At 41.9% G+C, this 72,089-nt stretch overlaps 1 protein-coding gene and 1 long non-coding RNA gene across 2 annotated transcripts; both read left to right on the plus strand.

Moving 5' to 3' along the window:
* Nucleotides 1-23,385: 23,385 nt before the first annotated feature.
* Nucleotides 23,386-24,648, plus strand: LOC128594531 (uncharacterized). The gene is made up of 3 exons (XR_008382588.1): nucleotides 23,386-23,576; nucleotides 23,706-23,830; nucleotides 24,570-24,648. It is a non-coding gene; the product is annotated as an uncharacterized LOC128594531 (long non-coding RNA).
* Nucleotides 24,649-29,678: 5,030 nt separating this feature from the next.
* LOC128594813 (pentatricopeptide repeat domain-containing protein 3, mitochondrial-like) lies at nucleotides 29,679-45,850 on the plus strand. The gene is made up of 2 exons (XM_053603664.1): nucleotides 29,679-29,717; nucleotides 43,431-45,850. Exons 1-2 carry the CDS (start codon nucleotides 29,679-29,681, stop codon nucleotides 45,507-45,509), a joined length of 2,118 nt encoding a protein of 705 aa, XP_053459639.1. The 3' UTR covers nucleotides 45,510-45,850.
* The last annotated feature ends 26,239 nt before the right edge of the window (nucleotides 45,851-72,089 follow it).

The raw sequence follows: 72,089 nt of genomic DNA on the forward strand, positions 1-72,089 counted from the left end.
GGGGCATCCACTGCCTGGAGCTGTTGTGTCTGTGTGTTCTCTTGTGATGCTGACCCCAGTTCATTTGTCTGTCCTCCTGATATTTTATTACAAAAATTTCCAGATGGAACAGCAAGGTTGAAAGACTTTAAGAGCTGAATACTCACCTCCATATTCTATCATTTGAACATTTCTTCCATTCTCTCTTGACTTTTTTTTAATGTGCTACAGAGAAAATTAGCTTAAGTTCAAACTTGTCTAATTTTTTTGTTATGAAATTTATATAGTATATATTTACTGGATTTTGAATTGACTTACACTATTGTAGACTCCTACCATCACCTCAGGATGCCCCTGCCCAGTTGGTCCCCATCCCCAAACCCATAGAGGTAAATCACTCTTTAAACTTTTTCCTCACCATATATTAGTTTTTACCTATTTTGTTGTTGTTGTTTGTTTCCTCTTTTTGAGACAGAGTCTCACTTTTTCCCCCTTGGTAGAGCACCATGGCATCACAGCTTGTAGCAACCTAAAACTCCTGGGCTTAAGCAATTCTCTTGCCTCGGCCTTCTGAGTAGCTAGGACGACAAGCACTCGCTACAACGCCTGCCTATTATTAGAGACAGGGGTCTCTCTCTGGCTCAGACTGGTCTCGAACCAGTGAGGTCGGACAATCCACCCAACTTGACCTCCTCAGTGCTGAGATTACAGGCATGAACCACCATGCCTGGCCTGCTTTTACCTACTTTTGAATTTATATAAATGGAATCATGAAGTGTGTTGTCTTTTGTCTCTGGCTTTTTTTGTTAGACATACTGCTTTTGAGATTCGTCTGTGTTGCTGCATATGTCTATGGCATCTTTATGCCACAGAGTAGTATTTCCTTGTATGAATGTGCCACAGTGTGCTTATCCATTTTCCTGTTACTGGCTGCATGGGCTGTTTCAGGTGTGGGGCTATTATGAATAAGATGCTATTATGAAAAGAACTATATAAGTCCTTTGTCAACATATGTTTTAATTTACTTGGGGTCAGTATATAGACATGGAATTATTGGGTCATAGGGTAGTTAAACATTTAGTTTTATAAGAAATTATCAGACTGCATTCCACCAACAATGTATAAGAGTTTTAGTTGCTATCATTTATTATTTTCTGTCAACATGATTTTAGCCTTTTTGATGGAGACATATGTAGTTTCTCATTGTGGGTTAAATGAGGATTTCTTTGACTAATGATATTGAGCAAAATTTTTTCATGGGTTGTTGGCCATCTATCCATCTTTTGAGAAATTTCTCTTCAAATATTTTGCCTATGTTTTCTTTCTTTCTTTTCTTTTCTTTTTTTTTGAGACAGGACCTTACTATGTTGCCCTTGGTAGAGTGCTGTGGTGTCACAGCTCACAATGACCTCAAACTCTTGGGCTCAAGCAATTCTCTTGCCTCAGCCTCCCAAGGAGCTGTGACTACGGTCGCCCGCCACAAATGCTGGGCTATCTTTTACGTTGTTGCATTTGTCATTGTTGTTTTAACCGGCCTGGGCTGGGTTGCCAGCCTCGGTGTATGTAGCCAGCACCCTGCCCACTGAACTAGGGACACTGCCTTGTCTAGCTTTTAATTGGGTTAATTGCTGCTGAGTTGTAACGAGTTCTGTATGTATTCTAGATGACAATCCTTTGTCAGATATGGTGTTTCTAAGATATTCCTAATCTGAAAATATATCCACTGAGAGGTATCTAGTTTTTCAAAAATTTTTTAATAGTTCGCTTTATTATATAACTAATTTGTAATTTCAGATCAATGTATTGGCTTGTTAGGGGACATCATTCCTTCCTAATGTGTCATAGCCTAACATAGACCATTCCAGGTGTCAGAACATTGCCTTTCATTCAGTTTATTGATGACAGAGTATGGAATGAAAATGGACGGATAGATAGTTGCTTGTCAGAAGAGTTGTGTTAATGTTTCAACATACCCTGGTTTAAGTGGAGCCCTAGGGAAAGTTGTTCCATACACTATCTGCTTCCTCATCCAATATCATCACCAGTTCCTGTGTATCTTTTCCACTATTGACTCTGAGATGTCCTAAACCTAAAAGGTTCCCATTTAGATATATGTACATAGGAGTAAGTAAAAAGATACCTCACTCCAATTCTTACCTGTGGGATTAAATGGCCTGGAATGTGGATAATGAGCTATGGCCAAAGCCAAGATTTTTTTAAGGAGCCTTTGACAGAAACATTAAGATTAGCATCTTAGCTGGGCATGGTAGCTCACCCCTATAAGCCTCGCACTCTGGTGGCCAAGGGGGTTGGATTGCCTGAGCTCATAGGTTATGGACCAGCCTGAGCCAGAGTGAGACCCTGCCTATAAAAATAGTTGGACATTGCAGTAGGCAACTGTAATCCCAGCTACTTGGGAGGCTGAGGCAAGACAATCACTTGAGCCCAAGAGTTTGAGGTTGCTGTGAGCTGTGATGCTACAGCACTTAACGGAGGGCCACAAAGTAACACTCTGTCTCAAAAAAAAAAAAAAATATATATATATATATTAGCATCTTAATTCAAATACAGAAAAAATGATACTGGGAAAAATAAGGTCTTAACTGTGTTTAAAAATGCCCGTAAGAAGCACCTTGACTCACATCTGTAATCCTAGCGTTACCAGAATTTCTTTCTTCAGTAGGTCCTTGGTCTCAGGGGTTCAAAGAATGAACCTGCAGACAACAGATCAGTGGTTAAATAGGATTTTACTAGACAGAAAAGGGTAAAAGACCACCAGAGATTTTGGACACATCTTTTGGCAGAGGGAAAGACCCAAATGGGGAGTCTCCACATGGGTCCTTTGTCTAGAAGTATAAGGTCCTAAGGATAGCATTTATCCAGGACTTTGTAGAGGGAAACACTTTTTCAGTGTTCATGAGTGTTATTGACGAGTGAATGCAGTCCCTCCATAGGGGCAAAAGGTCAGGGGGTTCCCTTCATGAAGTTGCCTAGGGCTGGTGAAAACTTAACTAGAGTTTCCCAAGGCAGGGGCAGGAGGAAAGCCAGGAAGACTAGGTCAGCTGTTGTGCTTCGGCTTAGCTTCTCAGACTCCATCTTGCAGGCCACACTTTTCTGGCTTCAGCTCTCACCAGGGTTTCCCAAAGTGCCAGTATGGACTTTTCATCAGTCACACCATGGGAGTAAATGCTTTTTGGGGTCAGAAATGTAGATCTATTTATTTCTTGAACTTGTTGTTCCCAGTGTTTAAGTAGAATGCTACTTGGAATGTAAGCATCTCTGTATAGGTGGTATACTTACTGACTTTACCCTAACGACTGACAGGCAAGCACTTTGGCCACAAGGTTAATGGGAATACCAGCTTCAGGGCACAAATAGCAAAGCTCTTGTCTGGTTAATAAATAAAAGGGGCTGCATACAAACCTTTTGAAAGTGTGTGCCCATTCTTTAATTTTGTATGTTGCTCAGTTATGAAGAGGCAAGGAAACGCAAAATCTAAGTTTTAGGGGCAGCCTATGGGCTCATTTTGTTTGTTGGTTAGCTAACTTGTGTGTTTTTGTCTTATCTAAGCCTGTGAGAATATCTAGGAGGATAAAAAAACAAATCCCACAAGTAGGCGTGCAGTAGTTCACACCTGTGGTCCTAGCACTCTGGGAGGCCGAGGTGGGTGGATTGCCCTGAGCTCACAAGTTGGAGACCAGCCTGACCAAGAGCGAGACCACTGTTTCTAAAAATAGCTGGGCATTGTGCCAGGTGCCTGTAATCCCAACGGCTTCTAGAGGCTGAGACAGCTGGATGCCCACAGCCCAAGTCTGAGGTTGCAGTGAACTATGATGTTATTCCCTTACCCAGAATCAAAGCAGCTTTAAAGCCAGCTATAACCTGTCAACACCCTCCCTTCGCTTAAAAAGGTCCTGCCTTTCCAGGCCAAACTCATGTACACTTTCCACCTATGGACTGATGATTTTACATGTCATTCTCGTCTCCCTAAAATGTGTGAAGCCGAGCTGTAACCCAACTGTGGCAGGACCACTTGCGGGACTCAGAACCAACCTCTCTAAACTATTTTACAGAGTTTTGGGGTTGTTTTGCATTGACAAGTCACTTATTGTCACATCCATCAGTCCAAGGGCTTTTTCTTTTACATTTTGTCTTTTTCATTCACATTTTTGGACGCGATGGTGGTGGTGCTCATGGTTATCTCTGTACTGGCATAAGCCAGAGTTAATATATTTTATACCTGTGATGGGATAGCACTTACTGCTATGATCATAACCAGGCCTCACAGTATTATTTTTTAAAGCTGCTTTGACTTTCCACCTAAAGGGCATATAACCCTTTAAAGAAATGCTTGTATTGAGGTACCAGGAGTTTTTTTTTTTTTTTTTTTTGTAGAGACAGAGTCTCACTGTACCGCCCTTGGTAGAGTGCCGTGGCGTCACACGGCTCACAGCAACCTCTAACTCTTGGGCTTACGCGATTCTCTTGCCTCAGCCTCCCGAGCAGCTGGGACTACAGGCGCCCGCCACAACGCCCGGCTATTTTTTTTTTTGTTGCAGTTTGGCCGGGGCTGGGTTTGAACCCGCCACCCTCGGCATATGGGGCCGGCACCCTACTCACTGAGCCACAGGCGCTGCCCGGTACCAGGAGTTTTTGTTTTGTTTTAAATCATTTAACTGATCTTCAACCCTCACTATTTATCATCTCCCCCTGTCCCCAAAATAGTTGATCTCTGTGGAAGATCTCACATAGTTTGTTTATCTGTGAAGGTTTTCTGCTGACTGTATCTAAGATGATGAGCACCATGCATTGTTTTCCAAGATTAAAATTGTTTATGTCAGTATTAGTACATGTCCCTTCTTGTGTGAATATAGTGGGCCTCACAAAAGCTGATCTTAAGTTTCCACCGTATAGACCAGCATCCATTGCCCACCCCAGGGGTAGTGTCTTCATCTAAGCCATCATTGCCACCATCATCATCATAAATATGATATGTCCTAGAAAGTTTGGAAAGTTGCAAGGAGTAACTCATGGATAATGTTGACATTGAATGATAGATCTCAGTCTGTGAATGAGCATCTGACCAGAAAGTACTGCAAGAGAAAGAGCGGTTTCATTTCCCTTGACATGTTATTTTCCTCATAAGCAGTGTTTAATGGCTCCATATGCCCATAGACTGTCTACAGAGAGGAGACTTGGTGACCTGCCACACCACAGTTGACTCTATTCTCTGTCTTTCCCAGAAGGGTCTCAGCTGCTCTCTTGAGATGTGAGATTTATAATCTCAGAGGTGGAAAAGTATGGTGTATAGGGGGGATATGCTAGCTTTATGAGACTCAGAGTTCAAACCCCAGTGACGTGTACATTAGTAACGTGAACTCTCTTGAGTCACATCACCCTCACTGAACCCATCATTGACTTGTGTTCTCGTTCTCTTTCTTTTCTTTTCTTTTTGCTTTCTGGACAAGGCCTCACTCTGTTCCCCAGGCTACAGTGCTATAGCATCCTCATAGCTCACTGCAACCTCAAACTCGTGGCCTCAAGCGATCCTCTCATTACCAAAGGAAGAGAGTTTGGCCACCTTTCATTGTCAGCCAGATGCAGAGATTGGGATTAGGCTCACCAAACAAGACTTAGCTAGATGGCTGATACCGCCATACCTGCTGTGATGCTAACACCAAGGCCCCAGCTTACCTAAGGGCTGGGACTCTAGGATAATATTTAGAAATAAACATATCCTACATCAAGCACACAAAATGAACTCAGTGTGAGTTTAAAATGACTTGCTTTTCTTCCAGAGGCTTAAGGGACCTGGGCCCTCCTGGGATACATGCAGAATTGGCTTCCCTGGAGTTATAAATTCCATAAGCCATTTCTCTGAAGCTGTACACCCCGTGAAGCCTGAGATCAAAAAGCATGCCACCCTTCCTCAGAGATACGGGCCAGAGGGTTGACATATGTTAACAACATATTGTCAGAGGTCTATAGGTGCTCTGCCCTGAGGGAAAGACACAGTCGTTACTTCATACTGAGTAAACTGAGTGAATGCTTGAAGATATTATTCTATTAACTCTGTTCCCCTGTGGCTACTTTCTTCTTTATGATTTTGTTTACACACCTGCCCAGAGGTTAGTCAGTGTCTAGAAGAAGATTTTTACTACAAAAGTGATTGTGTTGATGTGGTAACAGGATATTTGCCTTTTAGTTGATTTCAGATAGGTAAATTGAGGTAATGGTGAAACTAATAGATAATAGATCAAGTGTGTACATGACTAGAAAGGTATAAAATCAAACCCCTAAATAAAGATCTTCGCTACATGCCATCTCATCTCGTGTAGTCCATTTCTTGACTTAATAATTACAGGAGCGAGTTTACGGTGACTGTGGCCGGCGACTGCTCCTGGGCGTTGTGGCTGTGACAGAACGCACAGCTCCTCAGTGCCACCCTTTGCGAGGGGACCAGGCCGGGTGACCACTTCAGCGCGACGCCCTCAGGACACTGGGGTTCTGCGATTCCAACCGTGAGTGTGACCTTCCTGTCCCAGCCCTGCCTGCCCAGGGGCAGCTGGTGTTCAGAGAACCGGGAGGGGGAGGTTCTGTGTTGAAAATGGAGAGTGCACTGTGTCCGAGGTCCTCACACACCGGGCGCAGAGGCCATTGGGGTTCGCGCTGGCTCGGGCTCGGCTTGGTGTGATGGGTGATGAGGATGGTGGCTGCAGGATGAAGAGCGTTCTGTCCCCTGGAGTGAGGGCTGGGTTCGTTCCTGACTTTGCCTCATGGTTGATGTCTGGGGGGCCTGTGGCATGAAGAGAGTTCAGGCCCCTCAGGTCAGGGCTCCGTTTTGGATGATAATTTGGTTCAGATGAACCTGTGGGATAGAGGGTTTGGGTCCCTAGGTGTGGCTAAAGTTAGGGTCCTGTTTAGGTGGTAATTATGGTCAGAGAGGTCTGCAAGATAAAGTTTAGGGGCGTAGGGTGAGGGTTAGGGTTAGAGATCCAGGAGGGGGTGTCCGTATGGAAAATGGAAATGGAGACCACACTGTCCACCACACTGAGGTCCTCCACACATGGGTTGCAGTGGCCGCTGGTGTGACATCCACTTAGTGGCTTTTCCACACTGAAGTGACATCAGACTGTTGGTTCCCCAGCTGTGTTGACCTGGATTTGGGTCGGGCTTGGCCTTTGCAACCAAGTTTGATGTCATCTCTGCTTTACTGACAGGGTGTTGACAAGATTGTTTGTAAAAGTTGTTACTGGTGCTGGTGACAGATGCCGGTAGTCCCAGCTACTGGGGTGGAGGCTATGGCAGGAGGATCGCTTGAGCCCGAGTTTGAGGTTGCTGTGAGCCATGACATCAGAGCACTCTACCCAGGGTGACAAAATAAGACTCTGTCTCAAAAAAAAGTCTTTTACTTCCAATTATTTCATACTTATAGGGAATGAACTCAAAATAGCAGCACAATGTGTTCTTTATCCTGCCTTTCATTTGCTATGTCAGATTTGCCACTGCATAAAGTACTATCAGGTGTTTGACCCAAAGCAGAGACATTGTCCTAGGTGGCGGCCATTGACTCCCAAATCGGGAAATATCCAGTTCCTATCTGACAGTTCAATCCTGGGGCTCACTTGGCTTCATCTCCTGCGTCTGCTCAGGGAGGTGCAAGTCCCAGCAGTCTGCCTACACCTGCTTCTCAGGCTTGTCAGTGCCACTTGCTTTACAACTGTTGCTTTGTCATTTGCTCCTGTGCGTGAGTGTGGCTGTTGTTGGACTAATGAGTCTGTCATTTAAATTAAATAATGGAAGAGTGGATAAGAGATAAAATATTTTATTTTTATTTATAGAAAAGTCAGTAATTTCAAACAGCAAGGATGTCTTTTTAAAGAGCTGTTCTTCTGGGGAGGGTGTTTGGAAGTTACTTTTTTTTATATATAGTAAAAGTAGAAGTAATGTTATTAACTAGCATAGTATATATTAAGTAGATCTCTTTGTCTATAGATTCTAAGGTTAAAAAAATTGTTTTTGTTGTTTTGGGTGGTGCCTGTGGCTCAAAGGAGCAGGGTACCGGCCCCATATACCAGAGGTGGTGGGTTCAAACCGGGCCCTGGCCAAAAAAAAAAAAAAAAAAAAAAAGAAAAAGAAAAAGAAAAGAAAAAATGCAAAAAAAATTTTTTTTGTTGTGTTTTTAAAGTGGTTATATTTTTAAAGTATTTTTATTTAGACTAAATTTATAGTTAATATTTTATTGCATGTATAGAGTGTCCTTTGTCTTTGGTATTATGGAGTCTACCAACTCTATGATAGTAGAGTTTGGAAGTGAACACAGCATTTTTAGATAATGGCATGTAGGCTTATCTGATTTCATCAGGGCTTGTCTAGTAGTGTCTAGTAGGTAGTGGTTGTTTAGGATAACAGCATCCATTATCGCTTTTTAGTTTTGTTTCTGGGTTTGTATGTATGGATTTTGGGGATTTTTTGATATGGGAACAATGGCTATGATTTCAAGTATTAATTTTGGTATCATAAGGTATTTTAGTTGGAAATTAATACAATGAGCAAAGAGACAGGAGGGCAGGCATGTTTTGTATATAGTAATATAGATAGTAATAGGAGTAACAGGAGGAGCCCCCTTCCCAATGTGGTTATTGTGTTAGGACCATCGTGTTTGTATTTTAGTGTTAAAGAATTTTTTCTTTTGAGTGATGTTTTGGATTATATTATTAATAGTTTGTATTTTTTAATTGACTGGGCATCATTAGAGAAAATAATATGTATCTTTGAAATTTTGTCATTTATGGTTATAACTTAGTAAGGTGTTGTTTAGTGTACTTTGATCTTTTAAGTTTTTTAAACTGGTCTTCATTTTGTGTTAATAGTGTTTCTAGCTTGAGAAGTAGTATTTGAGTCTTTTGTACAGGCCAAGTGGCTAATCTGAATATTAAGACTAATAGTCATAGCAGGCATTATAAAATGGTTAAGAAGACATATTTGGTAGAAATGAAGGGGTGTCTATGACTATGGCAGGTGTTGGGGAGATGTAGTTTTTGAGTATATTTATTAGGTGTGTCTGGTGAGTGTTGTACGTTTTTGTATTTGATTTATGAAAGGTGCAAGATGTGTAATAGTGTAGGGACCTCAAGTGTTAAATAAAATTTGATATATTTATTATTAGGTGAATTAAATAACTTTATACATTTTTATCTTGATGGGAGGGTAGAATGTCTGTCTTTTGAGTAATTTTTACAGTCTCAGTTAATTAAGAAGATAGAGGGATGTATTGTTCTAACTGGAGTTTGCTGTCCTTTTCTCTCTGTTGTGGTCCACGAATCCCAGTCATTGACTGTTTTAAACATTTCTTGATGAAAAGGGGGCAGCGTGAATAGTGGGCTCTGTAATCAGTTCTGTGAGGGCAGAAGTGGATATTTGTTTAGAGCAGTGGTTTTCAACCTTCTTTATCTCGTGGTGCACATGAATCTATATTTAAACTTTTGTGGCACACGTAAATTATGTTGATCAAAAAAAGAGTAAAAAAATATTGTGCTTTGAACTTCTTTTGAAAATAATGAAATTTAAAAACTATCATGGCACACCTAAGATCCTCTCACGGCACACCTGTGTGCCATGGTCAACAGGTTGACAATCACTGGTCTAGTGGTTGTTTTTATATAGGCATGTGTTTTGTTTTTGTAAATGCAGATATCTTGTGGTGACTAGTATTTGTAAGTGGATAGTCTCTAAAGTGTAGATTGTGGTTGAAAGGGACAGTGAACCGGTCCCCTCTTTAAAAAGTTTGACGATCCCTGAAACAGAAATCATTTTACCACAAAGATATTTGCACCAGAATGTTTATTCCAGCCCAATTCTTAATTGCCAAGTGATGAAAGCAACCCAAATGCTCATCAACCCACATGTGGATGAACAAATTGTGGTATATGTATACTATGGAATACTATTCATCCATAAAAAGATGGAGAGTTTACATTTTTTGTTTACCTGGATGGAAGTATAACACATTCGTCTTAGGAAAGTATCTCCAGAATGGAAAAAAATGTGTCCAGTGTACTCAGTACTATTATGAAACCAATATATAAACACTTACACACTCATATGTGTGATAAAAGACAAATATAGTCTAGTGAAGGGGAGGAGAGAGGAGGGAGAAGGGAGGGGAAGGAGGGAGGGCAATTGGCCAGAGGAGGGAGGGCATTTGGTGGGATCTCACCTAATGTGCACAATGCAAGGGTATATTTCAAATTAACTAAGAGTGTATTTTAAATGTCTTAACTCCCCCCGCAACAAATAAATAAACAAACAAACAAAAAACCAAGTAAATGAGGTAATGGTGATGTTAATCAGTTTAATTTAAGCATTCCACATCGTATATCAAATCATGACATAAATGTTTAGTTATGATTTTAATTAAAATTAATAAAAAGAGGGTGGTGCCTGTACCTCAAAGGGGTAGGGCACCGGCCCCATATGCCCAAGGTGGTGGGTTCAAACCCAGCCCCGGCCAAAATCTGCAAAAAAAAAAAAAAAATTTATTCAGCGAACTGTGAATGAACACAAGTTAACCATACATAGATCAATATTCTCTCTACGTCCCACCATTTCATTTGGATGCTTGAAATGCAATTCTGATGTCTTTGGACATGACTTACTTGCAAACTGCCTAAATGAAGCAGAAATCATTGGTTTTGTTTTTGTCTCAGTGTGTCTATTTATTGTTTGTAAAAATTACATTAATTTTTTCACTTTTTGCAAGTGTTAATAAGTAATATCTTATCAGTGTCCAGGTCTTACACAACTTTTTTCAAACTTCATCCTACGTATTTAGTATTTTTGATGGTATTGTACATGGAATTACAGTATTAACAGACTTTTCCTTTTAGAACAGTTTGATATTTACAGAGCAGTTCAGCAGATAATGTAGAGTTTTCAAATACCCCCTGCACAGATGTCATGTAATCCTTACATTAACAACTTTTATGGTAAATTTGTTTTAATTAACAAACCAATATTGATAACATCATTAAGTATCCATTTGTGGGAGGAAGATCACGGATAGAAAGTGCCACTTTCATCACATTGTATCAGGATACATACTGTCAACATGATCTATGACTCTTGACATGGACCTTGCTCATCTGGCTGCCATAGTGTTTGTGTGATTTCTCCAATGTCAAGCTATTCTTTGTTCCCTCTTCCATCACATGCTCATTGGAAGGAAGTCAGTATGTCAAGCCCACACTTATGAAATGGGGCGTTGTGGTCCCGAGTATTAGGGTACAATATCTACACCATTTATTGAAAATGAAAGATTTCTCTCTTCTCCCCCACTTATTAATTTATCTGTGTAGTAAATATCTATGGACTCAAAGATGTTTAGCTTATGTTATGAGTTATAATTCTATACTCCATTTTTGTTGCTTAAGTCGTTAAAGCTTTTGCCCTTGAGAGCTTGTTCTGCTGGTTTTGTTTGTACTGTCGTGTTGAAATACGATACTGATAGATGGTATTGTGGTTTGGGGTTTTGCTTTGTTTTGTTTTTAAGCACTTTTGAGTAATGTTAATCAAGGCTGAATAAAATAGTTTGCGATTTAGAACTTTTTCATTTTTTATTTATTTGCATTCTTCAAGTTTAGAACAGCAGAAAACCCATTTGGAATAGGTAAAACAAAGTACTTCAGTGGCTCAGGGGAAACAAAGTCCACCGGTCAATCAGGCATAGCTAGATCAAGGTAAACCATGTAAGAACCCAATCTCTATTCTCTCCTCCACCCCAATCTCTTTGATTTATGTTCTGTTGTATTGGCTTCTGTTTGGCCAGTTTCCCTCCAGGGATGGCTCCACTGCATATTTTAAGCCTTAGAGTTGTAACGTCATCATGGAAAGAAAGAGGATTTTACTTTCAACACGTGCATAGAAGTCTCCGAATTGAAACTTTGCCCTGTCTTGGGCACATATACGCTCTTGAACCAGATGCTGTCGTGGAGGGAATTGAATTCTCAGATCAGCCAGGTCCAGTCACCAGCCCAGATGAATCTCATTGAGGTCAGCCCCTGTGAAGCGTTGGGACTGAGCATAGTGGACGTTCCCTGATGAAATAAGGCTTCCAATACCAGCTGATAGGAGTAGATGCTGGGCAGGTGACAAACAGAAGCCCTCACGGGTGATGATCAGCATGCACATGTTTTGGTTTGCCTCTTCTGCACTGCAATAGAATTCTTCGTCCTTATTTCTCCTCCTTCAGGCTAGAAGTCATACCAAATTCATTTGTGGATACCTTCTTTCTCTTCTTTCCAGATTCATCTTCAGTGTTTGGAAAGTGACCAATCCTGGAACAATGAATCCTTGTTCTGATGAATGAATTTTTTACATGCATGACGCATCGATTGGTGTGTGTAAATAATGAAAATACAATAAATCCATAAACACAAGATAATCTGAGAAACGAATATTATATAATCTGATGAATGTGATCCTCTTCTTGTTTCTGAAAGACTAATTATTTTACATATCTGCTGATAATCATGTCTGAGTCTTATACAGCACATCTTAGTTGCCAGCATTTTCTATCTGGTCATTTAATCTTTATAACAATCCACTGAAGTATAGATGCCTTTACAGTCCCATGTTTCAGTAAGATGAATGCCTCAGTAAGAGTGAGAGCTGGGCCTATGAAGGTGGGGAGTCTGGATGGAGTCCACATTCTTTTTTTTTTGCAGTTTGTGGCCGGGGCTGTGTTTAAACCCACCACATCTGGTATACGGGACCGGTGCCCTACTCCTTTGAGCCACAGGTGCTGCTGGATTCCACAGTCTTTACCACTATGCATTCCTGTCAGGCACTGAGCTGAAGCCTGCCATGTGAGTAGGACAGAGTCTCCCATTTTAAAGACTTGTGCAAGCAGGAGGCAGACAGGGTGTGCATACACATGAAAAGTGCTTGTAGTCAGAACAGCCCTGAAGGGGAGCTGTGTCTTGGTCCATATCACTAAAAGATATTGCATGAGGGCCTGCTCACGTACTGAGGCTGTAGTGGGGCAAGGTGATGTACTTAGAACCTCCCAATGTCATATTGTGTGGTGAATGCTTTACTATGTTTATGCTAAGGTTGGATTAATGTTGACATAGGACTGACTAGTCTTATGATTAGATTACATATCAGAAATGGTTCTTATGAGCATGTAATTGTTTATATATTGATTTCTTATGACCTTAATAACTGGCACACTAGGATGCAATGTATGGTGTACATTGGATATTTATTTTTCCATTCTTGCAACACTTTACTAAGAAGAATGTATTTCAACTTCATCCAGGTAAATGTGAATGATGTAGAGTTTAATAAAAGACTAATATAGTCCAGTTCAGAAGTAGAGGGAAGCAAGGTGTGGGCATTTGGCAGAAGGAGGGAGAGAGTGAGGCAGGATCTCACTTAATGTGCACATTGTCGGGGTGTAGAACACATCCTTTGAGGGGCTCTTCAACAAAGTTCTTCAGGAAATTTACCCTGAAATGGGAACAATGTAACCTCATATTGTAACCTAATAGTATTTTAAAAAAATATAAAAAACATACTAAAAATAAAAGAACTGAGGAAGATAATTTGCTACTTACTGGTTGTTTCCTAAGGATCAAATACAAAATTGAAAGATAAAGGCGTTGCATCTGAATGTGAACATTTTAATTATTTGTATTATCAATTGTGAGTCTAGGCTTTGGGAGATAATAAGGCAAATTCCATGTCAGAGGAACAGTGATTCCGTTCATTTGCACCTCATGTCAATATGACACCAATGGGACAATATTTCTGACCCCTCTGCCTTTTACAGAGAAACAAACTGGATCATACTTTGATAAAACCCAAACTGATGGGAGCATATTCACAGATACACTTCAATGACTGCTGATCTGTGGTTCAGAAGAACATGTGTGGGTTGAGGGGAGAGAGAGCTTAGGTATATGATGTTGAAAATAATTTTCTCTTGTTTTAGTGTACTTAGTGGCAAAGGTCATCATCAGCTGGGGATGGTTGTTAATCCCGAGCGTTCTGATTTCTTTCCTCATATACTAACAAAGGGAACTTGGCATTCATCTGTTCCTGATGGAATTCTGCACTCAGGTGGTGGCTTTCAGCAGCAGGTTCTGTTAGAAAAAAAAAGGAAAGAAAAGATTATATTACAGAAATGAGCTCAAAGCTAAGCTAACTCCTCACTTCTCTAAGGATGGTATGTGGACCAGCAGCCTCCACATCACCTCAGAACTTTATAGAAATGCAGAATTTCAGCCCCACCTCAGAGCTACTGAACCAGAATGTACCTTTTATGAGATTCCTAGGAGATGTCTGAACACAGTAAAATTGGAGCTAAAGTAAAAATAGAAAGTCAGCAGTTGGATTTGTCAGTATCATCTGATGAATCCTGATTGTCCTTAGCGGCTGAAGCAGTTTATCTTTATCTGGCAGCCTGGACATTCAGATTCCGTTCAGCCTGAGATCCTGGCACATGATTAGAAAAGGCTAGCCTGACCACCAAAGAAGGGCAGAGATTCCTTGCAACACAGGCCCACGCAATCTGGGGCTCCTGGCTATCCTAATGTGGTCAGGGTTGAGAGGTGGAAACAGCAGAAGCCCCTCAGGCAGCAGAAAGAAAAACCGCTTGGGGCCAGGCACTGGAGTAAGCAGTGAGCTCTCCAGGAGCTTGGTGAGCAAGCCACCCCTGGAATGGGAGGAGAATAGTACCCTCTGCTGACAGTGCTGGACATCCCTGCTTCTGGCAAAGGAAAACTGTTTCATAGGTCCAGGTCCATTGTCATAGAGCAGGCAATGAAGCATGAATTTGGAGCTGATAGGCAATACCTTAATAACAGCACAATAGGATGCATTTAACCAGTTTCCCATTAGCGGACGTGTTGGTGTTTCCCGTTTTTCACCATTCTCAACAATGTTGCTATGAGTGACCATAGGCATACAGATTCTCACACTTGAATGATTATTTCATGAGAATTTGAAATTGCAGAGAGGGACATGAGGGGTTTTGCATCCCATTCTAGTGTTAATCAAGTAAGTCCTGGGCTGAAGTTTGCTGGTGAAAACATAGAAATCAGCAGCTGCCCAGATTACTTAGGGATGCTCAAAGGCCTTAGTGGGAGTTAGGCAATGTTGCTTTTTTTTTTTTTAAGATTCACTGTAGATAAAAGAAGAAGAGTTATTTACTAAATCCTCATAGGCCCCAGGTTTCCTCTTTCATCTCTGAATGATCTTAGCCATTGGGGGCTCTCCCAGGATAACACACCCCTAGCCTGCCACACCAGAGGACCATCATAGCTCCTTCAATTCCTTCTTTGTTTGGTACCTGAAGAGCCTATTTTTCACCCTTGGGAATATTTCTATATTTGTCTTGTGCTATTTGAAACACGTACAGGTGTTTGTACAGAGAACCAGGAGGTCCAAAAGGCCCTGTTTCCTGCATGGAAGGCATGTCCATCCTTCCTTTCTTTGCCCCCCTTTATCCTCAACATGTCCTCACCCAGAAATCCCTTCAGTTCAGCCTATGGGTGGTCACTGCTTGAAGACATACTTTAATCCATTCATCAGCTAAGCACCCTCATTATGCCAGGCAATCCGTACACGGATCCTGAAGGACAGATGCTGTTGCCTCCATTTTGTACACATGGAAACTATGGGTAAAAGCCTAAACGACATCTGAGGTGCAGTGTTTGACTGTGACACCAGATTCCCCAGTGGAAGCCCAACGCATGGCCACGTTTTAGAAAATATTGCAATTACTGGAAGGGGGAAAGGGCCAGTGGGATTCTGTCCTGACTCAAAAGGCCTCACTGTGCCGTGCCTATGGTCTCTGGTGGCTTCTAAGGAAGTCCTTCCCTGTTAGTTCTGGCCCAGGTGGGGGCTTCCTCCAGTGACCCTTCCCATGGTCGCCCGAACACCTGTTCACACATACAGAGGGTCTTTCCTAAGTCTTTGTTTCTCAGAGGCACCGTTGTGTTTGGAGTTCTTGATACAGCCAGGTGTTCCTAGTCAAGGTGCGGTGCTTCCTTCCAAGAGTCAGGCCCTTCTGGCATGGTTCACCTCTTAGAGATGTTACCGGGCAGAGATTAACAACAAGCAGTGAAGGTTTCACCAACCTTTCCTGAGCATCAGGCGGAAGTACAGGATGGGGACCACCCACCTATGTCTTTGATTATTGCTTCCCTGAAGAGCCAGTCATCCGTTACTTTTGTTAACTTACATATTTTTCCCAATTTCAGATTCACACAGAACACACACAAAAATACATCCACAAAGACCCCGAAACGTCATCGCAATATGTAACCAAGACGATCTTCAAACTATTCTTCTCTCCTTACAATTATTAGTAACTGTTTGGTATGTTGTTTTGGATTTTTAAAATTTTAATGGACTATTTCCTGGGCAAAGTCAGGTGCTCAGCAAAATTGAACAGAAAGTATAGGGAGTTCCATACGGCGCCTGTCCCCACTCACTCAGAGCCTTCAGACTACCAACATCCCCCACTGGAAAGGCACATCTGGAACAATTGAATAATGTACATTGATATGCCCTTATTATCCAAAGTCATAGCTTACATCAAGGCAACAACTTGATATTGTACATTCTCTGAGTTTGGACACATGTCGTGTATCCACCACTATAGTATCATACCGAGTAGTTTCACTGCTCTAAATATTCTTTGTGCTCTGTCTGTTCTTCCCAACCTTCCCCACAACCCCTGGCAACTACTAATCTTTTCACTGTCTCTAGTTTTATTTTTTCCAGAATATCATATTTCAGCTAGTATGGCACATAGCAATTTCAGAGTGGCTTGTTTGTATTTTTAAAATGTTTTGTGCCTAAGCTTACATGACTGTTCGTGTATTATATATTCATTAACTAGTGATAATATCAAACACAGTTTAGCAACTTTCTTCCATAAAAAGTAAGTCTTCTCCATATTTTCTCAACAGTATGAACAAAGATTAGGGTATCAACCACAATCGTCACTAACCGACTTGAACATTTACTGTGCCATGTACTGTTCTACTGTAACTGTTTTCCACCTGTAATGTGGACTGTATTGTGCCCCCCTGAAGAGCATATGTTGACGTGCTAACCCTCAGTATGTCAAACTGTGACTGTACTTAGACAAAGGACCTTTAAGGAGGTATTGAAGTTACAATGAGGTCATTAGGGTGAACTCTAATCCAACGTGACGGTTGTCCTTAAATACGGTGGAGATTAGGACATGAACACACAGACACACACAAAGGAATGATTATGTGAAGAGGGATGAAGAAGACAGCCATGTATAAGGCAGGGAGAGGGCTTCGGAGGAAGCCAATCCTGCGGTCACGATCTTGAACTTCCAGCCTCCAGAACTCTAGGAAAATAATTGTTCATGCCACCAGGTCCGTAGTACTTTCTTATGACTTCTCTAGCACACTACTACAATGTGTAACATTTATTCTTGCCGTAGCCTCAAAAGGCAAGTACTACTGTCTGCGTTTTATAAGAAGAAACCTGAGGCCCAAGGAATTTTATAAGAAGATAAATAACTTGCCCACGATCCACCACAGTGTAATACCCAGCTACCAGGATATGCTGTGCTACCATAAAAATCCCCAAATCTTAGGTGGTTAACACAACAAACGGTTACCACTGACTGATGTGGACAGTGTATCAAGGGTTGGTGAGGGGTACTTCTTCCTAGTTTCTCAGGGTCCCAGGCTCATGGGCCCTTCATCCCAACCTGTTTCCACAGGCTCCTGAGATGAGGGAAGGGAACATGGTGAACCTATGTTGATTCTGAAGTTTCTGCCTTCTCATTATTTCTTCTTACATTTCCCCTACTAAGGCAAGTCATTAGGGCACATCTGTCTTCAAAGGGCTAAAGGAAGGAAGCATAACCCCACCACGTGCCCAGAAGGAGAGGAAAACCAGGATGTTTATGGATAGTGTCATGGTAGGTACACAGGGCAAGCAAGCTCAGGGTGAACATGTCTTCCCCGATACAGGCGGGGCAGTGTGGGGCAAAACATTCTCTTCACCTGGAGAGAGGTCTGGTCTCTGGCTTCAGCTACTGGGAGGAAATCTCAAGGTCCCTGGAGTGTCCTGCCTCATCACAACATCGTTATCTGCCTGGGGGCTTTAGCCATGAGACAGTCTAAGAAGGTGATGTATGTTGGGGGCTTTGGGACATGCCATATGACTTCTGACCTCCTGAGGGGCTGAAGGCTAATGGTCAGCTACACACACACAATGTGATCAAGTTCACAAAAAAGCCTGAACACTTGGGGATCGACTGAGCTTCCTGGGTTGGCGGGACTCTGTGTGTACTGCCTCACCTTGTTGATACTAGGAGGGGAACGTGTTCCCAGGACACGAGACTGCACATCTGGACCTGCTCCAGATTCTGCTCTAGGTGTCTCTTACTTCCGCAGTTCCAATATGCATCCTTTCACTCTAAGAAACTATACTCACTAATGTAACACTTTCCAGAGTTCTGTGAGTCATTTGGTCTTTTCGACCAAAAAGGTGGTTGTGGGAGCCCCTAAATTAATAGCCAGCTGGTCTGAAGTGAGGGTAGCCCTGGGATCCCCTGAACATCTAAGTATTCATCTTTTCCTTTTTTTATTTTTATTTTCATTTTTTAAATATTTATACTTAACATAACACTTTATCCTATTGCTCTGCTGAGACTTTTCCTCCATTTAGAGAAGAGAACCCATCTTTTAGTGGTTGCCACTTCCCTCTTTCCAAATTAGGTATAATTTGACATAGGAGAATTACAAAATTTACTTTTCAGTGATACAATCCAATTTAATTTTTTATACAGCTTGAAACTGAGGGTTACAATACATATATTTGAAAATAAAATGACATCTTTTCCCATAACTTATTCTGAACAGTAAAAATTAACTTTATGTACCTGACCGTCAACTTCCATGCAAATGAAGAAGCAACATTGTCAAACAATATATCAGTATTCCCAATGATGGTTATTACTGAGGGTTCAATTTCTGACTATTTATCTTACAAAGTTAAAATTTGTTCTCAGAATTTTGTTTTTAAAAACCTGCCTTTTGGAAGTGCTTTATTTCTTCAGGGTGATGGCAACGTAAATTGTGAAAACAATGTGTAAGGTGTCAAAGATAGTATAAAAATACATACAGATACACAAATATGATCAATATTCCTGTTTTTTTCTGATTCCAAAAGCAGATATCTAGCCATCTTCCTTAAATGGTATCGAAAATCTCCAAAGAGCATCTAGGTAACTGGAATATGCAAAACCACTCTATAAGAAACAGATAAATTGGAAGTAGGGCTTCTGTCACAAACAGGATGGCTATAAAGCAAACAATCTATGGAAACATTCATATGTTGGAAGTGGCGACAGAAACACAGGTATTTTTCTTGTTGTTTTAAGAACAGCTATTCTGATTTTTATAACCCTAAATTCTAATACATCAAACAAAAGGTATTAACATTTCACTTAAGATCACTCAGCACCCTCAGCTTTCAAAGAAATATAGTAAACACCTTAAAACCATGAAAATAGTGTTAAAAAACTATATTCTAAATTAGTATGTGACCCCAAATGTTGGTCTTCTTAACAGGTGATGGGCAAAATCCCAATCGTAGGACAATCTTCAGAAAAGTTGGCACGACACTCATATTCACTCTTCTCCCAAAGAGGATGGGCATGACAGTGGGGCTCCTGGGCCTAAGCATTTGATTGTAGTATAAAGCAGGAAAGGGGAAATGACCGGACAGGGCTCTCGGATGGGAAATCACTAAGATACAGCCTGAAAGTACGGCTCAGGAAGGTCGATTTTGTAACTTAGAGTGTGGGTGAGGTAGCCCCCAGTGAGGTCTCATAAGTGGAGGGTAACACTCCCTCATCCCTTGTAGGATTTCATTGTTTGAAAATGATCTTGAAGTTCAGCTTTATCTTGGAGACCACAGTATGTGCTGCCTTTGCCATTTTCCTCCTGCCATTTCTCAGTCAGTGTCTCATCTCCGGTTCTCTCTGGCAGTTTGGCCCCTAAGAGCTTGGTGGCAAAAGACTGTTAGCATGGCAGAGCCAGACGTGAGCTACTTCCCTCCAGGAAGGCAAAGCTCTTAGAGCCAGCAGGACACCTAGGCCCGCTGTCTGCTGCCTCCTACCCCACCTCCCTGGTGGCCTCATGGGGCCATTGTCTGCCTCTCCGAGATTATATGTGGGTGGCCTTGTCCTGTGATATTTGTGTGACGCTCATGCCTATGAATGTGGACAGGGAAGAATTGAATTGTATGAGTGTTGGCATGTTGGGAGTGCCAGGCTCAACTGCTTCAAGTTTACGGGCACCCAGCTGTCACTGGAAAGTATGTACTCCCCACCTCCCCACCCCCACCATCCAGGTCTGCCAGCCCTTAAAGGCAAAAACCTTTTGAAATTCAGGGTCAGCACTTGCAGCCAGACAGTGGTTGTACTGTCCACCTTCAGATAGCTGGGCCCCAGAAAACTTGAAGCAGTTAAGTCCCAACATGCCGCCACTCATACAATTCAATTTCTCCTCAAACATAGGCAGGAGCATCAGACAAGTAACAGGACAAGGCCTCCTGCATATCATCTTGGAGAGGCAGACAACGGCCCCATGAGGCCACCAGGGAGGTGGGGTAGGAGGCAGCTGACAGCAGGCGTGGGTGTCCCGTCTGCTCTAAGATGAGAGCTTTGCCCTCATGGAGGGAAGTGGCTCACCCCTGGCTCTGCCATGCTAACAGTCTTTTGCCAGCAAGCCTTTAGGGGCCAGGTGGCAGAGAGGTTGGGAGATGAGGTCTTGACTCGGAATAGACAGGAGGAAAATGGCAAAGGCAGCACACACTGTGATTATATCCTACAAGGGACAAAGCAGCAGGAAATGGAGAAAGAGTCCTCTAAGGCAGTGGTTCTCAACCTGTGCGTCGTGACCCACAAGAACTGTATTAGAGGGCCACGGCTTTAGGAAGGTTGAGAACCACTGCCCTAAGGGAACTCAGGGAAGAGAGCCACTTCTGATAGCCAAGCCAAGTAAGGAAATGTTTTAGGGATAAGAAGTCTTTCCCAATCCTATCAAATGCACAGACATCCAAGTAGGCTGCACTTTGTAGCTGCCAGCAAAGATGGCTCTCAGGGATTAGTTTTGGCAGCAGGGCCTGGGGTTAGTTTTGGCTTTTTAGCTGGGGGCGCGGCTGCAGAGTTTCCACAGCTTGGGGGAAGGCGTCGCTTGGGAGCTCGGCGTCGTGGCCCATCAGTGGCCCTATATGCACTCTGGGGACTGGCTCCTGGATTTGATGGGAGAGGACGTTTCTCACTTGAGGCAAAACTGATGGTCAGCGCTGGCTGGCTGGTGGGGGCTGGGCGTGAGGTGGTCAGGGTGCCGCCCAATGTACGGAAGCCACCGGAGCTGCTGCTGCTGGCTGTCTGAACAGCACTGGGAGGGGACTGGCTGAATCCAGAGGTGGTGACTGTGCTTGATATACGGTTGGGAGTAAACTTGGCAACCTGGACGATGGAAATCTGGGCTGGGATAAACCTGTCAGCAGAGGCAGGGAGTGCCCCAGAGAGAAAGGGCTGTGCAGCGTAAGTGGTGGCACTCCTCACGCTGCTCCTGGTGCGGCTCACACTGCTCAGGGGAGATGAGGAAGACACAGCAGGTGCCGCAGAAGATGGAGGTGCCGCAGAAGATGGACGTGCCGCAGAAGGTGGAGGTGCCGCAGAAGATGGAGGTGCCGCAGAAGATGGAGGTGCCACAGAAGATGGAGGTGCCACAGAAGGTGGAGGTGCCGCAGAAGGTGGGAGGGGTAGAATGCTCAGCATTCCAGACTGAAATCGTTGCTTGGCGGTGGCGGATGGGGCAGATAGGGCTTGGGATTTGGTAAACGTCTTCGCTGGAAGAGCTACAGGTCCTGATGTGGATGTAGAACCTGGGGTAGCCACACTGATTCCCAAGGCCCTGCTGCCAGCTGGAACTGCAGAGGCCGCCAATGTGTAGGAGCCCAGCACCGAGCCGCTGGTCCCACTGCTGGTGGTTTGGGTTGTAGCAGTCAACCCAGAGGTGGTGGCTGTGTGGTCTGGGCTATCCTCATTCATCTCGACGTCTTCGATGGCAGGGGCGGCTGCTGGCGGGTCCACCTCCATCATTTCGACTGTGGAATCGGTGGTGGTGTCAGTGTCTGGTGGGTCCACCTCCATCATCTCGTCTTCAGTCGTGTCTGCCAAAAACTTGTTCAGCCAATCGAATGAAGCTTTCTTTTCTAAGTCCAGGTGTTTAGCAGTGACTGAATAGCCAGGGTCGGGAGCTGGAGGCAAAGTCAGAGGTTCCCCTCGCGGACAGCGCAGCAGCGGAAACTTCCGTTTTTGCGGCCTAGAGCTGTGAGTTGTAGATGGGGAACTGCAGACGTTTGTGGTCGTTTCTGCAGCCTTCTCTCCCCGGGACTCCTTGTCTGGGACAAGTGGAGTTGAGGAACTGAAATGATGACCCAGCTCTTCTCCTCTTATTTTCTTTGCTGGCCTCAGTTGTGTCTTGGAGCGGGATGAGGAGGGTGAGGAACTGGGGCCGCTTCTCTTCTGGAGCTGTGAGAAGCCTCGGGTAGAGCTGTAGGAGCTGGTAATGGCATTGCGCCTGGGGACAGGGATGCCACATGTGTACGTGCTCGCACAAGATGTGCACGATCTCTTATTCAAGGGGTCCTCTGAGCTCTGGGAATCGGGACCTTTCTTCAGACGCTCAGGCTTAGGCAGCAAAGGAGCCGGGACTCCTTTGGCCACCAGGGGCTCAAGGGCTGAAGGTCCAGTCCCACTGCTGTCATGGCAACTTCTTGTATTTTTCTGGCCATCAGCAAATATTTGGTCTTCCCCCCTCACTGTTTTCCCATCCTGTCTTTGAGGGCACTTGGGTCTGAGATGTCGCGTGATAGTGAGGACAGTGCTGAGCTGATCACCTGCTCCCGTCCTGCAGAACGAGTCCATTTTTTGTCTAGAGGGGGGATCCTCACAGTCCCCGGGCGGCCCATCCACCGGAAATGATGAACAGGTAGCCGGGTCTTCTTCTTGGGGAAGCCATCCCAGCACACCCTGGGAAGTACCCCCACATGGGAATACCCGGGCTGTCGAAGGGGATCCCATCTTCGAGGTACCATCATGGAGTGCCTTGAGGACATCCCACCGTCTCTGTGGCAAGGCCTCCTGGAGGCCGGGAGCAGAGGAGTGAGGAGCAAGGGGTAAACATGGCGGACAGGATGGGCCACCCGGGCTGGAGGTGAGGGCCGGGCGGGTGGGCTGCGGTCAGGCCTCTCCTGCGTGTCCCCGCCCTCCTGAGCTGGTGCAGGCTGCTGCGGGCCAGATTTGTCCAGATAACTGCCCATGAGGGCAGTTCAGCAGAGTCAGGTCCTTCGAATAGGGTCCGCTACTCTGGGAGGTTTGTGTTGACTACAGACTTTGCCAAGGTGAAGGGATCAGTGTGTTCGCTGACGTTCTGTGTTCTGAGCAGCGCGTTCTGAGTTCCAGCATCAGGAGCCTCCATGACCAGCCTGACCTGAGCACCTACAGGCAGCACCAGGTAGAGCAGGAGGGCAGGAGGTGGAGCAGTAGTGGAGGAGAAACACCCGGGACGGCCCTGACACTCGCTCTCGGCCTGTATATGTGCAACGTTGTCCATCTTTTCCACATGTGATGCTGGTGTTGACAGCATGGGTACTACAAGAGGGCATACACACTACTCAGACTATGATGAAATTAATGGCCTGATTCTTCACCCTTGTTGGTATCCACCATCTCAGCCATGCAACTTTGCACTGCTCTACTACTCAGCAGGTGGGTGTAATCTTCCAACCCCGAGCTCAGCATGTGTCTGGCTTTGGTCAATAGGAAATCAGCCAAAATGCAAGCTGCTGTGAAGCTATCATTTGGCCTACTGACCTTGACTTTCTGTCATCCCTGGGAAGACATATGGGGTCCAGCCATCTAGTCTGTGTAGGATGAGGGATTTGTGACACTGAGCTGCCCTAGCCAAGGCCAGATGAGAGCACATCTCCTAGGAAGCCTGCTGATGCACAAGAAATATTCATTGTTCAATACCCCTGTGTTCTGTGGTTATTTGTTATGCAGCTACAGCTAACTGCCTTATATTCTAATTAGTTAGGCTCCTTGGGTAGTGCACCAGCCCCATACACTGAGGATGGCAAGTTTGAGCCCTGCCCCAACCAAACTGCAACAAATAATAGCTGGGTGTGGTCGCAGACACCTATAGTCCCAGCCACTTGGGAGGCTGGTGCAAGAGAATCACCTAAGCCCAGGAGTCGGAAGTGCTGTGAGCTGTGATGCCGAGGCAATCTACCAAGGGGAATAAAGTAAGACTATGTCTCAAAAAAAGAAAAAGTCACTTTTAAACACTCTTTTCTTTAAACATCCCCCTCCACTTTCAGAAATAACACATTAGAAGCTGAGTGAAGATTGCCTCAATCTATCCCATTCTCTTTTTTCATTTTATCTTACACTATGACTCTTCCTTCAAACTATGACTTACTCTTACTAACACTTACTATTTTTTCAGCAGGTCAAGTGCTGACCCAGCACCCCTTTGCACCAGTCTTTCAAACCCTGGCCACACTAACTAATCAACCTGATTGCTGTTTATACCAAGATCTAGACCATGCAAAGCAACCTGAATTCATTTTCATCCCTGCTGATGTCAGTGCCTGGTGGAACCAATCTGGGAAAAGCATGAATGATAATATGTGGTATCCACAGCCAGAGAAGAAGCAACATACGACTTCACCTGCTGGTGAGACAACTGGTCTGTAAAAACTGTGGAGATATCTTTTGCTCAGGGACACATAACAACCACATATGTGAATATGCCAGTGAAGAGGACAAGACATGACAATCCCCAGGCTGGAAGGTCACAGGTTCTAACCTGACTTTCTATAAATAATACTGGTCTTTTTATCTTGTGTGGTAATAAGGTATACAAATGGTTCCCACTCAAATGGTTAGGATGCTATAGTCTTGGCTATCTGACACTCTCTATTACCAAGTATTCCACTTTAAATTCCAGTCAAATTACAATCTTGGGCCTGTTGCTCATAAGGTTGTACCTTATAAACATACAAAATGTGACATTATAAAAAATCCCCTTGTATATCATAACTCAAAGTTCTTTTCAATGCTCAGGATCCTTTATTCAGCATTTGGAACTTAACAGAATTGAAAGTGCAGTCATAAATCTCTCCATGGTAATAGAATAAGAGCTAAACATCACCATGTGGGCATTGGGAACACTTCAAGCAGAGGTTAACAGCCAAGCATCTGGGGTTGTAATTCAAAATCACCACATCCTGGATGCTTTGATAGCTCAACAAAGAAGAGCTTGTGCTGTTATTTGGGGGAAAATGTTGTTTTTGCATAAATCAGTCAGGGAAAATAGAGACTGATCTACATCTCTTAAAGAACAAGATAAACATTCTTCATCAAATTAATGAAGTGAAACCATTCTATTGAACTGACCTATTCCCAGGAATGAGAGACTGGTTTAATGGGGGTATGAGGAAATGGGCTTAGATCTGTTCTTTTCTGCTTATTCATTCTCATCCTAATTTACAGTCTCTTTTTTTGAGACAGAGTCTCACTATGTCACCTTTGGTAGAGTGTTGTGGCATAACAGATCACAGCAGCCTCAAAATCTTGGGCTGAAGCAATTCTCTTGCCTCAGTCTCCCAAGTAGCTGGGACTACAGGTGCCCACCACAATGCCTGGCTATTTTTGTTATTTTTGTTGTCACAGTTGTCATTGTTACCTTAGCCAGCCAGGCTGGGTTCAAACTTGCCAGCCTCAATGTATGTGTCCGGTGCCTTACCCAAGGCAGGTATGGGTGCCACCTCTAATTTATACTATTATATGTCTTATCAAACATCTTATCTTATTACTAAATTGCTAACCTGCTTTCTCTCTCTCTACATTTACCACCTCAGCTCTTAATGTTTGAAACTTCTAGGGAAGTTCCAGACCAGAGAAATGAAGGAGCTAAGGAAATTTCACCCTCAAATATAATTCCTTGGTATATATATATATAAAAAAATGAATTAAAAGGCAATTCATGATCAGAAAGCACTGGCCTCCCCTCTATAAAACCCAAGTACCCTGATTTAAAATCAGAAAAGGCTGCAGGCCTCCTTATCACATGCTAATAGATCTGGCTCCAGGGTCATTTGAAGCTCAATACCTGTCTCTCACATTAGTTTACAAATCAATCTGTTTCCACTCATCTACACTCTCCCGCCATAGCAACCACTTGATACATGTATACTTTCCAGTTTCTCTCCTCTCTTCTTTCTAAAAAGCATCTTTAAAAGTCACTGACCATCACTGAGACTTTGGGTACTCATTCTTATGCTTCCCCCCATTCACGTGGTATTTGGAAATAACCTTTCTCTTATTGTTGCAGAAAGACAAGGCCCAAAGGAGAGAAAGAGCACCCAAACACCACATTTATAAGAGGAAGGGCTTTATTCACCAGCTGGGAGCTTATAGAAGAATTCCAAACAGCCGTGCTCCCTGACTGCCTTGGTCTTTCTCTTTTTATTGACAGTCAAAAAGTTCCACCCCACAGGTACCCTTCTCATTGGCCAGTTTGAATCAAGCGGGAGATGCTATTCCACCCTTACAGAACTACAGGATTTCACAGAACTTAGAAATTTCCAAGTTTCAGGAAGTTAAGTTTATAAATTCCCAAGAGCTGAGTCACCGTGGAGCAGACCCTGCATATGTATCCTGGTGGTCTCCTTGAGAAGACCTGTTCTTCTAGACCTCACCCTTCGCGGCTATCCTCTCTCATTCCCCTCTTTTGAGATTCCAATATATTTTAATTTGAGGTCTCACTATCAGCTTGTTTCTGCAGGTGCCAATATTAGTTACTTTTCAGCACTGAGGTTTTAGGGACTGTGACTCTTCTTGGGTTCTCTACTCGGGCCTTAATAGTACCATGGTGGTGGGCTAATATATATATGAGTTTTTACGTTTCCCTGTGACATTCCCCCACTTTTCCAAAGTTCAAAGTCCAAAAAGTCCCTTGAGGAGTTTCCTCAAGCTTCAGCTGTGCGTTGACCAGCCAGCTCCCAGTATGTGGCTGGAGCATGGCATGTTGATTGTTTCAAAAGTTACCTTTACTTTCCAAGAAGCAGTGAAGCCCTAGTCAGCCAGCTATGATGATTCCAGGTATTTCTTTCACCTTTACTGCTGTGCATGTGGTCAGGATGATGGTGTAAAGTTCTTTCTACCTTGGTTTCAGGGGGACCAGGTTCTGATTCCAGACCTAGACTGGGTCCCCTTGATCCTCCAGAGAGAAAGGATGTACAGACAGAAAAGACTAAACAGAACACAGTTAATTACCCCAGTGGAGATTTTCCTTGTTACTCTTTCTAGGGTTTTTATCTATTCAGTTCAGTCTTTTCTAGTTCTTTTAGGAGTTCCTGCTAAATTGCAGAGAATTGACAGAGACCTCTTTGAACAACACCAGTGGCAAGGCCTGCATCCAGTTAAGCTTTGCTTCCTAGCAGAGTTGACCAATTTCTGCTTTTATGGTCCTGTTCATACACTTTATCCTGTATAAGCTTTGAGGCCTATAAATTATTTAAAGCTTTAGCTTATTATTTGCACTAGTTCTGTTATGAAGGCTAGCCCATTATCAACTTTTAAACAGAGTGGTAACTTAAACCATGGGACGATTTCTCCGGGCAATACTTTACTACTTTAGGAGTCCTTTTTATCCCAGTGGGAAAGGCTTTTACCTATTCCAAGTCTGCTAGACCATCACCAGCCAGTACGTGTTCCCTCTAAACCTGAGCATTTCAGTAAGGTCTACCTGGAAGTCCTTGAAGGGCGTTGCTCCATACGAGTGGATTCCTCGGGGTACTGTTAGTCCTTGGCACGCGTTGAACTGGCTGCTGGTGATACACTGTAGACTGACAGTTTTGGCCAGGGATGCCAGGTGGGAGATGTAGAAGTACTGGCCCAGCAACTTTATCAAACACTCTTGTCACCACGGTGGCTCCTAGAATCTGGGGGACTGCTACTTGTCCATCTGGCATCTTTATTCATTGTCCCTCTGCTTCCTGGCTCCCTTCTGCTGCCAAACATTCCCTCTCCTCCCTGGAGTAGATAGAGTGAGTTCCGGGACCCATGGGATGAGGGGAGCCACTTGCAACACCTGGTATGGCTGGGAGGCAGCCCTTTTTGCCTCAGTACTAACCCCAGTGTCCCTTTAGTGATGGTGGAAGCATTTCTTTGATGTCCACAACAGTGCATAACTGCCACTTTTTGGGGATTCCATACTGCCTCTCGCGATTGGAGCATTTCTTACTGATACATAATGTCCTTTTTTCCCAGAATTTAATAGTCCCTTCTCCTTGTACAATGCCCTGCGTACTTGGAGAGTCAGAAAAGCATTCAAATTTTTCCCTTGACTTAGTTCTAAGGCTCCAGTCAAGGCAATGAACTCAGCCTTCTGAGCCAATGTTCCTTGGGGTAGGGGCTTAGTCTCTGTTAAGGTAACCACTGCATACCCAGCCCTCCACTCACCTTGCACCATCATGTAACTGCTTCCATCTACATACAAGTCCCAATCTGCATCTGTCCAGGGCTGGTCACGCAAGTCAGGTCTGCTAGAGTACACATTATCTATAACTTCCGTACAGTTATGCTCAGTCTCTCTTTCACTGACTGGAAGGAGCGTGGCTTGTTTCAGAGTGTTGCATTAGAGAGCCAAAAATGTCCCTTAGTGTCCATTAAATTGACCACAGAGTGGGGTACTTTCACTTAGATCCTGTCCTAGAGTCAGCTTGTCAGCTTCTTGCACAAGGAGAGCAGTAGCGGGTAGAGCCCGTAAGCATGGTGACCATCCTTTTACCACTCCATCCAACTGCTTAGAGAGGTAAGCTACAGGCCTTGGCCAGGACCCAACCAGCTGGGTTAACACACCCACAGCCATTTTATCTCTCTGAGACATACAGAGTAAAGGGTTTGGCCAAGTCTGGCAGTCCCAATGCAGGTGCAGCCATCAGCCTCATCTTTAGCTGGGAGAAGGCACATTCCTGTTCTCCTTCCCACTCCAAGGGCTCTTCCTTCTCTTCTTTAGTTGCGTCATACAAGGGCTTAGCTAAGACAACAATGTTGGGGATTCAAATATGACAGAAGCCGACCGGGCCTAAGAATTTCCAAACCTGCTTTTGGCTCATGGGGCTGAGGAGGCAATTAATGACCTGCCTCCATTTTGTGCCTAGATACCTCTACCCCTGCTTGACAGTAAATCTTAGATAACGTATTTGCTGCTGGCAAATCTGGGCCTTCCATTTGGATACTTTATAGCCACATACCTCTAGATGTCATAAAAGATAGTCCATGCCTTGGGCGCAGCCCTCCTGGGTAGGGTGTCCTGAAAGGAGGTCATCGACATATTGGAACAGCACACATTCTAATTCCTCAGCTGGGAATTTCTGGAGGTCACAAGCCAGCGCTTCTCCAAAAATTGTGGGTGTTTTGAACCCCTGTGGCAACCTGGTCCATGTGCACTGTTTCCATGTCTGGTCTCTCCCACTGGAAAGAAAACAGCCTCTGGCTTCCCAGAGCCAGCCTTATACTGAAAGATACATCTTTTAAGTCCAGACAAATGGGCCGCTTGGCTTCTGCTGGCAGTAGATTCAACAGAGTATGTCTCATTTTATAAGTTGACAGTACAGACAAGGCTGGGATCTAAATACAGGTGGACCACAGCCTCTTTTTTCTCCTTTTAAACTATTTTTCTCTCTCCAATTTCTCTCTTTACTAAAGGCAAATTATAGTAGAACTAACTTATTTGCCAAAATAAACTGTGCCTTCAGTATATGGGGTCTGATTATTTCCATAAAGTGCAGTAAGAATAATTAATTATTAGCCATCTAGGCTCTTCTTTCCTTTAAAATTGGCTTTGCTGGATCCTTTTATAAGGAATCTCAGGCTGGACTTTTTGAAAGCCTTTCAGAGCCCAAGTTTTATCTGTGCCATTAGAAACCTGTATGTATTGGGTAAATCCCTCTTCTCTTGAGGTCCCCAAGCACATTTCGATTCCTGGACCCGTCAGCAAGCGACCTTCATTACTTACCAGAGATCAGGAAATGTTACTGATGGGTATCTGGCCAGTTTTCCAAAGGGCTTTTTTTATTGGCCTTATAAAGTCAACCTTAATTCTTTAATGCAGTCTGGACACCTCTGGAAATGCTATTCCAGCCAAAGCCTTGGTAAAATAATGAGTGCCTTCATCATGTCATATAGAACAAAACAGATTCTTATTGAACTTCTGAAAATAACTGTATTGTCAGAAATTAAGAATACATACAAATGGCTTGCAAATTCCGGAGAAAACAAGGAGAGAGAAAAATACATGTTTCAAACTCTGCTCATAAGTACACACATTGCTTGAAAAACTACAAATAGCTCAAAAGACAGAAAATTATTTCTTGACTTCTGGAAAACAGAACGCAGAAAGAATCAACAATATTTTGACCAAAAAGCCATTACAAACTAGCCCAGATCCGCTTAACCGATTTCTATTCTGTTGAGTTAGGTTAGCAATACTCATAGACATGTTAACTTTCCAATGAACGTTCTAAAAATCTGCTTTTTAGTCTGGCGGTATTCAATTTCCAAAGACATCAGGAATTTGAATTTGAGAGAATTTGTCAGCCTCTCTTAATATTTTTTTTTTCTTTTTAGGATAAACTTTGGACTCAGCCAGTTACATAAAAAATACTTTCTTTTTTAGATGAATTGAAATTATTACCAACAATATATGTTAGGACAGACCAATGTCTTATACATTAGGACAGACCAATGCTTTATAATATTGGAACATATATATAACCATAACCTACATAAAATTAATCACCATTTCATATTTGACAATGTTTCCTATATATTTTGAATAAATCAAATAAGTTTACTTTGTTTTCCCATGACTTTCAGTGGTCTTAATATTTCAAGAAGACTAAATTTAAAGTTGTGTTTTTTTTTTGCTGTTGGCCTTGGCCAAGTTTGAAACCACCAGTCTCAGTGCATGTGGCCAGCATTGCAACCACTGCCCTGTGGGCTCCAAGCCCCAGATTTAGAGTTTTTATTTTGAAAGTTTTGTCAAATATCAAAGGCCTAAAACATTTGTTTAAAGAAAATTACAAGCCAAAAGATTTTAAAGGAAATAAATAGTCAACTGGATCATATGTAAATTCTTTCACAAATTCTCTTTTATGAGCTTCATTTAACCTACACAGACCATTTACAAACATTCTAAACTTTCTTTAACTTTTGCCCTGCCTTTCACTTTCTTATACAACCATTCTGTTTTCAGTGCAAATTTTATCACACAAGATTCTTTCTTTACACAATGCCATTCTCCTTTCTGTTTAATTTCTCTTACTCAAAAACTCACTTCCCACAAAACAGGATCCCAGTTTACCATGAAGTCACCCATTCACTCGGCCAAACTGATAACTAGAAGGTTTAAAAGGCAAGAATCTTATTCTTTGACAAAGATTCAGTTTCCACAACAATTTAAACAACCAAATTATTACATTTTACAAATGAGAGACTTTTTATGAGATATAAGATTGATACAGGATTTTCCCACTCAGTGCTGGAAAGGGAACCCCCATTTTTCAGGCTCAGGTGAGCTTAGACATCAGACTCCCATCTCCAGGCACAAACCCTCCGAGCCCCAGCAAGGTTATAAACAAAGCAGCCGAAACCTTTTGGAAGGCTCCACCCTAAGGAGCACACACCTTAATCCCCTCTCCAGACAAAAACTGCAACAAAGACCTAATAACCTTGTCCAGGGTGAGGCGCTGCATTGATTCATTTGCTAGAACACCCTTTCAGTTTGTAAAGTTATTTTTCCATCTACCAAGTCCTGGACAAAATATCTCTCAGAGATAATTATTTACCCCTAGAAAAAGGACTTATGCAGGGAACCTCCAATCTGGGCCTCCTCCCCACTTCCAGAGGCTGTTCACCTTGGAAACCTGTTGATTATATGGATACAGCCTCATCCAGCATGAAATTTACACTCTCTTCCCCATATTTCCAAGGGCCATCCAGAGCTCACTGGACTGCCTAAACCACAACACTTTTCAAGGCACAACCCCTCTGCCAATAGCTCTGGCACTCTCCACTCTCACTGCGTGCCCCTCAGTCCAACAAAATGCCATTTTATCACTGATCTGTGGCCTGCTGGCTCAATTCTCAAATTACTGAGACCAAACACTCACTGAAGAAATTCCGGTAACAAAACTACAACAACATTCTTTCTAATGTCTTTTCATCCCCCCCCCCCCAAGTCCCACATGGCCAAGTCAGGAAGATTGTTCAAGTCACCACCAAAGACAGAAAGCAGAAAACCTGGAACTTCCAGTTTCTCTCATAATAGCCAGGAGGCAAAGTTGGAGCAGGAAAGAAAGGCACACTCACACATTTGTTTCACCCCATGAATGGAGGGGGGGTGAACCCCACCTATTGTTACCCATCTCGGTCGTTCTCAAAGCACTCACATGCACACAATTCCAACCCAATTCTTTTTTCTTTTATTAAATCATAGCTGTGTACATCGATATAATCATGGGGCATCATTCACTAGCTTCACAGACCATTTACCAAGTTTCACATATACCCTTGTAAGATGCACCGCTGGTGTAATCCCACCAATACCCTTCCCTCTACCCCCCTCTCCCCTCCCTCCTCCCTCCTCTCCCTATCCTCCTTCCCCCTATTCTTAGGTTGTAACTGGGTTATAGCTTTCATGTGAAAACCCTAAATTAGTTTCATAGTAGGGCTGAGTACATTGAGTACTTTTTCTTCCATTCTTGAGATACTTTACTAAGAAGAATATGTTCTAGCTCCACCCATGTAAACATGAAAGAGGTAAAGTCTCCATCTTTCTTTAAAGCTCCATAATATTCCATGGTGTACATATACCACAATTTATTAATCCACTCGTGGATCGATGGGTTACTTGGGCTTCTTCCATGACTTAGCAAATATGAATTGGGCTGCAATAAACATTCTGGTACAAATATCTTTGTTATGATGTGATTTTTGGTCTTCTGGGTATATGCTCAGTAGAGAGATTACAGGATCGAATGGCAGATCTATTTTTAGATCTCTAAGTGTTCTCCATATCTCTTTCCAAAAGGAATGTATTAATTTGCATTCCTACCAGCAGTGCAAAAATATTCCCTTTTCTCCACATCTGCGCCAACATCTCTGGTCTTGGGATTTTGTGATATAGGCTAGTCTCACTGGAGTTAGATGGTATCTCAAAGTAGTTTTGATTTGCATTTCTCTGATGATTAAATATGATGAGCATTTTTTCATATGTCTGAAGGCCGCGCGCCTGTCTTCTTCAGAGAAGTTTCTCTTCAAATCCCTTGCCCAGCCTGCGATGGGATCCCTTGTTCTATTCTTGATAATGTGTTTGAGTTCTCTGTGGATTCTGGTTGTTAAATCTTTGTCGGAGACATAACCTGCAAATATCTTCTCCCATTCTGAGGGCTGTTTGCTTGCCTTACTTACTGTGTTCTTGGCTGTGCAGAAGCTTTTTTGTTTGATCAAGTTCCAGTAGTGTATTTTTGACGCTGCTTCAATTGCCCGGGGGGGTCCTCCTCATAAAATACTCGCCCAGACCTATATCTTCAAGAGTTTTCCCTGCACTCTCCTCTAGTATCTTTATAGTTTCATGTCTTAAGTTTAAATCTTTGATCCAGTGAGAGTCTATCTTAGTTAATGGTGAAACGTGTGGGTCCAGTTTCAGTCTTCTACAGGTTGCCAGCCAGTTCACCCAGCACCATTTGTTAAATAGGAAACCTTTTCCCCACTGAATATTTTTAATTGGCTTGTCCAAGATTAAATAACGGTAAGTAGCTGGGTTCATCTCTTGGTTCTCTGTTCTTTTCCAGACATCTACTTCTTTGTTTTTGTGCCAATACCATGCTGTTTTGATCACTATTGATTTGTAGTGTAGTCTGAGGTCTGGTAGCGTAATTCCTCCTGCTTTGTTTTTATTTCTGAGTAATGTCTTGGCTATTCGAGGTTTTTTCTGATTCCATATAAAACGAAGTAATGTTTTTTCAAGATCTTTAAAGTATGACAGTAGAGCTTTAATAGGGATTGCATTGAAATTTTATGTTGCTTTGGGTAGTATGGACATTTTAACTATGTTGATTCTTCCCAGCCGTGAGCATGGTATGTTTTTCCATTTGTTAATATTTTCAGCTATTTCTTTTCTTAGAGTTTCATAGTTCTCTTTATAGAGATCTTTCACGTCCTTTGTTAGATAAATTCCCAAATATTTCATCTTCTTTGGCACTACTGTGAATGGGATAGAGTCCTTAACTGTTTTTTCAACTTGACTATTGTTGGTATGTATAAAGGCTACCGATTTATGAATGTTGATTTTGAAGCCTGAGACGCTGCTATATTCCTTGATCACTTCTAAGAGTTTTGTAGTAGAGTCCCTAGTGTTTTCCAGATTTACTATCATATCATCTGTGAAGAGTGAAAGTTTGATCTCTTCTGACCCTATATGGATACCCTTGATCACCTTTTCTTCCCTAATTGTGGTGGCTAAAACTTCCATTACAATGTTTAAAAGCAATGGACACAATGGGCAGCCTTGTCTGATTACTGATCTGAGTGGAAATGATTCCAATTTAACTGCATTCAATATGATATTGGCTGTGGGTTTGCTGTAGATGGTCTCTCAGTTTAAGAAATGTCCCTTCTATACAGATTTTCTTAAGTGTTCTGATCATGAAGGGATGCTGGATATTATCAAAAGCTTTTTCTGCATCGATTGAGAGAATCATATGGTCTTTGTTTTTTAATTTATTTATGTGCTGGATTACATTTATAGATTTACGTATATTGAACCAGCCTTGAGACCCTGGGATAAAACCAACTTGGTCATGATGTATAATTTGTTTGATGTGTTGTTGGACTCTGTTTGTTAGGATCTTGTTGAATATTTTTGCATCCATATTCATTAGTGATATCGGTCTGTAATTTTCTTTTCTTGTTGGGTCTTTTCCTGGTTTGGGGATCAGGGTGATGTTTGCTTCATAGAACGTGTTAGGTAGTCTTCCTTCTTTTTCTACGTTTTGGAAGACATTGAGTAATATAGGTACTAATTCCTCTTTAAAAGTTTGGTAGAATTCTGACATGAAACCATCTGGCCCCGGGCTTGTCTTTTTAGGGAGGTTTTGTATGGTTGATACTATTTCCGAACTTGATGTGGGCCTGTTCAACATTTCCACTTGATTCTGGCTAAGTCTTGGAATGTGACGTGCTTACAAGTATCGGTCAATCTCCTTCAGATTTTCATGTTTCTGAGAATACAGTTTCTTGCAATATTCATTCGGGATTTTTTTGATTTCTAAGGAGTCTGTTGTTATTTCATCTTTGCTGTTTCTGATTGATGAAATTAGAGATTTTACTCTTTTTTTCCTGATTAGGTTGGCCAAAGGTTTATCTATTTTATTGACCTTTTCGAAAAACCAGCTTTTTGAATTATTTATCTGTTGTATCATCCTTTTGTTTTCAATTTCATTTAATTCTGCTCTAATTTTGGTTATTTCTTTTCTTCTACGGGGTTTGGGGTTGGAATGTTCTTCCTTTTCCAGTTGTTTGAGATGTCCCATTAAGTTGCCTCTCTTTCTGTTCTCTTGAGGAAGGCTTGCAGTGCTATAAATTTCCATCTTAGAACTGCTTTTGTGGTGTCCCGGAGGTTCTGATAGTTCGTGTCTTCATCGTTGTTTCGTTCCAAAAAATTGGCGATTACTTTCATTTTTTTTTTTTTTTTTGTAGAGACAGAGTCTCACTTTATGGCCCTCCATAGAGTGCCGTGGCTTCACACAGCTCACAGCAACCTCCAACTTCTGGGCTTAAGCGATTCCCTTGCCTCAGCCTCCCGAGTAGGTGGGACTACAGGCGCCGGCCACAACGCCCGGCTATTTTTTGGTTGCAGTTTGGCCAGGGCCGGGTTTGAACCCGCCACCCTTGTTATATGGGGCCGGCGCCCTACCGACTGAGCCACAGGTGCTGCCCGGCGATTTCTTTCTTAATCTCATCTCTGATCAAGCTATCATTCAACATAAGGCTATTTAACTTCCATGTTTTTGTATCAGTATGCAGATTCCTGTTGTTACTTAGCTCAAGTTTTATTCCATGATGGTCCGAGAAGAAGCATGGAATAATTTCTATTCCTTTAAATTACTGAGGTTAGACTTGTGACCTAAGATTTGATTGATTTTGGAGTAAGTTCCATGGGCTGATGAGAAGTATGCGTATTCAGTTTTGTTGGGATGAAATGTTTTGTAGATGTCTGCTAAATCCAAATGTTGGATGGTTAGGTTTAAATCTAAGATTTCTTTGCTCAGCTTCTTGTTGGAGGATCAATCCGACACTGACAAAGAAGTGTTGAAATCTCTGACTATTTTGGAGCTGGAGGAAATAAAGTTGCTCATGTCTGTTAGATTTTCTCTTATAAATTGAGATGCATTCTGGTTGGGTGCATAGATATTAATAATTGATATCTCATCATATTGAGTATTACCCTTAACAAATATGAAGTGACCATTCTTGTCCTTCCTTACTTTTGTTGATTTAAAGCCTATTGTATCTGCAAATAAAATTGCAACACCTGCTTTTTTCTGATTACCATTTGCCTGAAATATGGATGATCATCCTTTCACCCTGAGTCTGTATTTGTCTTTTAGGTTAAGATGTGACTCTTGTATGCAACAAATATCTGGCCTGAGTTTTTTTTTTTTTTTTTTTTTTTACTATAAAATTAAAAGTTTATTCTTTTTGAGACAGAGTCTCACTTTGTCACCCTTGGTAGAGTGCCATGGTGTCACAACTCACAGCAACCTCCAAGTCTTTTTTTTTTTTTTTTTTTTTTTATTGTTGGGGATTCATTGAGGGTACAATAAGCCAGGTTACACTGATTGCAATTGTTAGGTAAAGTCCCTCTTGCAATCATGTCTTGCCCCCATAAAGTGTGACACACACCAAGGCCCCACCCACCTCCCTCCTTCCCTCTTTCTGTTTCCCCCCCCATAACCATAATTGTCATTAATTGTCCTCATATCAAAATTGAGTACATAGGATTCATGCTTCTCCATTCTTGTGATGCTTTACTAAGAATAATATCTTCCACGTCCATCCAGGTTAATACGAAGGATGTAAAGTCTCCATTTTTTTTAATGGCTGAATAGTATTCCATGGTATACATATACCACAGCTTGTTAATCCATTCCTGGGTTGGTGGGCATTTAGGCTGTTTCCACATTTTGGCGACTGTAAATTGAGCTGCAATAAACAGTCTAGTACAAGTGTCCTTATGATAAAAGGATTTCTTCCCTTCTGGGTAGATGCCCAGTAATGGGATTGCAGGATCAAATGGGAGGTCTAGCTTGAGTGCTTTGAGGTTTCTCCATACTTCCTCCCAGAAAGGTTGCACTAGTTTGCAGTCCCACCAGCAGTGTAAAAGTGTTCCCTTCTCTCCACATCCACGCCAGCATCTGCAGTTTTGTATCCAGTCAGCTAACCTATGCCTCTTTAGAGGACAGTTTAAGCTGTTCACATTAATGGAGAATATTGATAAGTCTGGTGAAGTTTTGGGTATCGAATTTTTCAAAAGTCCAGTGGGCATTTTTAATCCTTTTGCCAGCGTGGAAATTGGAGTTTGATCCGAAGTTTCTGAGTGAGTTTACTTTTGTGGTATAGGATTGGGTTGGTCATTATGGAAGATAGGTCTGAGAATATCATGAAGAGCTGGTTTTGTTTTGGCAAATTTCTTCAACATATGACTGTCATTCAAGTATTTAATTTCTCCGTCATAAATGAAACTCAGTTTAGCTGGATACAAGATCCGGGATTGAAAGTTATTTTGCTTTAGGAGATTAAAAGTCAGTGACCACCTTCTTCTGGCTTAAAAAGTTTCAGCAGAGAGATCTGCAGTCATTCTAATATTCTTCCCTTTCAAAGTAATGGTTTTCTTTCTCCTGGCAGCTTTGAGGATTTTCTCCTTCTTATTAACTTTAGTGAAGTTAATTATGATATGCTTGGGGGATGTCTTATTGGAGTTGAGTCGTGCTGGGGTTCTGAAGCTGTCTCCTATCTGAATTTCAGAATCTCTTGGTATGTCTGGAAAATTCTCTTTCATAATTTCATGCAGAAGGGCCTCTGTGCCCAGCGAGGCCACTTCATCTGTTTCTGGAACTCCAAATTTCGGATATTCACCTTCTTTGAATTATCCCAGAGCTCTCGGAGAGAATGATCCATTTTTGCTCTCCATTTCTCTTCCTGTTTGAGAGTTTGGGAGCATATAAAGGCTTTATCTTTAATGTCAGAAAATTATTTTTCTGCTTGCTCCATTCTGTTGCTGAGGGATTCTACTGTATTTTTCATATCTTTGAGGGCTGCAAATTCTTACTTCAGTGTGTCTAAGTCTTTGGTGGTTTTGTCTTTAAGTTCGTTAAATTCTTGAGACAACTTTTGAATTTCTCCTCGAATTCCTAATTCCACTTTGTTAATCTTGTCTGCAATACAAATTCTGAATTCGATTTCTGACATCTCAGCCAGTTGTTTATGAATAGGATCTTCAATTGCATCTGCCATATCTTTCTTTGAGGGGGTTGATCTATTCTGGTTATTCATGTTACCAGAGTTTTTCTGCTGATTCCGCCCCACGGTTGTTTTACTCCCTTTGATTTTTTTCCCCTGGGGCTTTGTTGAGGGCCTGTACAGTGTTGTGGCCTGAGAAACTGAGGCCCTGTCTGGTGTGGTGGGGCTAACTGGTTCTGTCTTGTTTTCAGTTGGTTTCTGTTCCACCCTAGTGAAACAGATACTCTAGATTGAAGTCTCAGCTGTGGAGAAATATCAGCAATTAAGTCACCCAACCCCCCCACCAGCAAACAATTGGACAAGGAAAGTCAAACCTTCCTACCACGGTGCACCCAGGGTGCCACCTGATTTGTCCTCAGGCGATTGGTTCAGTTCAAAAAGTCCAAATCAGTTGTCTCAGTCTGCACCTGTCTCGGGTGAGAGTTTAAGAGGTCTCTGGGAACTGGATCACTGGGGTCTGGTGACTACTCTGGTGTGGCTTGCTCCAGTGCTGCGTGGAGTCAGGAGGAGCCACACAGCCAATAGATCAGTCTGGGAAGGTTACTGCCTCCTTCCCCACCTTGCACCGCTGCCACACCCAGTAACTGATAGCCCTGCAGTTGGCTGACCCAATTGCCTGTAGTGAATCGGTACTCCAGGAGTTTGTACCTGCCTGAATCACAAGGAAGTCTGCCAGGCCACTGTGTTCTGCTTCTCTCTAGCAGAAGGAGGTGAGGCCTGACAACCTCGGGCGCTTGATGAAGGTTGGGGGGTTTTCACTCAGGTCCAGACTCGCCCCTGATTAATGTTACTGACAGAACAGAATAGAACAACTCTGCGGTTCCCCTGCAGAAGAGAAGCTGAGTTGAGTTCCAAATTAGCTTGTCTTTGCTCTTGTATTGTCTATAGGCTGATGATCCCCTGAGGTCCAGGTGCATCTTCGGTTTAGTATAGCAGACCTCTGGGTCAGCCCCACCCTGGGAGTTTCCCCCGTTTGCAAGTTGGAGTTGCCTAAGGCAAATCCTATACTCACAGTCTCTGGTTGCCCAGGGAGACAGGGGGTGTGGCTTCAGAATATTCGGTAGTGAACCGTATTGCTAGCAAAAGAGGGCTGCTGCTTTATGGCTCAGGCAACCGCTGCTCCTGTGTAGCTCCCTTCCGGCCAACGATCCTCTGTCTGCTCCTGTACCCCAGAGTCTGCACTGACCAGCTGTAGCCCAGCACAGTCTACATACCTCGAGCAATCTCCTAAGAGTCTGAACCCCTGGGGGACAGGCCTCTAGACCTTGGAGGGAGAGCAGAGGGGAGCACGCAGAATGGTGGGAGCCTGGGGTTGCGGGCAGAGAACACACACAGCTTTACACAGTTTTATGCCTGGCCGTATTGTCACCAGAAGACAGCTGTCGCACTGTGCCTCAGGGAACTGCCACTCTGGTGCAGTACCCTCTCCGCTGACCAGGACTGGTCTCCAGACCTCAGTGTGAGTGAAGGGGAGTGCTGGGAGTTCAGAATTCCAGGTAGATACTATATACAGTTTATACAGTTTTATGCCTGGCAGGAGGATGCCGTGGCACCCTAGTAGGGGAGGTAGGTCCAGTTTTTAGAGGATCTCTCCCATGGTGTGTAGTGGGAGGACCTTTGAACTCTTCCCCGTTGTTTGTGGGGCTCTCTGAGCCGTTCTCATGGGGGAGGGGACTCCCATCTGCTTGGTGATGGATTTTGTACCTTTTGTTTGTATCCTTGTGGTCGCAGCTCACCTCAGTGGGGTTGATGTGCGTTCTTCAACCTTCTCTCTTAGTGCAGCTCAAATCCACCAGGTTTCTTGCTGAATTTTTGTCCTTAAACTCTCCTACTGGACGGGAGCCTCTGTGGAAAGCTGGCTTCAGTCAGCCATCTTGTCTCCTCCCCCCCCTCCAACCCAATTATTAACCTGGACAGCTTCAATTTCCCACTCAAGCTGCTACTTAGCCATAGGAGGCAAACTAACACTCCCCTAGGCCCTGTGAAGGGAGGTCCAACTCCACCCTCGGAGTTCTTTCAGTCACGCCACATCCACACACTCTCACAAACCTCTCAACAGACCTGTCAGCAATCTAATGCCCAAGGAGTTGATCAGGCTCCTTTTCCACTAAAACTGTAATGGGACCTCCAGATCGATCATACCTTGCCTTACACATCTCCCTGTGTAAGTACCTGTTCCCACATGTCAGTTCCTCCTGGTGTTTGACTCCTTGAAGACCTGCCAATGGGGTCCTTTCTCAGCCTAGTTAAGGCGTCTACACAGGGAGGCCAAACTGCCTCCCTGGAGTGCTCAGTGGTTCACGTCACCCAGCCGATCAGGGGCCCCCACATGGGTGTCCAAAGTATTGGCAGCAACTACCAGATGCGTGTTCTCTCCGGGGGGATCTTACTTCCCGGTCAGGGAACCAAAAATGTTGCAGGAAGACAAGGCCCAACAGAGAGAAGGAGCACCCAAAGACCACATTTATAAGAGGAAGGGCTTTATTCACCAGCTGGGAGCTTACGGCATAGAAGAATTTCAAATGGCTGTGCTCCCCGACTGCCTTGGTCTTTCTCTTTTTATTGACAGTCAAAAAGTTCCACCCCACGGGTACCCTTCTCATTGGCTAGTTTGAATCAAGCGGGGGATGCTATTCCCACCCCTACAGAACTACAGGATTTCACAGAACTTAGAAATTTCCAAGTTTCAGGAAGTTAAGTTTACAAATTTCCAAGAGCTGAGTCACCATGGAGAGGACCCTGCATGTGTATCTTTGTGGTCTCCTTGAGAAGACCTGTTCTTGTAGACCTCACCCTTCTTGGCTATCCTCTCTCATTATTAATCTCCCATAATTGTGAGTTGATCTTTCAGGGAACCAGATCAAGGGAAAAGGACAGGTTTTGCTATGACCCCTACAATACAGATTAGTAGAATAGATAAAAAACACAACCCTAATATCCAATGTCTCCAAGAAAACCATTTAACTCATAAAGATTCTCATAAACTCAAGGTTAAAGCATGAGAAAAAAATATCCCATGCTATGGAAATCAAAAGTGAGCAGGAGGCCCAGTGTGATAGCTCACACCTGTAATCTTAACATTCTGGGAGGCCAAAGCGGGTGGACTGCTTGAGCTCAGGGCTTTGAAACCAGCCTGAGCAAAAGTGAGACCCTGTCTATAAAGAAATAAAACAAATGGCCAGGAATTGTGGTGGGTGCCTGTAATCCCAGCTACTCAGGGGGCTGAGTCAGGAGGATTTCTCAAGTGCAAAAGTTTGAGGTTGCTAATGCTATAATGCCATGGCACCTACCCAGGGTGATAGAGTGAGACTGTCTCAAAAAAAAAAAAAAAAGTGAGCAGGAGTAGCTACTCTTAGATCAGATAAAACAGATTTTAAATCAATAACTGAATAAGTGGAAAAAAAAAAGACAAAGATAGCCATTATATAATGATATAGGGATCAATTCAACAATTAGATCTAACAATCCTAAATATACATGCACCTAACACCAGAGTCCCAGATTCATAAAAGAAATACCACTTGATCTAAGAAAAGAAACAAACAACATATTAATAGTGGGGCACTTCAACACTCCAATGACAAAACTGGACAGCAAAGAAACACTGAATAAGACAGGACTCTAGAACAAGTGTACTTAACAGACATTTACAGAATATTTTACTCCCAAAGTATAGATTTATGTTCTTCTCATAAGAACATGGGACATCATTATCCAAGATAGATCATATGTTAGGCCACTAAACAAGTATCAAAAAATTGATAAAAATCAAAATAATACTATGAATTGTGTCAGACTACAGTAGAATAAAACTAGAAATCAATTCTAAAAGAAATTTTCAAAACCATACAAATACATGCAAATTAAAAGGCATAATACTAAGTTAACTTTGAGATCAACAATGAAATGAAGGTGCAAAATTTAAAAAACATTTTTTAAATTAAAAGACGAACTAACAAAATCTCTGGGGTAAGTTAAAAGCAGAGCTAAGAGAGAAGTTTATAGCACTAAATACTTCCGATTAAAACACAGGAATATCATAGGCTTGATGCCTGTAGCTCAACGGCTAGAGTGCCAGCCACATACACCAAAGCTGGCAGGTTTGAATCCAGCCCAGGCCTGCCAAACAACAATGACAACTGCAACAAAAAAACAGTGGCCATTGTGGCGGTTGCCTGTAATCCCAACTACTTTGGAGGCTGAGTCAAGATAATCACTTAAACCCAAGTGTTTGAGGTTGCTGTGAGCTGTGATGCCACAGCACTCTACCCAGGGTGAGAGCCTGCGACTCTGTCTCCCCAAAAATAAATAAATAAAAGACAGAAATATCACAAATTAATAACCTAATGTCAAACATTGGGGTTCTAGAAAAATAAAAACAAACCAAACCCCAAGCTAGTAGAAGACAAGAAATAACAAAAAATCAGAGAACTAAATAAAATTGAAACAAAAAAGAACAATATAAAGGATCAACAAAACAAAAATTTGATTCTTTGAAAAGACAAATAAAACTGATATACCACACAAAAAAAATAAAAAGAAAAGAAAAGAATTGATAGACCACTGGGTAGATTAACTGAGAAAAGAAGAAAATGATTGAAATAAGGTCAATCAGAAATGTAAAAGGAGACATTATATCATGATATCATAGAAATGCAAAAGATCTTCTGAGACTACTATGAACACCTCTGTGAACACAATCTAAAAATTCTAGAGGAAACGAAAGTTGGCGGTGACTGGTTCAGTTTGCTTCAGGATCCACAGCAGGCTTTACCTGTCATTGAAGGGTCAATGTGCAGGACTTTGTGAACGAATATCAAGTTTCAGATTTTATTCTGGAAGTACAACCCTCCCAAAAGTTGAAGGAACTGATGTAACAAGGATTGAAGAAGTGGTTATTCCAAGAAAGAAATCTTGGGATAAAGTGGCCGTTCTTCAGGCACTTGCTTCCACAGTAAACAGGGACACCACAGCTGCACCTTATGCATTTCAAGATGATCCCTACTTTATTCCAGCATCTTCTGTGGAATCTCGTTCATTTTTACTGGCAAAGAAGTCTGGGGAGAATGCAGCAAAGTTTATTATTAATTCACATCCCAAATATTTTCAAAAGGACATAGCTGAACCACATATACCGTGTTTAATGCCTGAGTGCTTTGAACCTCAGATCGAAGAAGTAAGTGAAGCTGCCCTAAAGGAACGAATCAAGCTCAAAAAAGTCAAATCCTCTGTGGACCTGTTTGATCAGCTTTTGCAAGCAGGAACCACTGTGTCTCTTGAAACAACAAATAATCTCTTGGATTTACTGTGTTACTATGGTGACCACGAGCCCTCCACTGATTATCCTTTTCAGCAAACTGAACGGTCAGAGGAATTGGAAGAGGAAAGTAACAAGAAATTTAGGAAGAAGGCTGGTCATCAGATTGGAGCTACATGGAGCACAAAAAACAATGCTGAGAGAATCTTTACATTGATGCCAGAGAAAAATTCACATTCCTACTGCACAGTGATCCGAGGGATGGTGAAGCATCGAGCTTATGAGCCGGCATTAAACTTGTACACTGAATTATTAAACAACAGACTCCATGCTGATGTATACACATTCAGTGCATTGATTGAAGCAACAATGTTGGGGCTGAATGCGGGTTTTGAGGAAAAATGGAATAAAACACTGGAGCTACTGAAACAAATGGTTGCACAGAAGGTGAAACCAAATCTACAGACTTTTAATACCATTTTGAAATGTCTCCGAAGATTTCATGTACTTGCAAGATTGCCAGCAATACAGACCTTACGAGAAATGAAAGCCATTGGAATAGAACCCTCGCTTGCAACATATCACCATATTATTCAGCTATTTTATCAACATGAAAACATTTCAAAAGGATCATCCCTGATCATCTATGATATAATGAATGAATTAATGGGAAAGAAATTTTCTCCAAAGGATCTGGATGATGGTATGTTTTTTCAGTCAGCCATGAGAGTTTGCTCATCTCTCAGAGATCTGGAACTTGCTTACCAAGTACATGGCCTTTTAAACACTGGAGATAACCGGAAATTTATGGGACCTGATTATCGCCGTCATTTCTATTATTCCAAGTTCTTCACTTTAATTTGTGTAATGGAACAAATTGATGTCACCTTGAAGTGGTATAAGGACCTGATACCTTCAGTTTTCTTTCCCCACTCCCAAACATTGGTAGATCTTCTCCAAGCATTGGATGTGGCCAATCGGCTAGAAGTGATTCCTCGGATTTGGAAAGATAGTAAAGAATGTGGTCATACTTTCCACAATGACCTGAAGGAAGAGATTCTGATTCTTATGGCAAGGGATAAGCATCCACCAGAGCTTCTGGAGGAGTTTGCTGACTGTGCCGCTGACATCAAATCTGCTTATGAAAGCCAAGATGGCAGACAGACTGCTCCAGATTGGCCAGCCATCCCTCTCAACTGTATAGCTGTCCTCTTTTTAAGGGCTGGGAGAACCCATGAAGCATGGAAAATGTTGGGGCTTTTCAGGAAGCATAATAAGATCCCTAGAAATGAGTTGCTGAATGAGTTCATGGACAGTGCAAAAGTGTCCAATAGCCCTGCTCAGGCCATTGAAGTGGTAAAACTGGCGAGTGCTTTCAGCTTACCTATTTGCGAGAGCCTTTTCCAGAGAGTAATGACTGACTTTGCCATCAGCCAGGAACAAAAGGAAGCCCTAGAAAACCTAACTGCATGGACCAGTGACAGTGATAGTGACAGCAGCAGTGACAGCGAGAGTGACATCAATGAAGGCAAATGAAAGTGGGATATTCAGTAGTAATGATGACATCACCGTAGCTGCTGGACTCACACTTGAAAACAGATACTAATATTTAACAATGTTTCAAAGAAATAGAGGATGCAGATTTGGTGAATTTTGGTACTGTGAAACAGTGGACAGATGCTACGTTATAATTTGCTACTGGCCAAACCACCTATTAACTGTAGCATTCCAGGCTTACCATGTAAGCTGCAGCTCTTGTGGTCAGGATAAGATCTGTATATCTGAAGTGCTGGTAGGCTGACCTCACAGTACCCTCTCCCTGCTACTGGACTAAAGCTTTTGTTGGCGTGATGTGTTGCTAAGATGTTGATCCTTTCTTCTTAAGAGACAATGTCTAATTACATCACAAGTACTGTTGGGTCAGTAGTATCCCAATTTTGGGAATATTTATATGTGAAAAATTATACATCTTATAACTGATTAAACAGGATAATGGCAGTTGAGACTGCATAAGTGATTAATGTAAAAAAAAATAAATAAATAAAAAATAAAAATTCTAGAGAAAATGAATAAATTCCTGCAATCACACAACCTCCCAAGCTGAGTTGGAGAAAAATAGAAATTCTAAACATACCAACAAGTAGTGAGAATAAATTAGCAATAAAACATATGCTTCCTCCCAAAAAAGCCAAAAACCAGATCATAGTGATTCTTACCAGACATACAAAGAAGAACTGGTACCTGTCCTACTGAGACTGTTACATAAGATTAGAAAGAGGAAATCCTCTCTAATTCATTTAATGAAGTCAATACCAACCTAATACCAAAGCCAGGAATGAATACAACAACAACAAAAAGATAACTACAGGCCTGATTAACATCTATCCAAAAACAATCAAGAAAACACTAGCAAAACAAACCCAAGATCACATGAAAAGTATAGTTTACCATGACAAGTGAATTTCCTCCCAGGGATACAAAGATGGATTAACATATGCAAATCAAGAAATGTGATTCACTACATAAGCAGAATTTAAAACAAGTATCATATGATTATTTTGATAGATACAGTAAGAACATTCACTAAAATCCAGTGAAGGAGCTAAGGAAATTTCACGCCAAAATTGACTACTTGTATAAAGAATATTTTGAATTAAAGGCCATTCACAATCAGAAAGCATTTGGAAGGGGCTTCTTCTCTATCTACATAAAACCTGACCAATGTGATCAAAATATCAAAGGGGCAAAACTAACTTTCTTTGTTCACCCTGAAGGCTAGCAGACCTACTGCAAATTGTTTAAAACATAATAACTGTCTCTCAGGTTAATTTACAAGTCAACTCATTTCCCCCCATCTATTCATCCTTCTTAGCATTCACCTGCTGCTCCTGTACTCCACATTCTCCCCCTCCCTTCTAAAAGGCATCTTAAAAGGTATCGGGCCATCATTAAAACATTGGGAGATGACTCCTGTAATTCTCCCCATGTGCATGATATTTGGAAATAAACACTTCTCTTACTATTCTGCCTTAATTGTGAGTTGGTCTTTCAGCCACTTTTTGGGGGGAAAGGGCACATTTCCCCTCACCCTACACCAGCAAGTGTTAATGATAAAAAACCCTCAGCAAAATAGGCATAGACAGAATAAATACATGCATCAACATAATAAAAACTACATATGATGTCAATGGAAAAGAAGCCATACTTGTAAAAATAATTTAAAGAGGTTTATGCTAAGCCAAATTTGAAGACTATGACCCAGAGCCACACCCAGGAAGCCTTGAGCAAGTGGACTCCCAGTTATGGGTTTGCAGTTTGGTTTTAGGAGATAGGAATTACAGGTGAAGTTATAAATCAACAAGCAGAAAACATACATTGGTTTGGCACAAAAAGCTGGGACATCTGGTGGGTTGGGGCTCACAGATTTATACGTGGGTTTAAAGATTCTTTACCTGATAATTGTCTGGAAGAGTTAGACTTTGGCTAAAAGACCAGGAGTCAGCAAAAAGACATGCTTAAGGTAAAGGGTTTGTTAATCGGAGACAAAGCACTGGACAGACTCAACTGGTTTGTTGTGTATATTGAGGACGTGCAGGTAAGTCTTCCACAGCCTTTGGCTGTTGTGAGTCACAGAGGGCATCTCTAATAAGAGGAGGGAGCATGATGAGACATGTCAGATTTCCTCTCTGCTGGCTAGCAACTCAATTTAAGGGATCCCCTTGGCCAAGGGGGGGGGTCCATTCAGTTAGTTGCTGGTGGAGGGGGACGTAAGATTTTATTTTAGTTCACAAGACAAACCCCTTCCAAATCCTTTCTGATTGTGAATGGCCTTTAATTCAAACACTATTCTGAATGAGATAAAGTTAAAAGCATTCCCAGTAAGAATTGAGACCGGACGATGCTCACTCTCACCACTTCTACTCAACATAGTGCTGGAAGTCCCAGCCAGAGAAATCAGATAACAGAAAAAAATAAAGGACACTCAAGTCAGAAAAAAAAAAAAAGTTACACTATCCCTGCTGCCAATGAGATGATCTTAAATCTAGAAAACCGTAAAGCCTCCTCCAAAAGACTCCTAGAATTAATAAATAAATTTAATTATCTCAGGTTACAAAATTAATGTACACAAATCAGTAGCATTTTTATACACTAATAAATGCTAAGGTGATCATCACATCAAAAATTCAATACCATTCACAATAGCTACAAAATAACATAAAATGCCTAGCAATACATTTAACCAAGGAAGTAAAAATCTCTAAAGTAAGAACTAGAAAACACTAATGAAAGAAATTGTAGATTACGTGAATGACAAAACACTGGAAGAATCAACATTGCTAAAATGTCATATTGCCCAAATATGACTTACAGATTCAATACAATTCCCATTAAAATGCCAACATCATTTTGGAAAGAATTAGAGAAAAAAATCCTAATTTTCACACGGAATCACAAAAGAGCCCGACTAGCCAATGCAATCCACATCTGGAGGCATTACATTTCCAATCTTCAAATTATACTGCAAGACCATAGTAACCAAAAAAGCATGATATTAGTACAACAATAGACACATAGATGGAGGACACAGAGTTCTCAATAGAGACTCAGAACTACACATAAATAGTAAAGAAAGGCCAGGTGTTGTGCATGACACCCTTAATCCTAGTGTTACGCCCAGAAGTTCCCCCAGAGATCACACAGCCACACGAGCCAAATTTTCAGGGGAGTCCTTTATTGGAGAGCCAACTGACAACTGCCTAAGTGTCCCAAAATGAAGTTTCTGAGAGTAGCCCCTAGTTGTGTGTGGCTGTGTGTGTCTCTGTGTGTGTATCTCTGTGTGTGTGTCTCTGTGTGTCTGTGTGTGTTTGTCTCTGAGTGTCCGTGTGTGTCTGGGTGTGTGTCTGTTTATGTATCTGTGTGTGTGTCTGTGTGACTCTGTGTGTCTGTGTATGTTTGTCTCTGAGTGTGTGTGTCTGTCAGTTTATGTATCTGTGTGTGTGTCTGTGTGTGTGTCTATGTGTGTGTGATTGTGTGTCTGTGTGTGTCTCTGCATCTTCCTCTGTGTGTCTCTCTGTATGTGTCTGTGTGTGTGTGTGTGTGTGTCTGTAATATGTTCCTCTGTGTGTGTCTTTGTGAGTGTCTGGGTGTGTGTCTCTGTGTGTGTTTCTCTATGTGTGATGTGTCTGTGTGTGTGGGTCTCTGTGTGTGTCTGTGTGTGTCTCTACGTCTGTGGGTGTGTGCCTGTGTCTGTGTGAGTGTCTCTGTGTGTGGGTCTCTGTTTGTGTCTATGTGTGTGTCTCTGTGTGCGTCTGCGTATATTTCTCTACATGTGTCTTTGTATGTGTCTGTGTCTGCATCCCTGTGTGTGTCTTTGTCTATGTGTGTCTGTGTGTCTCTGTGTGTGCATGTCTGAGTGTGGGTCTTGTCTGTGTCTCTATGTGTCTGCGTGTGTGTGTCTGTGTTTGTCTCAGAGTGTCTGTGTGTGCCTGTATGTGTGTCTATGTGTGTGTCTATGTATGTGTCTCTGGGTATGTCTGTGTATGTATCTCTGTGTGTCTCTGAGTGTGTGTCTCTGTTTGTGACTGTGTGTCTCTGAGTGTCTGTATGTTTGTGTTTCTCTGTATGTATGCCTGTGTCTGTCTTTCTATGTGTGTCTATGTGTGTCTCTGTGTGTATTGCTGTGTGTGTGTCTGTGAGTGTGTCTCTGGGTGTGTCTGTGTGTGTCTATATGTCAGTGTGTCTGTTTATGTGTGCCTATGTGTGAGTCTGTGCGTGTCTCTGTGTGTTTGTCTGTGTGTGTGCGTGTGTCTGTGTGTCTCTGTGTGTGCCTTTCTGTGTCTCTGTGTGTCTGTGTGTGTGTTTCTGCGTGTCTAATTGTATGTTTGTGCCTTTGTGTGTCTGTGTGTGTGTCTGTGTGGGTGTCTCTGTGAGTGTGTCTGTGTATATGTCTGTGTGTCTCTGTATATGTGTCTCTGTGTATGCCTTTGTGTGTGTGTGTCTGTTTGTGTGTCTCCTTGTATGTCTGTGAGTGTGTCTGTGTCTGTGTACGTGTGGTTGTCTATTTGTTTCTCTCTGTGTGTCTTTGTGTGTCTGTGTGTCTCTGTGTGTGGCTCTGTGTGTCTCTCTGTATATGTGTGGCTCTGTGTGTGTCTCTGTGTGTGTGTCTGTGTGTGTGTCTGGGTCTGTGTGTGTATCCATGTGTGTCTGTCTCTGTGTGTGTCTGTGTATCTCAGTGTGTGTGTCTCTGTACCTCTGTCTATGTATGTATCTGTGTCCATGTCTCTGTGTGTCTCTCTGTGTGTGTCTGTATGTGTGTCTGAGTGTGTTTCTGTATGAGTGTCTGTCTTAGTGTTTGTTTACCTCTGTGTCTGTGCCTCTGTGTGTGTGTGTCTCTGTGTGTCTCTGTGTGTGTGTCTGTGTGTGTCTGTGCATGTCTGTGTTTGTCTGTGTGTGTCTCTGTGTGTGTTTGTGTGTGTGTCTGTGTGTTTGTCTCTCTGTGTGTCTGTGTGTATGTGTGCATGTCTTTGTGTTCTCTGTGTGTCTGTCTCTGTGTGTGTCTGAGTGTGTGTCTGTGTGTGTCTATGTGTATATGTGTGTGTCCTTGTGTGGATCTTCGTCTGTGTCTTTGTCTGTGTGTGTGTCTCTGTGTGTGTTTGTGTCCCTGTGTGTGTTTGTGTGTGTCCGTGTATGTGTCTCTGTGTGTCTCTCTGTGTCATGTGTGTGTCTGAGTGTGTCTCTGTGTATGTCTGTGTGTGGGTTTGTGTGTTTGTATATCTGTGCGTCTGTGTGTGTATGTGTATGTCTTTGTGTTCTCTGTGTCTGTGTCTCCGTGTATGTCTGTGGGTGTCTTTGTTTGTGTCTGTGTTTCTGTGTGTATATGTGTGTGTCCTTATGTGGGTTTTTATGTGTGTCTCTGTGTCTGTGTGTGTTTTTGTGTCCTTGTGTGTGTTTTTATGTGTGTCTCTGTGTGTGTTTTGATAGAAAAGTATAAAATTACTAGAAGAAAGTGCAGGGAAAACACTTGAAGAAATTGGCCTGGGAGAATATTTTCTGAGAATGACCCCCAGGCAATTGAAGCAACACCAAAAATACATTACTGAGAAATGATCAAATTAAAAAGCTTCTGCACAGCCAAGAACACAGTGCATAAAGCAAGCAGACAGCCCTCAGAATGGGAGAAGATATTTTCAGGTTACGTCTCTGACAAAGGTTTAATAACAATAATCCACAGAGGGGGCGGTGCCTGGGGCTCAAAGGGGTAGGACGCCGGCCCCATATGCCAGAGGTGGCGGGTTCAAACCAGCCCTGGCCAAAAACTGCAAAAAAAAAAAAAAAAAAAATCCACAGAAAACTCAAACATATTAGCAAGAAAGAACAAGTGATCCCATCTCAGGGTGGGCAAGGGACTTGAAGAGAAACTTCTCTACAGAAGACAGGTGCATGGCCTACAAACACATGAAAAAAATGCTCATCATCCTTAATCATCAGAGAAATGCAAATTAAATCACTTTTAGATATCATCTAACTTTAGTAAGATTATTCCACATCCCAAAACCATAGATGTTGGTGTGGATTTGGACAAAAGGGAACACTTCTGCACTGCTGGTAGGAATGCAAACTAATATATTCCCTTTAAAAAAATGTTTGGAGACCACTTAGGGATCTAAAAATAGACCTGCCAATCCTTCAATTCCTCTAATAGGTACATATCCAGAAGACCAAAAATCACTTTTTAACAAAGATCTTTTCACCAGAATGCTTATTGCAGCCCAATTCATAATTGCTAAGTCGTGGAAGAAGCCCAAGTGCACATCAACCCATGAATGGATTCATAAATTGCGGTATATGTATGCCATGGAATATAGCCTTAAAAAAGATGGAGACAAACAGCACCTGTGGATCAGTGAGTAGGGCGCTGGCCCTGTATACCGAGGATGGTGGGTTCAAACCCGGCCCTGGCCACACTGCAACTAGAAGTAGCCTGGTCTATTGTTGTGGAGGGTGCCTGTAGTCCCAGCTACTCAGGAGGCTGAGGGAAGAGAATCACCTAAGCCCAAGAGCTGGAGGTTGCTGTGAGCTGTGATGCCATAGCACTCTACCGAGGGTGATGGAGTGAGACTGTCTCTTAAAAAAAATAAGGGGGGGACTTTACCTCTTTCATGTTTACATGGATGGAGCTGGAACATATTCTTCTTAGAAAAGTATCTCAAGAATGGAAGAAAAAGTATCCAATATACTCAGCCCTACTATGAAACCAATCTATAAGCATCCACACTTCCATATGAAAGCTATAACCCAACTACAGATGAAGGGGAAAGAGGATGGGCAGGGGAGGGAGGAGGATGGCTAGAGGGAGAGTAATTGGTGGGACCACACCTATGGTGCATTTTATAAGGGTACATGTTATATCTACTAAGTGTAGAATATAAATATCTTAACATAATAATTAAGAAAATGTGGTGAAGGTTATGTTAACCAGTCTGATGAAAGTATTTCAAATTACATATAAAACCAGCACATTGTACACCATAATTGCATTAATATACATAGCTATGATTTGAAAAAAAAGTAAATGAATGAATAAATAAATAAATTTGACTTGATGAAAAATTTTAAATGTGTTTGTCAATGGACACAGTCAAAGAGAGAGAAAGTCAAACACTAACAGAAGAAACACATGCTGATCACATATCTGAGAAGGCTCTAATATCTCATGTATAATAGAAAGTCTCACAACTGAACATAAAAAGCAACCACCCTGTCATGGTGCAGCATGGGCAGAGGGAAAGCAAAGCCAGCATCCTAGGCCTTTCCAACTAACAGGTCTTGGCTGGGCTGTCGCTGTCCTTTGTGGTTCTAGTGAGCTGACCCCACAACAAATCCACAGTGGAAGAAATGGCCACAGATTAAACTGCCAAGGAGTCCCTGTCACTGAAGTCAGCACCTAGCCCAGGTGAACAGCTGTCCTGTGGAGGAGCCACTGGGGAGTGAAGGGGTCCTTCTGTCTGAGGACAGCAGCAGAGAAGGGGTGGGGAGCCCAGTGTTCTTCCCAGGGTCCCCTATTGGGCATCCCAGACCTGAGTGAAACCACCCCAGGGGCAGCAAGGGGCACTGTGGGGCTGCCCGGCTAGAAACCAGCCACCTGCTCTCTGCTGGGGGCCTGGGGCTCACTGTCCCCTGGGACAGACTGGCTGCTTAATCTTAGTCCCAGGGAGGCTCAGGCCAGGCCCTGCCAGCCTCATGTAGAGAAATCTCCATGCCCAGGGACTGGGAGGCCATGTGAGGGGAGGGGACTGATTTGAATGAAAGGCCTCTCAGTCCCCACAGTGGGGAAGTAGGTACAAGAGACAGGGGCAGCTCTGAGGCAGCTGTGGATCCCCAGGAATCAGAGATGACAGGAATCTCCACCATGGCCTATGCCCCTCTCCTGCTCACCCTCCTCACTCTCTGCCCAGGTGACAGGCCCTGGGAAGCAGAAGTGCCTGGGTGGGGTACACCTGGTTGATTTCTCCCTTTCATTTTGAGAGCATGTGGTGGAAAATGACCCCAGACTACCTCTGTGTGTCTCCACCTCTTCTGTTCCAGGATCCTGGGCACAGTCCAGACTGACACAGGAAGCCTGGGTGTCAGCGTCTATGGGAGAGACGATCACCCTGTCCTGTACTGGAAACAGCAACAATGTTGGAAAATATAATGTGGGCTGGTACCAGCAGATTTCTCCTGGTGCCCCCCAAACTGTCATGCTTGGAATTTCATTGCCCTTAGGAATCCCTGATCAGTTCTCTGGCTCCAATACTGGCAACACTGACTCCCTGACCATCTCGGGCCTCCATCCTGAGGATGAGGCTGTTTATTACTGCTCATCATGGGATGATAGCCTGAGTGCTCACACAGTGCTCCAGACACATGGAGAACTGAGACAAAAACTGCCCTTGGCCTCCCGTGAGGCAAATAACCCCATGACTGCCTGTGACAAATGCAGACGATGACTGTGGCCAGCCCTGTGTTGTCAGTGTTAGAGGAAGTGAGGTTTAGCACATTGCACCTTCTATTTGTCAGTGGGGTTTGTTCCCACGTAGTATTCATTTATTAAAAATAAGAGGGCAGCACCTGTGGCTCAGTGAGTAGGGCACTGGCCCAATATGCCGAGGGTGGCGGGTTCAAACTCAGCCCCAGCCAAACTGCAACAACAAAAAAACAATAGCCGGGCGTTGTGGTGGGCGCCTGTAGTCCCAGCTGCTCGGGAGGCTGAGGCAAGAGAATCACATAAGCCCAAGATTTAGAGGTTGCTGTGAGCCGTGTGATGCCACGGCACTCTACCCGAGGGCGGTACAGTGAGACTCTGTCTCTACAAAAAAAAATAAAAATAAAAAAATAAGAGATATACTCGACATACTATAAAAGGTACAAATAAATCGTTTTACTATGTACACAGAATTATTCTTCCACCATCATAATCCAATTTTACAATACTTTTATGAACTCCCCCACCAAATCCCACAATTATCAGTCAGTCCACATTCTTCCCCCACCCCCAGCCACTGGTAATCCCTAATCCACTGTCTATGAGGGATATAAACTTAAAGAGCAAAGAAAGTTAGTGACTCAAAACCAGATACACTTAATAAAAACCATGTCCAAACAATAATAATGTGCTGAAACCAGAGATAAAGGCAAAGTCACATAAATAAAATCAGACAGAAAATATTATAATATATACAGGAGATCAACAAATGAAACAATTGTGACTATTTCATGTGCACACATTGAGAAAATATAGTGACATTAGATTTTCACACTGTTAAGAAAGAAAGAACTGTCACCATGTAATGAACTTTCCAGGTGTATTTTTTTTTTTTTTTGAGAAAAAAGGACAAATCAAGATCTTGTCAGCTGAAGAAAACCTGAAATGTTTCATCTCCAATAAATACCCCAAAGTCAAATAAATAAATAGATAAATAAATACATTAATAAATTGAAAAAAAAAAACCACAAAACAAAGGTCTTTGGGTGGAAGATAAATGCTAAATGAGAAAAACATTAAGCCTAAGGGATGTGGGAAGAAAATCAATAGGTATATTAGCAAAATATTTACTTTTCAGCTCTTAAGTTTTATCTAAGTTATAGTATTTTGATAGAATTTCTACATATAAATTATGTAATGGGAAAAAATTGAGCTTAGTATTAACTCTACATAGACTGTGAAAAGTTAGGCATATTGTTGTCTTTAGAACAACTAGAATAAAACTAAATAAAGAGATAAATTCAAACAACCAATAGAAATATCAAAAGAACCCCCTAAATAATTTTCACGTATTCCAAAAGAAGGCAGCAATGAGGTACAGACAAACAGAAATCATGGAAATAAACAGAGAATGTATGTTAAAATTGTAATCTTAAATACATTTATACCAGTAATTTCATTAAATGTAAATGAACTAACCACATACATTAAAAGGAAGAGATTGTCACTTTTAAAAATCAATAATAAAACAAAGAGACAACCACATAATTCTACCTGAAACCCCACTTAAAATATAATTCTATACAGAGGTTAAAAGTAAAATGATAAAATGGCATAAAGCATTATTTCAATGTTAATTTCATCATTTTGATAGTGTATGTTGCATATAGTGTTATTAGACTCCCTCAGTGGGGGAAGCTGGGCAAAGGGCACACAGGAACTCTGTGGATTGGAGATCTGGGTTAAAGATCAGGGACAGAAGTAGCTTAGGCTGACATTCTGGAGGATGGGCTGAAAACAGTCCAGATTCCTCAGACATCCCCCACTGCACTGCACACAGCACAGTGTTGGAAACAACCTGGGGGGTCTAAACAGAATATTCAGTGACAAGACTGCCCAGAGCTAACTGAGTCTGGACTCCTTCGTGACCTCCCCAGGCTGCACACAGTGTGGGCTGTGGTCTGAACAGAATGTTTAGCAATTATAGATTAAGATCTGCCGAGCAAGTCAAAGTATAGAATGGGACCAAAAGGAGAGCTAAGGCAGTTAGAGTTTACACCCTAAGCACTGGCCCTGTTTCTTTGGTAACTTTCTGACTTTATGATTATAGGACATTGTTCTTAGATGTTTCCTTCCACTTTTTCCTATTACTTCCTCATTCTTTACCAAAAAAAAAAAAAAAAAAAAATGACTCTTAACCTTACATTGAGTAATGAGGTTAGAGTTTCTTAAAAAATAGTGACTCTTACCCTTACATTTAGTAATGAGGTTAGAGTTTCTCTCTGTTTATTATTAACTGTTTGTTGAGTACTTTGTTAGCCATACACATTATTCATGCTCAGTAAAAGACCTCTGAGGTTTTTGTTTGAGGCAGCACTTCCTTGCTACTTTCTGAGCATGTGAAGCAGCTCACCTCTCTGAGCCCCCTGGGTTATTTCACTGCAAGTGTGAGAGCTTTCCATCCATGCTGCACCCTCGCCAGCTTGTCCACAGATAGCAAATGACTACATAACTCAATTTAATATTTTTCATCTTAATTTGTATGTGTAATTATATTTAAAAAAACATGAAAGAAATGTAGACAGATGGGGAAAGTTCTATGTTTGTTATACTCTATCTAATTAAAAAGCCTCCAGTTTCTATGCTATGCAGGTGGCAGGTATGTTTTTATCGTTTGTTTGTTTGTTTACTTGAGACAGCGTTTCACTATGTCATTGTCGGTAGAGTACTGTGGTATCACAGCTCACAGCAACCTCAGAGTCTTGGTGTTAAGAAATTCTCTTGCCTCAGCCTCCCAAGAAGTTGGGACTACAGGGGAATACTGCAACCCCTGGCTACTATTTTGTTGTGGTTGTCATTGTTGTTTAGCAGGCCTAGACTGGGTTAAAACCCACCAGCCCCCGTATGTGGCAGTGCCCTAATCACTGAGCTATGGGTGCCATGCCATAAACAAGTGATGTTTAATGTACCTTAATCCCCATGAGATGGTGTCCCCTGAGCTATCAACCCCCATCTATAATTTGAATTTTGATAAATCCATTGAGGTGATGAGCAGAAACACCAGGAAAGTTGATCTAGGAAATCTCTGACCCCCACAGGGGAAAGCTGAAGCACAGTAGATGGCCAGACGCAGACTGAGGCAATGCACTTACTGTGGGGCACTAAGGCTCTCCTGGGATTGTCCCATAAGTTAGAGAAACACTCAGAGCTTCTCAAGGAGCTGAGCAGATAACATGTGAACCAAGTCCTGATTGGCTGGAAGATTTGACCTGCCAAGAGCAGAGGCCTATCAGAGTCCACGATTCTCTTCCCCATTGGAACTGACTCAGCTCATTCTTCTCCACCTTCTCCTGCTGACATAAGAGCACACAGGGCAGGAAGGGTCTGGGGACAGACCTATATTAATTTATTTCTAAAGGTAGGAAATCTGACCTCTTGATTCCTGGAACAACATAAAGGGACTTAAAGAGCTCATTGTCTCAAATGGAGCATCAGGAAGTCTGAGTCCAGGCCCTTCAATTCCACGTACTCTCTATCTACTTACACAAGGACAACAAACATAGTTATGTCCTATGTTTACAATATACACACACATTGATGAACATGTGTCATATGTACACACACATCCACAATCACATTTACACATATATGCATTTAAAATACCAACTGATGTTATCATAACCATTTTACATACTCAATTTTTATTTCATTTTACCCATATTTCTCCACTTTCTTAGTAATTATTTAATAATTATTTGTTGTTAAATTTTTAGCTACTTGTTGAGATTATTTTTCATCTCATTGATAAATAGTTTTAGAATTTCCTTTAAAGCAGGCCTGGCTGGTGGCAAATTTGATGGCTTTTGTTAACAAAAAAATCCATCATTCTCCTTTTATTCTTTCCTTGTTTAAAGTTAACTTACATAGAATGACATTTGGGGATATTAAGTACACAGTTCAATGTGTCTTTACTAATGTAAATGATCCCAACAGCCCAACCATGCTTATGTTTTCATTTCTGAAGAAAATTTTCACACTTTCCCTTGTAGTCAATCTAATGCTCACTATGGCCACCACGGAGAATGTGTCTCTAGGGGCCTGTAACATTATCATTTGCCAAAGGACACTGAATAGAAAACTCAAAATATGCCATATGCTCAGTAAAATCGGAATATCCACATCATCACTGCAAAATCCCACAAAGGAGTTTAGGGAAAACTCTTGAAGTGAGGATGATGGGTTTGTGGGCTTTGTGTCCACAGATGAGATAATTAAACACTGGGAAAGTGAGTGAAGGAAGCCAGTGAATGATTTTCTGAGAAGTTATGTGCCAGGCTTAATTCAGGCTTAATTCCAACACATATGAAATCACAACCATGAAACAGAATCCCTTTCATTTTCTGTACTTGACAGTCATGACAACTCCTACGTCATCTGAATAGTTTGATGAATAAAACACAGATAAACTTATGTGAAAGTAGTTAGAATCTATTTCCTGACTGTGCAGCAGTTTTGGAACTTTAAATACACAGAGCGAAAGAAAGGGAGAAAGAGGAGAGAGGGACAGAGAGGAAAAGAGAGAGACGTTGATCAGTAAGTGACACAATCACTGGGTTTTTATAATATAACTCAGCCAGGGAGTAGGATATATGGTAAGAGGGGTGGATTTTCTTTTATTGTCACATGTACAGGTATTTATTAGGTTTCCGTTTTTTGCCATGACAAAATTAGAGGCCTAAAATTTAATAACAATAACAATGTTTAAGATAAGGACTAGAAACAAAAACCTCGTAAAGAATGAACAAACATAAATACATTCAGAAAAGAAATCAGATAATTGCTGCATCAAAATATTCAGCAATACTACTAATAATAATGCAATGAAAGTAACATTCATTCACATTGTCAAATAAGAGTATGTCTATTATAGAATGCCTTGACTCTGAGATTCAGTATGGAGTCATCAGTTAACTTTTTATTATTATTTTAAGTCTCCAAAAATAGACAACGAATATTTATAAATGAAAGTAAAAGGTCATTTCAAAAAACAGATCATGCCAAATCTTATAGACAAAAGAAAACAAAGAAATACTTCAAAATCATTCTACTTGATCTGGGTACACCTGATATTAAAACTGGAGAGACTATATTATTATAAAGGGGAAATTAAAAACATATTTCACTTATAAATGAGGATGCAATATCCCAAACAACATATTAACAAGTTGAATGGAAAATTAATGTTTAAGTAATGTATTTTGGTCAAAATTAAATCCAATTTATGTGAGAATTAGTCACTATTTTCTTTTCTTGTCTTTTTCTTTTCTTTTTTTCCTTTCCCTCACCCACTCCCTCCTTCTCTGTCTGGTCTTCCCTTCCCCCATACCCCACTGTGTCATTAATTGTTCTCATATCAAAATCGAGTACATAGGATTCATACTTCTCCATTCCTGTGATGCTTCACTAAGAATAATGTGTTCTACCTCCATCCAGGTTAGTACAAATGCTGCAAAATCTCCATTTTATGGCTGAATAATATACCATGGTAGACATATACCACAGCTTACCAATCCATCCCTGGGTTGAAGGATATTAAGGTTGTTTGCACATTTTAGCAATTGTAAATTGGGCTGCAATACAAGTGTCTTTATAATAAAAGATCCCCCCCCCCGGATAAAAGCCTAGTACAAGTGTCTTTATAATAAAAGGTTGTTTTGGTGGGAGCAAGATGGCAGCCGAGTAACAGCTTCCTTGCATCTGGGCACCGTGAGTCTGGGGAGATAGGACTCCAGGCATCTCTGGCTGCTGGGATCTGCCTATCATCACCCCTGAGAGGATACAGGGAGTCAGCGAGAGACTTCTGGACCCCAAGAGGAGGACTAAAACAGTGGAAAACCGGCAAGTGGTCGCGTGTGTTCAATCCATCTAAACCCGCCCGCAACAGTAAGTTCAGTAGCAGCGAGACTGCAAACCAGAAAGGCCTTACCTATGAACTGTTTTGGTGTCTTTGGACTTGGCACTCAGCTGAACTGCCTTGGGGAGAGCCTGAGCAGGAGTGCGGAGAACTTTGGCCTTTGTCTAAGGCCCCAGTCTGAGCCGCTGAGCCGGACGGAGCTAATGGTGTTTGGCTCTGGGTCACAGGCAGCCATTGTGAGTGATCTGCCCCGGCAAGCTCCGCCCTCAGGGTCGCAGAGCTAGAATTGGTTGGGAGCTGGTAACCCAACAACCAAGTAGCCTAACGGCAGGGTCTGAGCCGCCTTGCAGCCCTAACCCTCGGGGGCAGAGGGAGACCAGTTTTGGCACACAGGGTAAGTGGATAGCCACTTCAGCAGTGATTCCAGCGACAAGCACTTCCCTGGGAAAGCTTCTGCTCAGCAAGTGAACAAGTTCAAAGAGCCTTTTAAGTGGGCTGAAGAGAGATTTAGGGTGTCTACCTGCTGGGGTTTGAGAAACTAGCAGCTTCCAGTCGTATCAGAACTGTGATTAACATCTCATACCCCAGAAGACCACGTGTTGCAAAGACAATATTCAATAACATATACATACTGCTTTGTTTTTGGTTGTTTTTTTTTTTTTTTTTTTGGTTTGGTTGTTTTTTTTTGTTTATTTTGATGTTGTACATTGTTGTTTTGTTTTTTAAGTTCAACCTTTTCCATACAGATCCTTTTTCTTTCTCAATTTTTCTATTTTAATTATAATTTCCCATTGCTGCCTATTCCAATAATTAGAACTTCATTTTTGTTAGGGTTTCTACCGCTATTATTTGGTTTTTCCGGCCAATTTTATCCCGTAAAGTTTTCTGTTTGTTTGTTTTGGTTTGATTTATAGCAATTTTGTCTTTCCTCTCTACTTGGTGGAGGTGGGGTACTGTGTCTGATCAGGTTAGCAAAGAGCTGCTGACCTCAAGGGAACCACCCAACTGGGTACCCCCAGAAGGTTTTTTTTTTTTTAAGGTTGTATCAAAGTACCCTACCGTACACCTATATTGCTCCGTCTCCCTCTTTCTGTGCCTCTCTTCTTTTTGTCAATATTCCTTTTACCCACCCCCTCTCCTTTCTCTATTTTTTGTTTTTTTCTTATCACTCAGTCCTCCTTTCCTTCATCCCTTTTTTGCTCTTCAACATTCTCACCCTTCTGGTCCTGTAACCCTTAGTCCACAGGCACGAGAACTTAAAGAGCAAGAGGAAGTGAAAGGAAAATTAGGGCAAGGAAACAGTTAAAGGAAATCACTCATGTGGAAGAATCAGCAGAAAACTCCAGGCAACATGAAGAACCAGTCCAGAACAACCCCTCCAAGGGACCAGGAGGTAGCTACTGCAGAGGATTCCACCTATAAAGAAATGTTAGGAATGACAGAAAGGGAATTTAGAATACACATGTTGCAAACAATGAAAGAAATGATGGAAACAATGAAGGAAAGTGTAATAAAGTGGAAAATAACCAAAAGGAAATTCAAAAACAGAATCAAATAAGAGATGAACGATATGAAGAATATAAAAAGGATATAGCAGAGCTGAAAAAACTGAAACAGTCAATTAGGGAACTTAAAGATGCAATGGAAAGTATCAGCAACAGGTTAGACCATGCAGAAGAAAGAATTTCAGAGGTAGAAGACAAAGTTTTTGAGATAACTCGGATAGTAAAAGAGGCAGAAAAGAAGAGCGAGAAAGCAGAACGTTCCCTGTCAGAATTATGGGACTTTATGAAGCGTTCCAACATACGAGTTATAGGAATTCCAGAAGGGGAAGAAGAATGCCCCAGAGGAATGGAAGCCATACTAGAGAATATTATAAAAGAAAATTTCCCAAATATCACCAAAGATTCTGACACACTGCTTTCAGAGGGTTATCGGACCCCAGGTCGCCTCAACTCTAACCGAGCTTCTCCAAGACACATTGTGATGAACCTGTCCAAAGTCAAGACAAAAGAAAAGATTCTTCAAGCTGCCAGGAGTAAGCACCAGTTGACCTACAGGGGCAAATCCATCAGAGTGACCGCAGACTTATCTAATGAAACTTTCTAAGCAAGAAGACAATGGTCATCTACCTTTAATCTACTTAAACAGAACAATTTCCAGCCCAGAATTCTGTACCCTGCTAAGCTAAGCTTCAAAATTGATGGAGAAATCAAATCATTTATGGATATACAAACATTGAGGAAATTCGCCACAACAAGACCAGCTCTACGGGAAATACTTCAACCTGTTCTGCACACTGACCACCACAATGGATCAGCAGCAAAGTAAGAACTCAGAAATCAAAGGACAGAGCCTAACCTCCACACTGATGCAAAAGATAAAACTAAGCAATGGACTCTCACCAAATAAGACGAATAGAATACTACCACACTTATCAATTATCTCCATAAATGTTAATGGCTTGAATTCCCCACTGAAGAGACATAGATTGGCTGACTGGATTAAAAAACACAAGCCATCCATTTGCTGTCTGCAAGAAACACACCTGGCTTCAAAAGACAAATTAAAGCTCCGAGTCAAGGGATGGAAGACAATTTTTCAGGCAAATGGAATTCAGAAGAAAAGAGGAGTTGCAATCTTATTTTCAGATACATCTGGATTTAAAGCAACTAAAGTCAAAAAACACAAAGATGGTCACTTTATATTGGTCAAGGGAAAAATACAACAAGAAGACATTTCAATTCTAAATATTTATGCACCCAATTTAAATGCTCCCAGATTCTTGAAGCAGACCTTACTCAGTCTGAGCAATATGATATCTGATAATACCATCATAACAGGGGACTTTAACACACCTCTTACAGAGTTGGACAGATCCTCTAAACAGAAATTAAACAAAGATATAAGAGATTTAAATGAGACCCTAGAACAACTATGCTTGATAGACGCATATAGAACACTCCATCCCAAAGATAAAGAATATACATTCTTCTCATCACCCCATGGAACATTCTCCAAAATTGATCATATCCTGGGACACAAAACAAATATCAACAGAATCAAAAGAATTGAAATTTTACCTTGTATCTTTTCAGACCATAAGGCACTAAAGGTGGAACTCAACTCTAACAAAAATGCTCGACCCCACCCAAAGGCATGGAAATTAAACAATCTTCTGTTGAATAACAGATGGGTGCAGGAAGAAATAAAACAGGAAATCATTAACTTCCTTGAGCATAACAACAATGAAGATACAAGCTACCAAAACCTGTGGGATACTGCAAAAGCAGTTTTGAGAGGAAAATTCATTGCTTTAGATGCCTACATTCAAAAAACAGAAAGAGAGCACATCAACAACCTCACAACAGATCTTATGGAATTGGAAAAAGAAGAACAATCTAAGCCTAAAGTCAGTAGAAGAAAAGAAATATCCAAAATCAAATCAGAGATCAATGAAATTGAAAACAAAAGAATCATTCAGAAAATTAATGAAACAAGGAGGTTTTTTTTGAAAAAATAAATAAAATAGATAAACCATTGGCCAGACTAACGAGGAATAGAAAAGTAAAATCTCTAGTAACCTCAATCAGAAATGATAAAGGGGAAATAACAACTGATCCCACAGAGATACAAGAGATCATCTCTGAATACTACCAGAAACTCTATGCCCAGAAATTTGACAATGTGAAAGAAATGGATCAATATTTGGAATCACACCCTCTCCCTAGACTCAGCCAGGAACAAATAGAGCTCCTGAACAGACCAATTTCAAGCACTGAGATCAAAGAAAAAATAAAAAATCTTCCAACCAAAAAATGCCCTGGTCCAGATGGCTTCACTCCAGAATTCTATCAAACCTTTAAGGAAGAGCTTATTCCTGTACTGCAGAAATTATTCCAAAAAATTGAGGAAGAAGGAATCTTCCCCAACACATTCTATGAAGCAAAAATCACCCTGATACCAAAACCAGGAAAAGACCCAAACAAAAAGGAGAATTTCAGACCAATCTCACTCATGAACATAGATGCCAAAATTCTCAACAAAATCCTAGCCAATAGATTACAGCTTATGATCAAAAAAGTCATTCATCATGATCAAGTAGGCTTCATCCCAGGGATGCAAGGCTGGTTTAACATACGCAAGTCCATAAACGTTATCCACCATATTAACAGAGGGAAAAATAAAGATCACATGATCCTCTCAATAGATGCAGAAAAAGCATTTGATAAAATCCAGCATCCTTTTCTAATTAGAACACTGAAGAGTATAGGCATAGGTGGCACATTTCTAAAACTGATTGAATCTATCTATGACAAACCCACAGCCAATATTTTACTGAATGGAGTAATACTGAAAGCTTTTACTCTTAGAACTGGAACCAGTCAAGGTTGTCCTCTGTCACCTTTACTATTCAACGTAGTGCTGGAAGTTCTAGCCAATACAATTAGGCAAGACAAGGAAATAAAGAGAGTCCAAATGGGAGCAGAGGAGGTCAAACTCTCCCTCTTTGCTGACGACATGATCTTATACTTAGAGAACCCCAAAGACTCAACCACAAGACTCCTAGAAGTCATCAAAAAATACAGTAATGTTTCAGGATATAAAATCAATGTCCACAAGTCAGTAGCCTTTGTGTGCACCAATAATAATCAAGATGAGAAGCTAATTAAGGACACAACTCCCTTCACCATAGTTTCAATGAAAATGAAATACCTAGGCGTATACCTAACGAAGGAGGTGAAGGACCTCTATAAAGAAAAGTATGAAATCCTCAGAAAGGAAATAGCAGAGGATATTAACAAATGGAAGAACATACCATGCTCATGGATGGGAAGAATCAACATTGTTAAAATATCTATACTTCCCAAAGCAATCTACCTATTCAATGCCATTCCTATCAAAATACCAACATCGTACTTTCAAGATTTGGAGAAAATGATTCTGCGTTTTGTATGGAACCAGAAAAAACCCCGTATAGGTAAGGCAGTTCTCTGTAACAAAAATAAAGCTGGGGGCATCAGCATACCAGATTTTAGTCTGTACTACAAAGCCATATTGCTCAAGACAGCATGGTACTGGCACAAAAACCGAGACATAGACACTTGGAATCGAATTGAAAACCAAGAAATGAAACTAACATCTTAGAACCACCTAATCTTTGATAAACGAAACAAGAACATACCTTGGGGGAAAGACTCCCTATTCAATAATTGGTGTTGGGAGAACTGGATGTCTACATGTGAAAGACTGAAACTGGACCCACACCTTTCCCCACTCAGAAAAATTGATTCAAGATGGATAAAGGACTTAAATTTCAGGCATGAAACAATAAAAATCATCCAAGAAAGCATAGGAAAAACAGTGGAAGATATTGGCCTGGGGAAAGACTTCATGAAGAAGACTGCCATGGCAATTGCAACAACAACAAAAATAAACAAATGGGACTTCATTAAACTGAAAAGCTTCTGTACAGCTAAGGAGACAATAACCGAAGCAAAGAGACAACCTACACAATGGGAAAGGATATTTGCATATTTTCAATCAGACAAAAGCTTGATAACTAGGATCTATAGAGAACTCAAATTAATCCACATGAAAAAAGCCAACAATCCCATATATCAATGGGCAAGAGACATGAATAGAACTTTCTCTAAAGATGATACACGAATGGCTAACAAACACATGAAAAAATGTTCATCATCTCTATATATTAGAGAAATGCAAATCAAAACAACCCTGAGATATCATCTAACCCCAGTGAGAATGGCCCACATCACAAAATCTCAACACTGCAGATGCTGGCGTGGATGTGGAGAGCAGGGAACACTTTTACACTGCTGGTGGGACTGCAAACTAGTACAACCTTTCTGGAAGGAAGTATGGAGAAACCTCAAAGTACTCAAGCTAAACCTCCCATTTCATCCTGCAATCCCATTACTGGGCATCTACCCAGAAGGAAAGAAATCTTTTTATCATAAGGACACTTGTACTAGACTGTTTATTGCAGCTCAATTTACAATCGCCAAAATGTGGAAACAGCCTAAATGCCCACCAACCCAGGAATGGATTAACAAACTGTAGTATATGTATACCATAGAATACTATTCAGCCATTAAAAAAGATGGAGACTTTACATCCTTCGTATTAACCTGGATGGACGTGGAAGACATTATTCTTAGTAAAGCATCACAAGAATGGAGAAACATGAATCCTATGTACTCAATTTTGATATGAGGACAATTAATGGCAATTATGGTTATGGGGGGGGGAACAGAAAGAGGGAAGGAGGGAGGGGGGTGGGGCCTTGGTGTGTGTCACACTTTATGGGGGCAAGACATAAGAGGGATTTTACCTAACAATTGCAATCAGTGTAACCTGGCTTATTGTACCCTCAATGAATCCCCCACAATAAAAAAAAAAATAGTTAAAAAAAAAATAAAAAATAAAAGGTTGTTTTTCCTGGATAGATGCCAAGAAATGAGATTACAGGATCAAACGGGAGGTCTAGGTTGAGTTCTTTGAGATTTCTCCATACTTCCTTCCAAAAAGGTTGTATTAGTTTGCAGTCCCATTCACTTCATTTTTTTTTTAGCCCTCCCTTCCTGCATGACCATCTCAGTTAATCACACAGTTGTTCATGTCAGAATAAACATGGACTGTCACCAGAGCCAGGAAATTATCCCTTGAACATCTGTAATCCCTTCAAAAGAAGCCCTAAATATACTAATAACATTTTAATTTTGTTGTATTGAATTTTATTGTTGTTTTCCTTTTTTAATTTCTTGGTTTCTCCTTTTTAGCAGAACCTCCTGTGAACCACAAAGCAGGGTAATTTCCTCTCTCCAGTGCTCAGCACTCTTCATCCTGGGTGCTGATCTATTGAACAGTCAAGCAGGGAGAGAGAACCCTGGATCTATGAGTAGCCTGGAGAGCAGGCTCAGGGCCAAACAGTCCCTGTTCTCACCTAATGCACATTTTATTTCATGCACCAGTTATATGTATGAGACACCCCTCCCTTGGAAGACATGTTAAAAGCAAGTGGCTGGTGTGTCCTGTTCCGCTGAGTCTCAAATAGAGAACTCAAGACTGAGACAGATAGGAGGATGTGCTAAAGTGGGGCCTCGCTGTGTCCTGGACAGGGAGTGGGCAGTGGTCAAGGCCCTGGTGGGGCAGGAGACTCTTTCAGGACACCCTGGCATCTGGTCATAGACACGCGGGACCTGGGCCTGGGCAGCAGGGGGCACTGACGGACTGTCACTGAGGGCTCTTGGGGCTCAGCTTCCACCTGGCCCTGGGCTCAGCTCAGGGCTCACTGGAGCCAGAAGCTATGTCCTCTCTGCCCCCCTGGGAGCCTCAGGCCAAACCCAGCATATACCCACTTCTACAAGAAATGATACTTAGTCACTGTGGTGGCACACAGGCCCAGGGAAGGTTGGGCTGGGTCGGGGAAGAGCAGCACAATTGCATGCAGGGTCCCTCTCTCTCCTCTGGAGCTAGAGGGAGGATAAGAGAGACCTGCAGCATGTTTGCCTCAGAAGAGCTCTGGGGTGTCTGCAGAATGGCCTGGACAGCACTCTTCCCTCTCAGCCTCCTCCTTCATTGCACAGGTCAGGATGGTCCTCAGCATCCTCACCCCCTAATCCACTCACACTTTCTCCCACACCCATGCTAGGACTGTCCTTCCTCCAGGCCATAAAGGGTGTCTGTGTTTCCAGTGTCCCTCTCCCAGCCTGTGCTGACTCAGCCATCCTCTGCATCTGCTTCCCTGGGAGCCTCGGTCAAGCTCACCTGCACCCTGAGCAGCGCACACAGTGACTACACCACTGAATGGTATCAGCAGCAGCCAGGGAAGGCCCCTCGGTACCTGATGTATGTTAGCAGGGACGGAAGCTCCAGCAATGGGGATGGAATCCCTGATTGTTTCTCCTGCTCCAGCTCTTGGGCTGACCACTACTTAACCATCTCCAACCTCCAGTCTGAGGATGAGGCTGACTATGTCTGTGGTGCAAGTTATACCATTAGTGGTTCATTTGCATGAAGCACAGTGATCCAAATGAAGGGGGAAGTGGGACAAAAACTGTTTCTCTACTCTGCTAGCAACACTGCCACCTGGGTCCCAGAAACAGGGTCTGGTGACCTGACCCTTCAATAATGTTGATCTATTTGTTGAAAGTTTACACTAAGAGAGCCAGGTGCATTCTGATGCCTTTTAAGGGTTCCCTGGGAAGCAGACTGTTAGGCCAGGCTGCAGTAGAGTGAACAGATCAGCAGCAATGACGGAAATGTTACATCTCATCTGTCACACATGCTTATTTCTACGTGGTCACTACATGGGGGGAGGGGGACGGTGCAAGGACAGTCTCCTTTCCAGATTTAGATACTGAGACTCCACAACACACCGCACTCATGCCTCTTGGAGCTTTATTTAAATAATCACGTTTAAAAATAATTGTATTTATTTCTAATAAACTCTGAAAATCCTTTCATATGGGGGAAGGCCGATCTGAAAAAAATAATGAGAGAATAAAACTTCGTGGGTAGTGTGAGGAACAAATCTTCTTTTTTTTTTTTTTGAGACAAATTCTTACTTTGTTTCCTTCGGTAGAGTGCTGTAGTGTCATAGCTCACAGCAACCTCAAACTCTTGAGCTGAAAAGGTTCTCTTGCCTCAGCCTCCCAAGCAGTTGGGACTTCAGGTGCCCGCCACTATGCCAGGCTAGTTATGGAGATGGGGATCTCACTTTTACTCAGGCTCACCTCAAATTCCTGACCTCAGGCAATTCACCCACCTCACCTCCCCAAATGCTGGGATTACAGGCATGAGCCAGCGTGTCCAGCTTTGAGGAACAAATCTTTTTTTCTTTTTTTTTTTATTGTTGGGGATTCATTGAGGGTACAATAAGCCAGGTGTTGGGGACACACAGGGAAGGGAGCCTGGGGAAACCTCAGTCAAGTGTCACGTTCAAGTTTGGATCCACGAAATGAGTCAAGATTCTCCATGACAGAGGGGAGAGGGAGACAGCTCTTCTAGTGGGAGGTCAGGGCCTGTGCCATGGACCAGGTGAAAGAAGAAAAAGAAAGAAGAGGAGAACGGGGATGAGGAGGAGGAGGGGCAGGAAGAAGAGGGGAGGAGAATAAGGAGGAGAGGGCTCCCCTCCTGGGGGGCTGGGTAGGTCTCAGGGGGCATCTCACAGTGAATGTCGTTTCCATGAGGTGGGAGAAATATCAGGAGTCACCCCTGTGACAGGCAGGTCAGGGAAACCAGGAGAATCCCGGGCAGCAGGTTCACGTCCCTTCTCCACAGCCGCTCATCACAATGGGACCCCATCCCCAAACCTGCAGGTGGCCACTTTGTGCTCAGCCAAAGCCAGAGGGGCCACACGCAGGGGACAGAGACCTTGCCTGTGCAGCCACCTACTCTCTAGGGAATTGCCCTGAGAATGCCAGTCGTCCCTGTCCCCTGACTTCTCCCATCTGTGTCCTCAGCTCAGTGACACAGTCATGATCAGCTGGGGTTCCACCTCATCTGGGCACGACTGAGTTTAGAAATAAATCTGCAGCCAGACAGGCTCACCTGTGTGTGTTCACATAGGCATGTTGTGCGCATGTGTGTGTATGTGTGTGTCCGTGTGTGGTGGGTATGCACTGTTACACATGTGTGCCTGGGTGTCCATATGTGTATGTGCATGTACTTGTACAAATTCACTTTTCTTCCTTGAGGTCACAGAGGCTGGCTCTCCTCAGTATCCGGTGTCAGGAAACACCTGCTGTGTTCCATGTATCTGGACCAGTCCTGGGGTTGTTCAAGGTGTAAGGACCTCACCAGTTACTGTCTACTATGTCTTGGATGGAATCAGGGGTCATGACAGGTGTGTGGTGTCATTGTCTTTGCCTTCTTATCTTGTTAGAATTGGGTAGGTTTCATCCCTCTGTGATACTTTGCTTATGCCTGGAGAAATCGGGCCTGACTGGGGGGGTTACTTAGCTAATTAGTTCCTGCACCTAATTCAGCTAATATAAAAAAGCATACTGAGCAGCATCAGTCTGATCTTTGAATGTTCCTCTCACTTAATCTGTTTTCACCTCAGAGGCTGATACATGTTCCTCCACTTTGTCCCACACTGATCATTCTACTAAAAGTCATTACCATGGGGTCAGCTAGCTCTGGCTTCTCAGTCCAGTCCAGTCTACCAGCTGTTTATTCAGCCCTCAAGCTAACAGTTTCTATGTTTTCAAATGGTTGAAAAAAATTATATATATATATAAAATCTATAATTATATATGTATGTATATATATATATATATAAAACACATGAAAATCATATAAAATTCAAATTTTATTGGTAACTTTTTTCAGAGAACTCAGCCACACTCATTCATTAATGTAGTGTATACAGTATTTTAGGAAGCTGTTAATTAGTTAAGGTAAAAAAATCAGATAGTTTTTCAAATAAATATTTGTCCTGTATATTAATGGGATAATATTCCTAAAAATTAAAGGTAGAAAAAGTAGCTCAGACACATTTAAAGCATATGATCAAAGCTATGGGCATACAACTGAATTGAATATTAGTAGCATGAGTGTGTTATTGATAATACCTCAATAAACTCATGTTTACATGAGTTGTGTAGTTAGGATAAACCTTATCACCCATGATGCCTAAATTACTTGCTCTGAGTTCCTTTACAGAAAAATTTTACTGACAACTGCATTAAAACATGAGTTTATTGAGGTATTATCAATAACACACTCATGCTACTAATATTCAATTCAGTTGTACGCCCATAGCTTTGATCATACGCTTTAAATATGTCTGAGCTACTTTTTCTACCTTTAATTTTTAGGAATATTATCCCATTAATATACAGGACAAATATTTATTTGAAAAACTATCTGATTTTTTTACCTTAACTAATTAACAGCTTCCTAAATTTAATTTTGGGCAATTGAAAAATCCTCTGAAATTATAATACAGAAAATTAACATTAGGTGTCAGTATTTTACATGTTATTTAGCAAGTGTATGCCAATGGAAAAAATGTATTGCATTATTGCAGACAGCATTTTCACTGAAAAATTGTATCTCCTGTAATGCTACTTACTCTCTCACTGTTTTTTTCTATATTAATAAATATTAATGAATATTTATTACCCACAATAATACCTACAATACCTACAAAATAAATGTTTATAAATCTTCATCTACTAGTGTCTACTGCCACATTTTCGTCATGTATGTGAGTAGTAATAGATATTAACACACTACTAACATGGCCTCAAGAAACTCATGCTTTAATGGTGATTAAACTTTTCTATAAAGAAACAGAACATACATAAGTTAAGCTTTGTGGATGATAAGGTCTGTCAGAATTACACAACTCTGACTCTGACACTATAGCATGAAAGATACCATAGAAAATACATGAATGAATGAGCATGACTGAATTCTAAAAAACTTGACAATGAAATTTGAATTACATATATATTTTTATGTGTTATGAGACTATTTTTTCATGTTTTTAACCATTTAAAAATGTAAAACTATTCTTAGATGATGTTTCAAAACAGAAACCATTTAGTGGCGGAGTGGTTTTGTGGGAAAAATACCAGACAGGCCGTTTAGGGAAGTGGAAAGCACACGGAGTTTATATTCCTACTCCAGGACTTAATAACTTTGTGGTCTGGGGCAATTTCCTCAACCATATCTGTGACGTAATTTTCTAATTTGTATCATTGTAGGTGGAGTGAGGAATATACAGTTTTCTATTCTGCAGATTTCCTGTGATGATTAAATATTCTAAAATAGTTTTACACAAGTGACTTGTCAAAGTAGCTGGCTCAGTGATATCCCACAAATGTGAGTACCTCTCTTTTACTATCTCCTTTTTTTTAATCTTTAATAAATCTCTATTGCTCCAAAGCTCTATAAAGCAACTGAGAGTAGGTAAAGAGGGGACTCAAACTCACTAATTAAGGGTGTTCTTCATCATTTGATGGAAAAATCTGATCTGTCCCAAACTCATTTGGTATGAACTGACATGAGACATTGTTTCTATTTGGTATAAATATTTATATATTCCACTGCAAATATATTAATGCACTTAAGTGGTGCTACCCTAGTTTCACTAGAAGTGTTATATATTATGTAGTGTATAAAACATATTACTTTATAAACTCAGAAAAATTATAAATTCTAAATCACAAGTGGAGCCTTCAAATAAGGCTGAGAGTCTCTA

This window comes from Nycticebus coucang, chromosome 9 (assembly GCF_027406575.1).
Source record: "Nycticebus coucang isolate mNycCou1 chromosome 9, mNycCou1.pri, whole genome shotgun sequence".
In the NCBI taxonomy this organism is placed as follows: domain Eukaryota; kingdom Metazoa; phylum Chordata; class Mammalia; order Primates; family Lorisidae; genus Nycticebus; species Nycticebus coucang.

Bases quoted from the DNA above. Each gene is read 5' to 3' on its own strand.
- LOC128594813 (XM_053603664.1), top strand. From the start codon at position 29,679: ATGGGCCGCTTGGCTTCTGCTGGCAGTAGATTCAACAGA. The intron at 29,718-43,430 runs GTATGTCTCATT...TAAAAATTCTAG, and splicing joins CTGGCAGTAGATTCAACAGA to AGGAAACGAAAGTTGGCGGT.